This window comes from Nicotiana sylvestris, chromosome 6 (genome assembly GCF_000393655.2).
Source record: "Nicotiana sylvestris chromosome 6, ASM39365v2, whole genome shotgun sequence".
Classification (NCBI taxonomy): domain Eukaryota; kingdom Viridiplantae; phylum Streptophyta; class Magnoliopsida; order Solanales; family Solanaceae; genus Nicotiana; species Nicotiana sylvestris.
The window spans coordinates 189922871-189994959 of NC_091062.1; the positions used below are offsets into that span (position 1 = coordinate 189922871).

The 72089-nt window shown below is 36.5% G+C and overlaps 5 protein-coding genes across 5 annotated transcripts; 3 read left to right on the forward strand and 2 right to left on the reverse strand.

The window, feature by feature from the left end:
• Nucleotides 1–2953: 2953 nt before the first annotated feature.
• LOC138871843 (GRIP domain-containing protein RUD3-like) lies at nt 2954–4149 on the reverse strand. The gene is made up of 4 exons (XM_070149750.1): nt 4033–4149; nt 3669–3763; nt 3152–3512; nt 2954–3067 (listed from the first exon to the last, which is right to left on the reverse strand). The coding sequence occupies exons 1-4, from the start codon at nt 4147–4149 to the stop codon at nt 2954–2956; spliced, it is 687 nt and encodes a 228-aa protein (XP_070005851.1).
• A 17449-nt stretch (nt 4150–21598) lies between these two features.
• Nucleotides 21599–26138, forward strand: LOC104248557 (peptidyl-prolyl cis-trans isomerase FKBP62). The gene is made up of 13 exons (XM_009804833.2): nt 21599–21979; nt 22544–22630; nt 23482–23742; nt 23832–23906; nt 23989–24069; nt 24157–24351; nt 24439–24537; nt 24647–24822; nt 24921–25043; nt 25159–25305; nt 25425–25552; nt 25647–25767; nt 25852–26138. The coding sequence occupies exons 1-13, from the start codon at nt 21802–21804 to the stop codon at nt 25900–25902; spliced, it is 1722 nt and encodes a 573-aa protein (XP_009803135.1). The 5' UTR covers nt 21599–21801; the 3' UTR covers nt 25903–26138.
• An 11359-nt stretch (nt 26139–37497) lies between these two features.
• LOC104222216 (small ribosomal subunit protein eS8) lies at nt 37498–40178 on the forward strand. Its single transcript, XM_009773417.2, has 5 exons — nt 37498–37584; nt 37685–37757; nt 38780–39110; nt 39684–39862; nt 39963–40178. Exons 1-5 carry the CDS (start codon nt 37581–37583, stop codon nt 40048–40050), a joined length of 675 nt encoding a protein of 224 aa, XP_009771719.1. The 5' UTR covers nt 37498–37580; the 3' UTR covers nt 40051–40178.
• An 11026-nt stretch (nt 40179–51204) lies between these two features.
• LOC104222217 (transcription factor bHLH78-like) lies at nt 51205–54536 on the reverse strand. The gene is made up of 7 exons (XM_009773418.2): nt 53390–54536; nt 52675–52740; nt 52493–52561; nt 52321–52392; nt 52033–52104; nt 51832–51922; nt 51205–51560 (listed from the first exon to the last, which is right to left on the reverse strand). The coding sequence occupies exons 1-7, from the start codon at nt 54398–54400 to the stop codon at nt 51541–51543; spliced, it is 1401 nt and encodes a 466-aa protein (XP_009771720.1). The 5' UTR covers nt 54401–54536; the 3' UTR covers nt 51205–51540.
• A 5929-nt stretch (nt 54537–60465) lies between these two features.
• LOC138871844 (uncharacterized) lies at nt 60466–61277 on the forward strand. Its single transcript, XM_070149751.1, has 2 exons — nt 60466–60888; nt 60954–61277. The coding sequence occupies exons 1-2, from the start codon at nt 60466–60468 to the stop codon at nt 61275–61277; spliced, it is 747 nt and encodes a 248-aa protein (XP_070005852.1).
• The last annotated feature ends 10812 nt before the right edge of the window (nt 61278–72089 follow it).

Sequence of the window (72089 nt, forward strand, 5' to 3'; positions counted from 1 at the left end):
GAGGAGTGACAAGACATAGAGTACTCAATACATGGAAGAAAACAGGGTTTGTCAGAAAAGGAAAGACTATAGGGAAAGAGGAGGAACCAGGTGTGGATACAGTAGTATTGGAAGGAGTGACATAGTGAATCTCTGGGGATGATTTTAAGGGTGATAGGGAAGTGGGGGTGGTGTTAACGGTGGGAGAAGGAAGCGATCATTCAATAGCCATTATAGGAGTATTTGGAAGACAAGTAGAGTGAGAGAGAGAGAGAGATGAAGAGAGGATCATAGTTATACAGAAGAGATGAAGGTTTATGACTTGCTGTGGGGGAGAAGTAAAGCTTTATTGAAAAAGGACTAATGATGAGAGGAGAGAGAAACAAGTTCTGAATAGTTTTGAAAACAGCGATAGGTTTGTGGGAAAGCATTATTGTGCAGAGAGGATGAAGGGATTTGAAAGACAAGACATGTCATGCAGACTTTGAAAAGTCGGATGGTGTGGCAGTTGAGTTAATTATGTTACCATTTTAAGACGACATGCGGAGAAAATAGATTACTACTAACTTGTAGTACAGGAACCTGATGCCCAAACATTTTTGAAAAAAGGTTTTATCAGCTCTTCCTTTGCAGTTCATAATTATACCTTTAGCTTCTATGATCATCATGCGTGTTTACCTGCAATGGTACCGATGTGAGTTAGGCTTGGTCAGAAAATACTTTAGCTAATTTTACCTGAAGGTGTCTTGTACAGCCAACAGATGGAGAATTAGGTTCTCCATTAGACTCTCTTGACCCCATCTTCACCTTGTTTCTTCCAGAATATTCTCTACTCAAGGCTTTGGTGAAGATATCTGGAATTTGGTCTTCTGTTCTGCAAGACTCTCCATAGATCAATCCTTTCTCTATATTGACTCTTAGAAGATAATGCCACCCCTCAATGTGCTTGGTCCTCTTGTTTTGAATTCTTCAATTGTTGACGAGGCAATTGAGTTTTGCTTCCTTGTCCCCCAAAAGATGAGACATGAACATAGCAAGTGAACCATTCCCGAAGTGCTTTTCATGTCCACAAGAAGACCTGCACAGTTAACATCATCATACCTAATAGGATTAAAATTATCACCTGAGGGGTAATACAAGACCAGGTACTGAGTTCTTTTAAGGTATCTCAACTTCTTTTGGCGGCCCTCAAGTAGGATTCCTAAGGACTTGATTTTGGATTCTATTTTGGAGTCGAGATACAGAAGGGACTAAGAAAAAAAATTAATATTTATTTTTAATACTTGTCTAACTCTAGAAAAGGGGAGTGATTAGGTTATCAGATAGATGGGAGCTTTTGTATTTCCAGTTGGGGACTGAGGCTTGATTTGTAGGGGAACTTGAGAGGTTAATTTGATTTCCCTATACTCTTTGTTCTGTTACTTGTGGAGCACCATGAACTGCACATCCACTCTTTCTTCAGCCTCAGTGATAGTAAGTGAAGTACCAGGTTCCTTATGAGAAGTGGAAGATGATGTTGCATTGTCTTACACTTGTCTCCTTCATCTTACTCATCATGCCAGCCTCCCTATTTGAAACCTCAGATATTTTCCAAGGACCAGATATGGTTCATTATATTGATCATCAGTGTATCTTTCTTGGTTAGAGGAAGGTGTCTTGTTGAATGCCCCATGAGCACTTCCTTCCACTCAGTGTGCCCTTTGTTATAGACTTTGTGGCCTTTGCTTTGTGGAGGGTATCCTAGAAGGATTCCTTCATTGCCTCTGAATTAAACTTCCCAGGCTGGTCATTCCTATTGTCGAGAACATGGCATTTTCAGTCAAGAAGGTTCTCAGATGAGTTGTCTTTGGCTTTCTTCTGTTTGGCAGCTCATAGTGGGTTTTGATTCAGGATGGACCAGATCATACACTTGTTCACCAAGTAGAAAATAGTATTTAATATTTTTGCCCAGAAACTATTGGCGATTCCATTGTCGATGAGAATTGTCCATGCCATGTCTTCTAGTTTTGTCATTTCTTTCAGCAATACCATTTTGTTGTGGAGTCCTTGGTGCTGAGAAGTTGTGTGTGATTCCATTTTTGTTACAAGCTCATCAAATTTGGCGTTGTCACATTCTGTCCCGTGGTCAAATTTGATGCATACTACCTTCAAGTTTGTCTTCACTTGGATCTTCTTGAAAAAGACCCTAAACATTTCGAAAGTCTCATCTTTTGTTCTAAGAACCAGTGTCCAGGTGAATTTTTTGTTTGACAGACCACGAACCAAGTCTTTCTCAAGCATCTCATATCACTAGCTTGTAAAGATTCAAAGTCGGCAACATAGATGTTCTTGTTTCTTTTGGCCACTAAGACCACTTTCTCAGTCACCAGATTGGTAACTGTGCATTCTTTGACAAGAACTCTACTTTGTTCCCTTTAGCGTAGACTTATGAGACACTCGAGAGACTGTACTTCAGGCCATCCACATAGTATATGTTCTCAATTGAGTGACAGAGATATTTTCCAACTTTTCCAACACTGAGAATGTACCTTTTCCTTTTTCAATGGATGCATTCATTTCCTGTAGGGTTTTCAGTGAGAAGAAATCTATAGTGCTTCTAGTCACGTGCTTTGAGCATCCATTGTCCTTGGTTCATTGCAGTCCGCTTCCTCTCATCATTCCCTACACATGCAAATTATGGGTTAGATTTAGGAACCCAAACTAGTTTGGATCCCTTGTTATGATAAAAGGGATGGATAAGGGCTTTTCTAGTCCATGCAAGCAATATTCGTTTCTTGCGACCAGTACCTGGTCCCTTGTTAGTAGTCACATTGTCAGTAAATGTTTTGTTTTTCTGAACAGATTGAATCCTGGCCTGGCAATTTTCTTTGAAGTACCCATTGTTCCCATAGTGGGTACACAGCCAGTTATCACGAACAGTGACGTACTTGCTGTGAGGGTTGTAAGGAGTTTTCTCCATTTGGAACCCGATTCCCTACCTGTTTCCACTATTATTCAAATACATAGCAGTGACAGCATCTGAGGACCAGGTCCACTTCAGAGATTTTTCAAGATCAATTTTTACTTTCACCAATTCAGCTTGAAGTTGCTGATTTTTCTCAAGTTCATCACATAGACTAGTTTTCACAACATTTTATTCATGTTCGAGCTTGATGTGTGTCTCACTAGCTACTTCCTTCCCTTTCCCAAGACTCCCAGTCCTATGTTCTCTATTGAGTTCCTCAATGGTTTCCTCTAGGTCATTGATTATCACTAAGAAATCATCCCTCTCTTGCTGAGTAGCTGAATTTTTTTCTTCTAGGGTGTATTTCTCATTGTTGAGACCTTCTATTGTTTCCTTCAATTCAACCGACACAACCATCAGGTCATGTCTCTCATTTTCTACACTGTTTATCATTTCATTTAGAGTTTCCTTTTCTTTTTCAAGATTAGTTATGGTCTCATTTAGGTCCACTACACAGACCACCAGATCATCTCTAGATTGTTCAGTTTCTCCTAGTTCTAAGGTCAGGATCTCCTTATCATTATCAAGGCTATAATAAGCATCAATTAAAACATTGGATAATGACCTTAACTTCTTAGAATAGTAGGATTTCAAATTTCTCTGAACATCCCTGAAATTTACCTCATCGTCTTCATCTTCTTCATCCTTATCAGACTAAGCCATCAGCGTGAACAGTGAGTCATACTTCGTTGCTTCAGTTTCCACTGCTATCATGGAATTGTTTTCTGCATCCGGTTCCCTTTCTGATTCACTGGAGGAGTCTCCCCAAGCAACAAGAGCCTGCTTCACAATATTGTCAGCATCACTTTTTCGATTGAATCATTTGTCTGGAACCAGGTTCCTTTTTGCTACTTTGTTAGGATTTTGTTTGTATTGCTCCTGTTTCGCGAGTGGGAAGTCTTTGATGAAATGCCCTAGCTTTCCGCACCTGTGATAGAGATCATTGTTCCTTGCTTTACTTAAACTGCCCCTCTTTGGTATACCACCATTTCTTCGAACCATCTTTTGAAATTTTTTAGTAAGGTAAGCCATGTCACTATCTTCATCACTTGAGTCACTGCTTTTAGTTTTGAGTACCAGGTTCTTTCCTTCTTCGGCTCTTTCCTTTCACTGTCTTTCTTTCTTTTCATCTCGTATGTCTTCAGATTTCCAATCAACTCATCCATGGTTAGAGTTTGTAGATCTTTAGCTTCAGTGATAGCATTTACCTTACTTTCCCAAGAACTAGGTAGAACATTGAGGATTTTCCTTACAAGCTTGTTCTGGGAATAACATCTCCAAATGAAGCTCATTTATGATGGAGGTGAATCTGGTGTGCATATCTTGTATAGACTCATCATCCTTCATCCTAAAGAGCTCATACTCTATGGTGAGCATGTCCATCTTAGTCTGTTTAACCTGAGTAGTTCCTTTGTGAGCAATTTGCAACGCTTCCCATATTTTGTTGGAAGTATCACAAGCTGAGACTCTGTTGTACTCATCGTTTCCTATGCCACACACCAAGATTTTCTTGGCACAATAGTTCTTTTCTATGGCTTTTCTGTCAATGTCGTTGTACTCTTTTCTGTCTTTCGGTACCATTGGTCCAGTTTCTTCAGGCTTATTCATAGGAACATGTGGACCATCACAGATGATATCCTACAGTTCTGAGTCTTTGGCCATTATAAAATCATGCATACGAGTCTTCCACCAACCGTAGTATTGACCATTAAATCTAGGAGGTCTGTAGGTTGATTGTCCTTCCTCAAAGTTGGGTGGAGCAGCCATTGAGATCCTTTTTAGGTGTTAGCCTTTTAGAAAGAACCTGATCTGATACCAATTATTAGAATGTATGAGTCCACCAAATAGTAGAGTACCTGGTGTAGACACCTGATTTTTGACCCTCCCCGAGAATTTTCACATTTTTAGCTTAAATATTTAATTTAGGTCTAATATAACTATTTTGACTATTTTTACTTTATTTTCGTCGCAAAAGAGGAAAATTACAAAAATATATATATAAATTTTAGTTTATGTATTTCTCATAAACTTGAAAAAATACAAAAATTGTACTTTATTTTTGTACTTTATATAATTTCGAAAATTACCAAAAATATAGTTCTATTAATGTTTTATAGTCATTTTAATTTTGAAAAATACAAAAAATGTTACTTTATATTTTATCTTTATATTAAAAACTAAAATTACAAAAAATAGTTTTATTAGTATTTTGTAGTTATTTTAATCTTGAAAAAATATTAAAAAAGATCTAGTTTTGTGTTAATTATTAGCCTTATTTTTGTAGTTATTTTGCTTACATAATCAGTTGAGCAACGCCGTGTTCCTATTTCGCGGGTCCGGGCAAAAGAATAATATTCGGGTTCAAACTACCCGGTTTTAGGCCTACTTTCGGACCTAGCCTATAATAATTTGAGTCCACCACACGTGAGGGGACACGCGTGGGGAACACGGACGGAACACCGTACACGGGGAACCCCACCACGCATGGGGGACACAAGTCTCGAACCCCACCACGCGTGGGGCTCATTTTTCTTGGCAGAAGCTTACAAATGCACGGGCAAAGCTACACAAAGAGGACTTGGAAATTTTTTTTAAGGAAAAGATGCACTGTTGATCTTCTTCTTCAAAGGAAGAAGAACCAAACGACCCTAGCAGACCACCCAAAACCACCATTCCTTACGTCCCGTCCAGCTAACCCCTCTCCGTCTCGCCACCTCCGTCGACCACTGTCCAAACGAACGCCGGAAAAACACGACCATTCCTCCTCCTCCTAGCTCCGTCAAACCAGTCCGGCGATCCTCCATTAAACCCGGCATCCACTGTTCATCACCTTCCTCCTCCTTTGGAAAACCTGAAAATCAAAACAAAAACCCTACTCCAAAACCTTCACGCCTTCACGTCCGAAACAGCAAACCAAACGACCACCCCGTCTCCTCCTAGTTCCATCACTCCGTCGACCACTACCCAAAACCAACCAGTCTGATACCCCCTCGACCTTACTGTCATCGCCACCACCCAAACACCATGTCCGAAAACCACCCTCAACCCTAACCCAAAACCACCACGAAAACAACCACTCCGTCACCCATAACCATCATCACTCCTCCTCCTCCTAGCTCCCTCCATCGTCGCTACAAACAACCCCAAATCCACCACCCGTCACTGTCCCTATCCCCCAGCCCGACAAGCAACGCACAGCTGCTCCTTCCTCGCATCCAAACGACCCCTTTTTCTGCTTCATCCTCCTCGCGTCGACACCATCCAAACGCCCGTCAGCAGCCCCCCTCGCGTTGACCTTACTGCTGTCGACGTTGTTTCATCTTTCGCGAGCAGCTGTGGGTTGCTGCGATCCTACTTGGCCTAGTTTTCTGTTTTCCGTCGGGGCAGAATTCATTTTGGAGAGTTTTGAAGTTGAAAAAGAATAGTTACTGCTTCATTGCCTCGCTTAAGATCTGAAATAGTCAGAACCTTCCTACCTTTTACTTCTTCACTATACTTGGAGTCGTTTATAGTCTCCTGGGTTTTCTGCTATTCCTACTGTACTGGTTTGCGATGTTGCTGAATCTGCTGTTGCTGTGTTATTACTGCTGCTGACTTCTCCTTCTTTTGTTCTTGTACTGCTGTTTCCAGGTACACATTTGTACAATCTCGGCTTGAAGCAAAAAATGAAATATTAATCAGGCTTTGTTCCTGTTGAATTCCTCCTGTTTAGATTTGTGGTTGAATATAATTTTTCTTTCTTCGTATAAAGATGTAGTTGAATGATTAATGAATAATGAGGTTGCATATGTATACTTTCTTCATCTAATAATGTTAGTTTAAATTAATCGGAGAATAATTAATCTGTTTTGATATTATGGTCAATCTCATGTTCTAGTATTATTGAATAACAGAATATAAAATGAAAGCAGTTTTTCTTTGTACAAACTCGATCGCAATTTTCCATTCGCATTAGCCGTAAACTAATAACTAATAAGTTACGTTTTTCAGCATGTAAATAATTAAGAGATTTTCTTTTATTTTAGAGACGAACTTAATAGAAAATATAGTCATTGTAGGTTTATCCTTTAAAAATAAAAATGAGACGAGCCTCGCCAAATAAAACGTATAGATTGCGGGGCCCTCACAAAATGTATGGTTTAATTAGAATTCGGAAGGACCGTTTAGCGAATTTCACGGTCTTCCCCAAAATAATAACGCGATAGTCTCTTTAGGCGCGTGTTTAATATTTTACTTTCTTAAGCCTGGGTGTGCATTTCATGCGACCCGAATCCAAATCCCAAAACATCAAATAAAACGTGTTCCGGATTGTGGGTGCATTTCATGTAACGCAGTCCAAAGACGTGTTTTAAGCGATGTTCATATTTCTTTTAAAAACAATAATAATAAAGCGGTTAAAAGATAAAATTTGCACATAAGTTCATATTTGTATAAAATCAGATAATCAAGCCGAATATAACAGTTGAGCGACCGTGCTAGAACCACGGAACTCGGGAATGCCTAACACCTTCTCCCGGGTTAACAGAATTCCTTATCCGGATTTCTGGTACGCAGACTATAATATGGAGTCATTCTTTTCCTCGATTCGGGATTAAAATTGGTGACTTGGGACACCCTAAATCTCCCAAGTGGCGACTCTGAAATAAATAAATAAATCCCGTTTCGATTGTCCTTTAATTGGAAAAACTCCCCTGCCCCCTCGCGGGTGCGGAAAAAGGAGGTGTGACACCTGGTCCTCTATGAGGTTAAGCAGAGAATGCTAATAAAATTTTAAGTAAAGAAGACAAGGGATTTTTAAGAGGAAAATCCCATATAAGGGGATCAAAAAATTACGACCTACATTTGTAGGCTTTTAACTTCACTAACTTGCAATCTCACTATTACAAGCCACTTTGTAATAACCCTATTACAAAGACTTCAACTAACTTGCGATGCTCTCACCACAAGCCACTCTGTGACTCTTCTTGTTACAAAGACTTTAAATTTATGACTAATCCTAGTCACAACATAAAATCGGAAGTTTACGGATTTTGTTTTTTTTCCTAAGACAAAGCTTCTAAGAAAGCAGAATAGTAAGACAGGTCATGTCACTATCTTCATCACTTGAGTCGCCGCTTTTAGCCTTAAGTACCAGGTTCTTTTCCTTCTTGGGCTCTCTTCTTTCACTGTCTTTCTTTCTTTTCATCTCGTATGTCTTTAGATTACCAATCAACTCATCCATGGTCAGAGTTTGTAGATCTTTAGCTTCAGTGATGGCATTTACCTTACTTTCCCAAGACCCAGGTAGAACACTAAGGATTTTCTTTACAAGCTTGTTTTTGGTAATGACATCTCCAAGTGAGTGAAGCTCATTTATGATGGAGGTGAATCTGGTGTGCATATCTTGTATGAACTCATCATCCTTCATCCTAAAGAGCTCATATTCAGTGGTGAGCATGTCGATTTTGGATTGTTTGACCTGAGTAGTTCCTTCATGTGCAGTTTGTAAAGCTTCCCATATTTCTTTGGTAGTATCACAAGTTGAGACTTTGTTGTACTCAACAGAACCTATGCCACACATCAAGATTTTCTTGGCACGATAGTTCTTTTCTGCAGCTTTTCTGTCAATGTCGTGGTACTCTTTTCTCCCTTTCGGCACTATTGGTCCTATTTCTTCAAGCTTCTTCATGGGAACATGTGGACCATCACAAATGATGTCCCACAATTCTGAATCTTCTGCCATCATAAAACCATGTATTCGGGTCTTCCACCAGCCATAGTATTGACTATTGAATCTGGGAGGTCTATAGGTTGATTGTCATTCTTCAAAGTTTGGTGGAGCAGCCATTGAGGATCCTTCCTAGGTGTTATCCTGATAGGAGAAACCTCACTTTGATACCAATTGTTAGTTTATATGAGTCCACCAAACTATAGAGTACCTGGTCCTATATGAGATGATGCTTAGAATGCTGTAAAGACTGAAAGTAAAGAAGGCAAGGGATTTTTACGTAGAAAAATCCCACACAAGGGGATCAAAAAATCACAACCTACTCTTGTAGGCTTTTAACTTCACTAACTTGCAATCTCCCTATTACAAGCCACTTTGCAAAAACCCTATTGTAAAGACTTCAACTAACTTGTGATGCACCCACCACAAGCCACTCTATAACTATCCTAGTTACAAAGGCTTTAAACTTTGAGTATCCTTAGTCACAACATAAACTCAGAAGTTTACGAATTTTGGTTTGTTCCTAAGACAACGCTTCTAAGAAAGCAAACTAGGAATTACAATGATGAACAAATAATAAGATTACAACTCAACTACGGATGTACATAAACTCATTAAGAAACTGATCCTTAGTGGAGTTGTCTTCTTGTTCTTGACACACCAGTGACTTCAATGCCAGATGAATACAATTGTTGCTTGAGAGAATATCATTGAATGTACAAAGGATGGTGTGTCTTGCACCAGGTTGTTTTATCACAAAGATATCACAATAGATAGTGATGTCAACTCTTGGTGTACGTTTCTTCTCAAAGAGAAGTGACTGGTATATTGTCTGCACAACCACTTTTGGGCAGTTGCGTTCCAACTGGATAGTTGACTTTGTACTTCTGCCATGACACACCAACGGACCAGGTCCAAGTTGTGTTCCTCTTCTGTGACAGTTTCTAGATGGTCACTTTCTTCTGCTACGTTCCAGCTGTTCATTTGACTTGTACTTCTGTCAGAGAACCCTAAGAGACCAGGTCCCTGTTGTGTTTCTCTTTATAATGTTTGCATATAGTCACTGCCTTGTGCTTGTGTCGGAGAACCCTGAGGAACCAAATCACCATGTCCCTGTTGTGTTCCTCCCTATAGTCGTTCATCCATTTGCTGATTTCAGACTTCGACCAGGTCACATGAAATGCATACCCTGTTGGTCAGGTTCTTTATCTGGTTCTTCACAACAAGTTTTTTAGATCATCAAAACATAAGAAATATAAGTCCAAGACATTGAAAATCCATCAATTTTCCCCTTTTTGATGATGACAAACTTAGGCATGGATAGTATTAGTTTAGAGCAGAAATAACCAGATAAGATACCAGAACTACACATAGTTCTACCTTAATCTCAGATCTCTTTTTAGTTTTGATTTCCCCTTAATTTCAGATTTTCCAAAAACTGGTTCCCCCGTAATCTTAGAGCTCCTCCACTCACCTGAAATATCCTAACAATATTCTTCCCCCTTTTGGCATCATTAAAAAGAGTACAAGCAAGTAATTAGCATAAAGAAGTGTAACACAACTAGCTCATGCCACATATGTGCACACAACATCACAAAAAATAAAAGCCAGAGGAACACAGCATTGTACACGCAAAAAAGGGGAGATGTTTTGTTAATGTTTACATTGGATTGAGCAAGTCAGGAGCAGTAATGGATAATATCAACATTCCATCACACAAAAAGCAAAAAAAAATAAAATAGTAGTCACAAAAGTTTGAAGCAAAAATAGCTGGACACTAAGAGGATCCTAGGGGACACTAGAAGAAGGAGGCTTGAAGGAAGAGACAGCAATGGTTTTGAGAACCAGGTCCAGTCGAGCATTTACAGATAGTTGTTCTTCAGGTAATTATGCCTGAAGTTTATCATTTTCCTTTGTCAGTCATGCAACTTCCTCATTGACAGACTTAGGTCCTTTAACTGCTTGACTAAGCTGAGTTTTTAGTATGGCATTTCGAGCCCTCAACCTTCTGATCTCTTCAGAAGCTACATTTTAAGCGTTGATCAGCTGAGAAATGGTCGAGATGCTTCCACCAACTCTTTATACACATTCACATTATTCTAAAGTGGTCTTAGAGAAGGTCTGGTTGCGGGTGCATACTCTGGGATTCCCTAAGGGGACCTTGTAGAATCTAAACACTTGAGTGAGGAGAAAGCCATATGGTAGCCCATGATTCCCACCTTTGAAGTTTGCCACTTTTTGCATATGATCTATCATAATCGCTAGCAAATTGATAGGAACAAACTCATCAAGCGCTTCCATTAAGACCATATCCGATTTTATAGCAATAGATCGCCTCTCAGAACGAGGTAAGAGCACCTTATTGACCCGTTCAAAAAGAAGCTAATATTCAGGAAGTAATACCTTCTTATGCACATGTTCCCCCTACTGAATAGCTTGCTCTTTTATGATGGCTCTCCTAAAGTTGACACCACAGACACCCTTGACTGAGGACATCCCTTCACATGGAATTTTGAGAACCTTTCCCAATGCTGAAGCGTCGAGTACAATGTCTACTCCATTTACGAGCGCACAAATGTGATCCCCCTCAACAGTGAAGAGAGATGCGTAGAAAGTTTGTACCGCATCTTCGTACACCAGAGGCATGCTCCCATAAAACAAGTGTTCCCATTGTTGAAATTTCACAATCTCCAGAATTTGTCTCATGCCTGCCATCTTAGAAATTGCTGGATCAAATGTACGACCCCACAACACTTTTTGAGTTCTTAATCTCTGCTGCCAAAGACTACTATCATAGGGCATGGGCCTCAGTGAACCAGTTTCTTTAATAGTTTCCCGTTTTCATTTGCTAGACTCTTCAGCAGACTTTCCTTTCCAGTTTGCTATCTCCACAGTATTGTCCTTAGACACGACTAGCTCAGTTTGACTCCGTTTAGACTTGTTGTTATCCTTCACGGATGACCCTTTATGTTCCTCAATAGTTTCATCGGAGGCCTTTTTCATAGACTTTTGAGCTTTCACATATTGTTGTACTAAGGAACCGGGTTCCCTTGGAGCTTTTTTGTCAATCCAGTTTACTGGCATACTCTTATGAGTGACAAAATCCCTTAGATTCACTTTTCTCTTTTTCCTTGTCTTAACACTCCTCTTACTTTTAAGCAATGTGGATTCAAAACTCTCTTGCTGTTGTGACCTGATAGTGGGAGATTTGGAGGAAGACTCTATGAGCCTGGAGTGATAAGGAGGTGCAAGAGTGAGTTTGTATGGAAGAGAAACAGGTTCATTAGAAGGTTTTTCTAAGAATATCTCATGAGCCAAAGACTCGAGAAGTGTTGTGGTTCTTCCATCTCCTAGGAATGGAATTTCTTCCCCCTGGTACTCAGACGAGAGATATGCACCTTCATTCATCAGACTCTCAGCAGCTATAGCGATGAGTTATGTGCTACTTCTTTTTCTGGTGACTCTTTGAGAGTCACAAAGTCCAACATGGAAGAGTTCAGATACTGATCAGGATCATCCTTAGGGGCATCTGACACTTGAGGAGTAAAACCTCATGAGTGTTCTTTGATGAGATCATAGGAGTGACTAGACATAGGGTTTTCAAAATGATGGTAAACAGGATTTATCAGAAAAGGGAAAACTGTAGGAACTAAGAAGGAGCCAGGAGTGGGTAAGGTAATAGAAGGTGCGAAATAGTGACGCTCTGGGGATGATTTCAAAGATAATAAGAAAGTGGGGGCGGTGTTAACGGTGGGAGAAGGAGACGATTATTCGATCGCCATTAGAGGAGTACTTGGTAGATGAGTAGAGTGAGAGACAGAGATGGAGAAAAGATCCCAGCAATACAAAGGAGATGAAGGTTCATGACTTGTCGTGAGAGAGAGAGAAAGTTTTATTGGAAGAAGGGCTAATGATGAGAAAGAGAGAGAAACAGGTTCTAAATGGTTCTAGAAATGGTGATAGGTTTATGGGTAAGTGTTACCGTGAAGAGGGGATTAAGGGATTTGAAAGACAAGACATGTCATGCAGACTTTGAAAAGTCGGACGATGTGGCAGTTGAGTTAATTTTGTTAAACACATTTAATTTTTTTTTTGAGAAGGCATGCAGAATAAGCACATTACTACTAACCTAAGGTACAGGAACCTGATGCCTGAACAATATTTTGATAAAGGTTTTAGCAGCTCATCTCTCATAGTTCATAACTGTACCTTTAGCTTCTATGATTGTCATGTGTGTTTACCTACAACGGTATTGATGTGAGTTAGGCTTGGTCAGAAAATACTTTAGCTAACTTTACCTGACGGTGTCTTGCATATCCAGTTGATGGAGGATCGGGTTCTTCATTAGACTCTTTATGACCCCCTCTTCACCTTGTTTGATCCAGAATGTTCTCTACTCAAGGATTTGATACAAATATCTAGAATTTGGTCTTTTGTTCTGCAAGACTTTCCACAGATCAACCCTTTCTTTATTTTGACCCTCAGAAGATAATCTCACCCCTCAATGTGCTTGGTCCTCTTGTTTTGAGATTTTTCTTCAGTTTTTGACGAGGCCATTGAGTTATGCTTCCTTGTTTCCCAAAGGATGAGGCATGAATCATGACAAGTGAATCATTCCAGAAGTGCTTTTCCTTTCCACAGAAAAACCTGCATAGTTAACATCATCATACCCAACAGGATTAAAGACACTGACACCTGAGGGGTAACATAGGACCAGGTCCTGAGTTCCCTTAAGGTATCTCAAACTTCTGTGGGCAGCCTTCAAGTAGGATTCCTATGGACTTACACCTTGGATTCTATTCAGGAGTGGAGATGTAGAAGGGACTAAAGAAAAAGATTTTTTTTGAATACTCATCTAACTAAAGAATAAAGGAAGGTGATTGACTTGTCACGCAGATGGGAGCCTTTGTGTTTCCAATTTGAAACTGAAGTTTGATTGGTAGGGGAAATTTGGAGGTTAATTTGATTTTCCCACACTCTGTGTTCTGTTGCTTGTGGAATGCCATGAGTTGCATCTCTACTCTTCCTTCAGCTTCAATGGTAGTATGTGAAGTACCAGGTTCCTTGTGAGACGTGGAGGATAATGTTGCATTGTGTTTCGTCAGTCTCCTTCATCTACTCATTTTATCAGCCTCCCTATTTGAAGCCTCAGTCATTTCCCAAGGACCAGAGTTGGTTCATTATATTGATCATCACCGTTTCTTCCTTGGCTAGAGGAGGTGTCTTGTTGAATACCCTATGAGCACGTCCTTCCATTTAGTGTGCCCTGTTGGAGACTTTGAGGCTTTGCTTTGTGGAGAGTACCCCAGAAGGATTCCTTCGTTCGTCATTTGCATTAAACTTTCAAGCTGATCTTTCCTGTTGTCGAGAGCATGTTATTTTCAGTCAAGATGGTTCTCAGATGGGTTGTCTTTTAGTCAAGAGGGCATTTTCTTCCATTTGGCAGCTCATGGTGGGTTTTGATTCAGGAGGGACCTGATCAGACACCTATTCACCAAGTAGAAGCAGTATTTATTGCCTTTGCCCAGAATTTCTTGGTGATTCCATAGTCGATGAGTATCGTCCATGTCGCATTTTCCAGTTCCGTTCTTTCTTTCAACAATACCATTTTGCTGTGGAATCCTTGGTGTTGGGAAATTGTGCGTGATCCCTTCTCCCCCCCCCCTTTTTTTGTTTGAATCTATTTGGCAAGAACCATTAACACCTCGAGAGTCTTCTCCTTTGTTTTGTGAACCCGTGTCCAGGTGACTCTTGAGTTTGGCAAACCACGGACCAGATCCTGCTGAGTTAATTTATTCGGAGGTGAGAAGCTTGTATATACCAATCCTTCATGCGACTTCACCCATCTCATACCACCAGCTTATGGAGATTCATAATTAATCGAAATAGATGTTCTTGTTTCCTTTGTCCGCTGAGACCACTTGGCCAGTTATCAGATTGGTGACTGTACTTTTTAGGCCATTCACATAGTACACGTTCCCACCTAAGTGCCAAACGAACCTTTCCAACTTTTCATTCACTGAGAATGTACCCTCTACTTCCTTTTTAAGGATACATTCCCTTCCTGCAAGGCTTTTAGTGAGAAGAGATTCATGATGTTTTTTAGTTGCATGCTTTTAAGCATCCACAGACCATAGTCCATCGCAGTCCGTTTCCTCTCACTATTCCCTACACATACAAATCAAGGGTTAGATTTAGGAACTCAAACTAGTTTGAGTCCCTTGTTATGATAGAAAGGATGAATGAGGGCTTTCCTAGTCCATGCAGGCAACATCCGCTTCTTGCGAGTGGTACCTGGTCCTTTGTTAGTAGTCACTTTATCAGTAAACATTTTGTTTTTCTGAGCAGACTGAACCCTGGCCTGGCAATTTTCTTTAAAATGTCCATTGTTCCCACAGTGGGTACATAGCCAGTTATCAAGTACAGTGACATACTTGCTGTGAGGGTTGTAAGGAGTTTTCTCCCTTTGGAACCCGATGCCCTGCTTGTTCCCACTATTGTTATGATACATGGTAGTGACAGCATCTAAGGACCAGGTCCACTTCAAAAATTTCTCAAGATCAATTCTTACTTTCTTCACTTTAGATTGAAGTTGTTGATTCTTCTCGAGTTCACTACAAAGACTGGTTTTCACAACAGTTAACTCCTTTTCAAGCATGACATGAGTCTTACTGGCTACTTCCTTTTCTTTTCCAAGACTTACATTCCTGTGTTCTCTATTGATTCCCTCAATGGTTTCCTCTATATCAGTGCATATTACTAACAGGTCATCCCTTTCTTCTTCAGTAGATGCAATTTTTTCTTCTAAGGTGTGTTTCTCATTGTTAAGGCCTTCTATTTTTTCTTTTAGATCAACAACCACTACCATCAAATCGTCTCTCATTTTCCACACTAGTTATTCTTTCATTCAAGGCTTCCTTTTCTTTTTCAAGATTAACTACGGTCTCATTTAAGTCCGTTACATAGACTACTAGATCATCTCTAGATTGTTCGGCCTCTCCTAGCTCTATGGTCAGGATCTCCTTATCATTTATAAGGCTATAATAGGCATCAATTAGGACATTAGATAAAGACCTTATCTTCTTAGAAAAGTAGGATTTCAGATTTCTCTGAACATCCCTAAAGTTTACTTCATCTTCTTCATCATCATCATCTGACTGAGTCATCAGCGCGAACAGTGAATCGTACTTCGTTGCTTCAGTTTCCACTGCCATCATGGAACTTTTTTCTGCATCTGATTTCCTTTCAAATTCACTCGAGGAGTCTCCCCAAGCAGCAAGAGCCTGCTTAACAATATTATCAGCAGCATTTTTTCGATTGAATCGTTCATCTGGAACCAGGTTCCTTTTTCCCGCTTTGTCAGGATTTTGCTTGTATTGCTCCTGCGAGTGGGCAGTATTTGATGAAATACCCCGACTTTCCATATCTGTGATAGAGATCGTTGTTCCTTGTTTTACTTGAACCGCCCCACTTGGTATACCACCATTTCTTTGAACATCTTTTGAAATCTCTTAGTAAGATAGGGTATTGTCACTATCTTCATCACTTGAGTCACTGCTTTCATCCTTAAGTACCAGGTTCTTTTCCTTCTTGGGCTCTCTTCTTTCACTGTCTTTCTTTCTTTCCATTTCGTATGTCTTCAGATTACCAATCAACTCATCCATGGTCAGAGTTTGTAGATCTTTAGCTTCAGTGATGGCATTTACCTTACTTTCCCAAGACCCAGGTAGAACACTGAAGATTTTCCTTACAAGCTTATTTCTAGGAATGACATCTCCAAGTGAGTGAAGCTCATTTATGATGGAGGTGAATCTGGTGTGCATATCTTGTATGGACTCATCATCCTTCATCCTAAAGAACTCATATTCAGTGGTGAGCATGTCGATCTTGGACTATTTGACCTGAGTAGTTCCTTCGTGTGCGATTTGTAAAGCTTCACATATTTCTTTGGCAGTATCACAAGCTAAGACTCTATTGTACTCATCGGGTCCTATTCCACACAACAAGATTTTCTTAGCACGATAGTTCTTTTCTACAGCTTTTCTGTCAATGTCGCTGTACTTTTTTCTCCCTTTCGGCACCATTGGTCCTGTTTCTTCAAGCTTCTTCATGGGAACATGTGGACCATCACAAATGATGTCCCACATTTCTGAATCTTCTGCTATCATAAAATCATGCATGCGGGTTTTCCACCAGCCATAGTATTGACCTTTGAAACTGGAAGGTCTATAGATTGATTGTCCTTCTTCAAAGTTTGGTGGAGCAGCCATTAAGGATCCTTCCTAGGTGTTAGCCTGATAGGAGAAACCTCACTCTGATACCAATTGTTAGTTTATATGAGTCCACCAAACTATAGAGTACTTGGTCCTATATGAGATGTTGCTTAGAATGTTGTAAAGATTGAAAGTAAAGAAACCAAGGGATTTTTACGTGGAAAAATCCCACACAAGGGGATCAAAAAACCACAACCTACTCTTGTAGGCTTTTAACTTCACTAACTTGCAATCTCCTTATTACAAGTCACTTTGCAAAAACCCTATTGCAAAGACTTCAACTAACTTGTGATGCACCCACCACAAGCCACTCTATAAATATCCTAGTTACAAAGGATTTAAACTTATGACTATCCCTAGTCACAATATAAACTCAGAAGTTTACGAATTTTGGTTTGTTCCTAAGAAAACGCTTCTAAGAAAGCAAACTAGGAATTACAATGACGAACAAATAACAAAATTATAACTCAACTACGGATATACATAAACTCATTAAGAAAGTGATCCTTAGTGGAGTTGTCTTCTTATTCTTAATACACCAGTGACTTCAATGCTAGACGAATACTATTATTGCTTGAGAGAATATCACTTAATGCACAAAGAATGGTGTGTCTTGCATATCACAAAAGATATCACAATAGATAGTGATGTCAACTCTTAGTGTATGCTTCTTCCCAATGAGAAGTGACTGATGTACTGTCTGCACAGCCACTTCTAGGCAGTTGCGTTCCAGCTGGATAGTCGACTTTGTACTTCTGTCAGGACACACCAACGGACCAGGTCCTAGTTGTGTTCCTCTTCTGTGACAGTTGCTAGATGGTCACTTTTTTCTGCTACGTTCCAGCTGTTCATTTGACTTATACTTCTGTTAGAGAACCCTAAGAGACTAGGTCCCTGTTGTATTTTTCTTTATAATGTTTGCGTACAGTCACTGTCTTGTGCTTGTGTCGGAGAACCCTGAGGAACCAAATCACCAGGTTCCTGTTGTGTTCCTCCCTGTGGTCGTTCATCCATTTGTTGATTTCAGACTTCGACCAGGTCACATGAAATGTATACCCTGTGGGCCAGGTTCTTTATCTAGTTCTTCATAATAAGTTTGTTAGATCATCAAAACATAAGAAACATAAGGCCAAGATATTGAAAACCAATCACATAGATTGACCATTACACTTACCATGAGGGCATTGGGTATAATTGGGTATACAATGTTATATGAGAACTCGAGTTTGCCTCTTTCGAGGATGAAGAATCAAATAAGTAGCTACTGGAATAGCGAATGATGTCTGGGGTATTGCGAGTAAATAATATCCTCATGCTAGTAGTGAATCCTTTCCGTATGTGATTAGATTTCTACATAGAGCTTTAGTACAACCTTTAATTGGTTTTGTAATGTTACAGCTCTTTGTGCTCGCAGGTCGCACCAACTATTTGCTAGTATGAACTGTGTGTCAAAGACATCAGTCAAGCCCACTATGAGCGAAATGGGAGATGTTGGAAGTGGGAGATGTTGGATTATGGGTCATGGGTCGCTCCGTGTGGGCTGACCCAACCTAGTTAGGAGAGATAAGTGAAAGAGGTTAAGGAAAGTTACCAATAAATCACAAACTCCTACTAAAGTGAACGTGCAAAAAGGGGAGTGGTGGGTTATCTTACTTAACCGTTATTACTCTGCCTATTTATATTAAGGAGAAAACACAGAACTTTCAAGTATTAAGAATTTTCTCTGACTAATCCTTTCTATACGAAAAACACGCACAAGTTAGGTCATCTAATTGGTGGAACAAAAACTTTGTTTTCTGGAGATTTAGAATACGACTTGGTGCTATTATTTTGATGGTGAGTTCAACAATTCTTCCGCTGCATTGTTGACAGATATGCTAATGTTATTCTCGCGCCGTAATTATTAAACTAAAAGTTTAGAGTTTAGGATTTATATGTAATAGAAAAGTTAAGGAGCAAAAAGTAAACTTTCCCTTGCATAAGCAAATCGTATGTAAACTTCGAATGTGATTGATCTTTTATGGTCTGCTATAATTTGCATAGAATAAAGTAATTTTGCAAAAAAATATGCAAGTAACCATATGACTAATAAAATATTTGTAATGAAGCATAAAATCAGGGACGACCCTTCCCTAAAGCAGGTAAAGCAACTGTTTTAGGCCTCACATTTGTAGGGGCCCTATTTTTTGTTATACCTAATATGTTATATATAAGTTAAAAAGAAATTTTGTGAAGTGAAAAGTAAAATTACATGGGAAGTTGTATAAAAAGGGAAAATAAATTTGACATATATTGTCAATTGAGAAAGACTTGTTAAAAGAAATTGATTATAAGATAATTATTAATAATTTTGCATCTAAAAAGGTAGAAAAATAGACTTAAAATAAGATAATAATTTAAAAAAAAATGTTAAGGCCCTTTATTAAAGTTTGGTTTTAAGCCACAAAATTCGTCGGAACGCTCCTCCATAAAACTGATCTCGCCAGTCATCATTAACTCCCAGTATAATTGAATTTAAAAGGTATATCTTAATGGCAATTGAAGGTCAAATATCTTTGGGCATTTGCATTTATACCCCCTTTTTGGGTCACCTTTTAACTTATACTAGTTTTGCAAAAAATATTGCAAGCGTATCGACTTTTCGCGTAACTTCAGACATACGACCTGAAGTAGCAAAAATTTCAGATGTTTTTGCCTGAAGTTTGGCCTGACTTGCAAAGGCCACCACGCAAATTTCGGTTCAATTGTGTATGTGTGAAGTTTGAACTTCAGAATTTTTTGCCTGAAGTGTAGCCTTATCAAAGCAAAATTTCAGATATTTTCGCCTGAAGTTTGGCCTGACTTGCAAAGGCAATCAAACAAACTTCAGTTCATAAGCAAGGGCAAACTTCAGTTCAATTATGTACTTCATATATTTTTCTATGAACTTCAGTCATTTTGATATAAACTTCAGATATTTTGACATTCACTTCACACATTTGGTTATGAACTTCAGATATTTGGCTAAGATTGTCAAACATATGGGGTATATACTTCAGATACTAAAGTATAAACTTCAGACATTTGAGTCTGAAGTTAGGTGCTGCTATTGGCGAACGCATAGGTTAGGAGGAAGAAGAGGAGGCGTCTGAAGTGTTAAAATTAGGATATAAGTTAAATAATTTTAAAAATATGGATATATGTTAAATGAGAGCGATCAAATAAGACGCCCCGTGTAATTTTTACATTATCTTTGGTGAAAAACAACATAGGAACTAAAATTGAAATAAAACGATTACAAAAATGACCACTATATTCCCAATTAGTAATGCCGAATTTTATGTCGCAAATTAATGATTGTATTATTTAAACAAAATTTAAATTTAAATAAGTTTTCCTTGTACAGTTAATACAAATTTCCAAAATGAACCAATTGAATTGTATTTCGTAAAAATTGCACGGGGCGCCCTATTTGGTCGCCCCCATTTAACCTATACCATTTTTTTAAAAAAGTTTTAACTTGTACCTACTTTTTAAACAACTTCAGTCGCTTTTCTCCTCCTCTTTCTCCTCCTTCGTTTTCTTCTTCTTCTTCTTCTTCTTCTTTCTTCTACTGTTGTTGGTGCTGCTATGAAACTTCAGTTCATGGGATGATTGCCATAAATATGTTTATCAGAGTATTTAAAAATAAATTATAAATAATTATGCAAGTTAGTAGACAATAATTTGTGAATATTTCCACGTACGTAAGTTAGTAGACAATGATAATTCTGTTCTTTTCACGTTTGTTGTTTCCAAAATTTATGATTTAGATACTATTGTCAATCTGATTATTTATCTAGTATATTAGAAAGCTTTTTCAAAAATTTCAACTTATATAGTGCTGATGTTTTTACAAATGAACAAAATAATTTCAACATCTTCTGCTGAAGTTTTTGAAAAAACTTTATGGACAAAACTAATGAATTCAGGACAAAAAAACTTCAGCTTTTAGTGCTGAAGTTTTTACAAATGAACTAAATAATTTCAGCATCTTCTGCTGAAGTTTTTGAAAAAGCATATCTAGGACAAAAAAACTTCAGTTTTTTAGTGCTGAAGTTTTTATAAATGAACTAAATAATTTAAGCATCTTCTGCTGAAGTTTTTGAAAAAGCTTAATGACAAAACTAATGAATCTAGGACAAAAAAACATCAGCTTATTTAGTACAATTACAAACAAAAACTTCAGCAAATAGAGAACAAAACTTAAGCTACTATGCTTAAGTTAAGCAATTACAAACAAAAATTTTAGCACACTTGGTTCAGCACACTTGCTACTTCAGGCCCGTCTACTAGAATGTTGAAGTTTTGTGTGATTGTCTTTGCTACTTTAGCCCCGTATGCAGAAGTTACGCGAAAAAGTGGGTACACTTGTAATTTTTTTTGCAAAACGGGTACAAGTTAAAACATGACAAAAAAGCGGGTATAGATGTAAATGACCCTTGTATTTCTTACCCGACCCGTTTTTAAATTCGCCCGAACTCAACCTCATTTGCTACACACGTGTCTCTAACTTTAAAGAGCAGCCGTTAGATCAATAAGAATCGTACAAGCAGTGGTCCCCATAATTATGTGAAGTATAAACTAAATCCATAATTAGTTAACAAAATTGAAGATATCCAGAAGCATCCTGACCCTTCGTCACGCTAAAGCTCATTCTAAAACCTTAGAACACTCTAGAACCTAAACCCCCTTTTTTTTCACACCATTTAAGCCTCCCCCATCTTCTCCCTTCACAACAACGCCATTATTTGCTTCACCGAGTTCGATTCTCTCTTTCTCTCAATTCATTGTAATTGCATTTTGTATTTGGCGGAAAAATGGAAGAGGATTTTGATATTCCACCGGCAGAAGGAATGGACGAGGATATGGATCTCCCCGACGACCCGATAATGAAAGTCGGGGAGGAGAAGGAAATCGGAAATCAAGGTCTGAAGAAGAAGCTTGTCAAGGAAGGTGAAGGATGGGAGACTCCTGAGTCTGGTGATGAAGTTGAAGGTAATTAATTAACTGCAGTTTTATTTTGTGATGCCAAAAAATCTGATTTTTTTTCATGTTAATGTGTTATTTGTCCTCGAAATGAAGTCGAAGATAATTAATTGCATTAGTATTATCTGCAGTTCCAAAAAGACCTGTTTCTTTTCATGTTAATGTGTTTTTTGTGCTTACAAGTTACAATGCTCGTTGTATTAAATCATAATTTCTTAAAATGGTCGCTGGATTAATTAGTTGCAATTGTATTATTTGCCATGCTAGAACACTGAAGTTGTTCATGTTAATGTTTATTTGCGCTTGCAAGAGTCATTGGATTGATTCCGAGCTCATTGCTATGGATTTTGGATTAATTAAGTTGTAATTGTTTGATCTAACTTGCTATAAATCTGAATTAGTTCAATTTATTGTGTTTTTGTGCACTTACAAGGATATTTGGATTAATTTTAGCTCATTGCTATGGTATTTGGATGAATTAGTTCCAACTGTATCATCTACCTTGCCATAAGTTTGAATTTGTTCGTGCTATTGTGTAGTTTGAGCTCACGTGGTTTTTGCATTAACTGTCAGTTCATTACACTGGTACTCTGCTTGACGGAACCAAGTTCGATTCCAGTCGCGATAGGGGGGACCCGTTCAAGTTCACTCTTGGTCAAGGTTAGTGAAAGTCTCCTTAACTTTTTCTTTCTTTCTTTTTTTTTTTTTTGGTAGTTGCTGGTTAATGGTCGGTGAGTAATTGTCAGTGATTTGATATAATAAATGAATTTTATTTGCAAGATGCGGCATGTTTATGTTGCATTGGCTGCTCTGCTTAAAGGAGTCTCTTAGAATTAGTCTGTTTTAGGCATTTACTGTATTATGAAGCCAGAAAATGCACCAGTTGAACTGTTAGAGATATTATGAGTTCGAGGGACCTGTTCTATTTCAGAGCCTCTAAATTGCTATAAAAGACAAATCGTTAAGACATTTTCTATCATTGAAGTGAAAGAGGCTTGATCAGAGCAGAATGTGCATAGGGGTTTTAGTGAAGCGGAGTTCATATGGTAACCTGTAAAGCCTGTCCTCAATTTTATAATGTAATGTAGGTTCTTTTTAGCTCGTTAAATAGGTCTGAACTTTACGACAGTAAAATTTTGATAAATGAAAATCTGAAAATGCAGTGACAGTGATTCATTAACACTTTTATAGCTTCCTCCGTGATTAGTTTTCATGTTTCTGTGAAAGATGATTGTAATGGACGACTCTAGCATGTCAAGTTAGATCTCAATTATCATCCTCAATCCTAGATATTAAGGGTTGAGACGACTGATGGTTATTAAAGAATGTTAACCGATAGTGGATTTGTTTGAAATTGAATTGTATATGAAATCCTATTAACACCAAGAAAATACAGAATTCTTCATTATGAGCAAGTCTCTGATGTGTAGGTAATTAGTTTTTCCATTAGATGAGAAAGTCTTTTCTTCAATCTAAAGCTGACATGCTGATTTTTTTCCAACTTATAATAGGACAAGTAATTAAAGGATGGGATCAAGGTATAAAGACCATGAAGAAAGGTGAAAATGCTATTTTCACTATTCCTCCGGAGCTGGCTTATGGAGAGAGTGGTTCTCCTCCAACTATCCCACCAAATACCACTCTGCAATTTGATGTTGAATTGCTATCATGGGCGAGCGTAAAAGACATTTGTAAGGACGGTGGAATTTTCAAGAAGATCCTTGCTGAGGGAGAGAAATGGGAAAACCCAAAGGATCTTGACGAAGTACTGGGTATGTTTTATCATTTTCAATTCAGAGGGGTCTATGCTTATATCTTTTTGGAACATGGATTAAGCATTTTCTTTTGCCTCATAATTTAGTCAAGTACGAAGCTCTGCTCGAAAATGGCACAGTGGTGGGAAAATCAGATGGTGTGGAGTTCACTGTTCAAGATGGTAATCTTTGACTTCATATGCCCTGCAATGTTTTATTAGGTAAAATAATGCAGTTTGTGCTCTGACATCCTTAATGGAACAGGTTATTTCTGCCCTGCTCTTGCTAAGGCTGTGAAAACTATGAAGAAAGGTGAAAAGGTCCAGTTGACAGTGAAGCCACAATGTAAGTGACGCTTGCTGATAAGTGACTTTTGTAGTCGTTTTCCAATAAGAGGGATCTCATTAACATGTCTGATTTCTTTTGCTGCAGATGGCTTTGGAGAGAAAGGAAAACCAGCCTCGAGTGATGGAGGAGCAGTCCCACCTAATGCTACACTACAAATCAACTTGGAGTTGGTCTCGTGGAAAATTGTTTCAAGTGTTACTGATGACAAGAAAGTAGTAAAGAAGATCTTGAAAGAAGGGGAAGGATATGAGAAACCCAATGAAGGAGCTGTAGTTAAATGTAAGTCACGGGAAAATCTTAATAGTTTGTGCTTGTAAGATACATGAATACTCTGATATGACAGTTGTTTCGGTTTGCATATTGCAGTAAAACTGATCGGCAAGCTGCAAGATGGCACAGTCTTCATAAAGAAGGGCCATGATGGGGAAAATGAAGATGAACTTTTTGAGTTTAAGACAGATGAAGGTATGATTTCCAATACATTGTTATCTCTCCGGAGATCATTGCTTTGTGATTTTCACTGTTCTATTATTCTCTGACTAGTATTGATTGAGCTCTGATTTACCCTGAACAGAGCAAGTTATAGATGGGCTAGATAGAGCTGTAATGACAATGAAGAAGGGTGAAGTGGCACTGCTTACAATTGCACCCGAATATGCCTTTGGTTCTTCTGAGTCAAAGCAAGATTTAGTTGTTATTCCTCCTAATTCAACCGTGCATTATGAGGTTGAACTTGTTTCCTTTGTCAAGGTATGTGATGTTTTCTTTCTTTTTATTTCTAACTGTAAGCTATTTGGCAACGTGTCTGGATATATATGTATATCATATTCTCTCATTGGTGTCTGTAGGACAAGGAATCATGGGATATGAATACTCAGGAGAAAATTGAGGCTGCTGGCAAGAAGAAAGAAGAAGGGAATGCACTGTTTAAGGCTGGTAAATACACAAGAGCATCTAAGAGATACGAGAAGGTAGATATTTAGCTTTTACAGTAGTTCGGAGCTAGATTACTGGGTCTTTATTCTCTCAAGCAGCGAGAAGCTATGTCTGCCTGGTTTGCCTAACTGTACAATTTAATAAGTGCAGGCTGCCAAATTCATCGAGTATGATACTTCCTTCAGTGAGGAGGAGAAGAAACAGTCTAAAGCGTTGAAAATCAGCTGCAACTTGAATAATGCTGCTTGCAAGTTGAAATTGAAAGACTACAAGCAGGCTGAGAAACTGTGTACCAAGGTATTAGAATTTGAAGCATATAAATCGTCCCCTCGCCCCTTCCTGAAAAACTCATCCTTGAAGTATAGATTCTAGGCATTTCTTTTTTTCTCTCACTGATTTGTGTGTGAGAGCGGCAGGTGTTGGAACTGGAGAGCACCAATGTCAAAGCTCTTTACCGCAGAGCTCAAGCATATATGAACATGGCTGATCTGGATCTGGCTGAATTTGACATCAAGAAAGCTCTTGAGATTGATCCTGACAACAGGTATATAATAACCAAGTCTACTTTATTACGATGCCCAATGTGTCATATCTGTTGGTCATGATGCTGAAGCTTGTTACTCGTTGATGATGTGAAGGGATGTGAAGCTTGAATACAAAGCTCTGAAGGATAAAGTCAAGGAATTCAATAAGAAGGACGCGAAGTTCTATGGAAACATGTTTGCCAAGTTAAATAAACTGGAAACGGCAAATTCATCTGTAAGTTTCAGACTATATAACCCCTCGACTTTGCCTAGCTTTACCCCTTGTTCTAATATTGACCCATGACATTGTGTTGTGCAGAAATCTGCTTCGAAGGAACCAGAACCAATGAGCATAGATAGCAAAGCATAACTTGACTTGGACATGAGATATCACATAAAAGAATCATCATTATTTTCTGGCATAGGGATAGTTTCCATGAGATGACGAGCTTTGATATGTGTAATCCGAGTCGTTATAGTGGACATTAGGAAAAAGTGTTTGCTGAATAAGCTGACTGAAATTTCGGACTTTGTATTGGTTATTTCCGATATTAAGTGGATCCCCCTGTAATAGTCTTTTAAGGTAAATTCGTGTTCCACAATTTATTTGTGGTGTGTTAATCCTTTTATTAAGTGGAGTAATGAAATTAATTTAGATGGAAGTAAAAAACCGGTTTATTCACCTGTTGATTCGTGAACTGCAAGCAAAGATGCTGGCAGCTGGTTGGATGTTGCTGATAACATGCATATTTAAGCGTCGGCTGAAGAGTCAAACTGTAAAATACCTAAGCATTAAGACATCACCAAATTTCACACCAAAATAGTGTAACACCAAATTTACTTCAACCATTACATTATTTTTTACACCAAAAAATAATATTTCTTCTCTCTTTTTTATTATATTATTATATTCTATTTAAATTTCATTTTTTATTTCCTTCAAACAAATATATAATTACTTATTTTTATTTTATGTATTGTAAATTTTAGCTTTCACTTTTCAATTTTAGCAATATTAGATAATAAAATTAACTTATAATTTTATATAAATATGAAATATATGAATATAATATATACAAAAATTAATATATCAAAAAAATAGGATATAAAATTAAAATTATAAATATCTTAATATAAAAATTAATTATATACACAATATTAAAAGTCCAAAAAATAAAAATAAAATGAATAAAATAATAATAAATCAAATTTAGTGTGATGAATAGTGTTGCAACACTATTCATGCTCTATAATGGTGCAAGATTTGATATTTCATTGGAGCAAAAAAATACTAAATTTGAATTTGGTGCAAAATTTGGTGCAGCCTTGGAGATAGCCTAAGGCCCCTTATTGCTGTTTAAGAATGCAGAATTATGCACCACAAGCCATACAATGTATTAGCAATGTAAGATTTTACATATAATTACGTATGGAATAATATCAAATACAGGCAGATCTCTATAATAGCCACTTTACTATAAAAGTTAAGTTTTTTCCGAAATCAATTTTTATGTTGTGATATAATATATTTCTCTATAATAGCACTTCTCTGTAGCATTCAAAAATATTCGGAACAAAAGAGACTATTATAGCGAGGTTTGACCGTAAGCCTTTAGGGGTCGTTTGGTAGGAGGTATTAGAAAAAATAATGCAAGCATTAGCTCTATGCATTACTAATACCTTGTTTGGTACCTTTTTTCAACTTGTATATAAGTATTAGTTATACATCATACTTGGAATTATCCTATGCATAAGTAATGCATAGAAAACCATGGCATTAATAATACTAAGGCTTTAATGATGCTTTAGCATGGTTAAAGACAAAATTGTCCTTAAAGTCTCTTAAAGCTAGAGAATATGGACGGCATTTTTGTAAGCAACTGTTTTTTTTTAAAAAATTATGCAATACATATAATTTTAATACACCACACCAAACAATAGTTAAGAAATAATATTTGCATAACTAATGCTTGCATTACTAATACATATTATTCCGCACTATTCTTATACACCCTACCAAACGACTCCTTAGAGTATGATAATGTTAGAACAGTTGTACGCAAGTAAGAAGAGTTACCCCGTGCAACTTGGATAAGATTTAAACTTGATACCTCTTAGTATCTAGATCTCATCAGCAATGAGACTTCCATTCAGCAGTGAGTTTTTTTACGTCAATTTTAAGTCGCAAAACACCTTTTCTTATTACATGTTAGTATATTGGCAACTCAACAAGTTAGGAGCTCAAATTGCTAAATAAAAATATTTCTGGCTAGGATCGTACAATGAATTCATGATTGACACATAATCGTAAGATGTAACCTTATTATCACACTAGTTTGCATCCTTATTTCTACTGTTTCTAAAGCCAATTCTATTAAATAGTGACTCCTTTTCCTCTTTCAAACAACGGATTTAGAAGTTTAAAGTTAAATTATTTTCTTAAAAATTATAATATTCTTCTTAGGACAAACTACTACAGAGAAAGTAGACACTTAGATTAGGACAGAGGGAAAATTTGAGTTATTTTGCTGTAGGCATGGTCTCATTTGACCCCAATTGTTAGTTGTTACTGAGAGAAAAGTGAGACAATTTCGTATAGTTCAATTGCAAATTCAAACATTACTTCCTTTTACAATAATCAGAAAATGTATTTGAATAGAGATTGGAACAGCAATTCAAAAAATAATAATCACTTCTTAATTTATTCTTAATAAGTTAATTTATAATTTTATAAATCTCTATAGCTTGTGTTTAAAATATAAGTTTTAATTATTTTTTTCCCGTAAACTTCGTGCATAGTACGGAGGAAGGGTGTCTTTATCAGTAAGCCAACGAAGAGAGAGAGGAGAAAGAGGAATTAACCCAAACAATCGTTTATCAAATTATTTAAACTAAAAATAGCCAATTGAGGTATAATATCTTCATAATTTATGTATTATATGTGTATAATTATGTATAATCAATATATAATTTATGTATATGACTAGAAAAAGTAAATAATAAATATCGCCGGTTATTTATGTAAAGATCTCAGGATATATATGAAAGAGAAATTTTCATAAAGCACTATCTTTTATTGGTAATTAGCTATCTATAGATATCATTTGCTATATTACGGATTGTAGGTATGTTTTTTGTTGTTATAAGATGTATTAGATGTATTTAAGCTATTGTATTCATGAATATAGTAGCAAAAATATGCATGAATTAGGGAAGTCCAGCTAATCAGTTGTTGTATTCGAGTGTATTCGACTGTATTCATGGCGTGAAACAGGGGATTACACTATTTTTAAACGAAAAATGAATCAATTAACATAATAGACTCCTAATATAACTCAACAAACTCAATTATAACACACAAATTTTGTATTTCTAGTTATAAAAAAGATTCTCAACCGAAAATACCCCCAAAACATAGCAATCTTCAGAGAAATTATATAATACATCTGAATACATAAATTATATTAATTAAAAAAACATATGATTACATTCATAGCATATAGCGAGACAGTGAATACAATGAAATACATAAAATAGAACGGGATACATTGAAATACAATGGAAAAAGTACAGTGAATACAATGAAATACATGGAATACAGCGAGATACATTGAATTACAATGAAAAAAAAGACAATGAATACAATGAAATACATGAAAATACAGCGTGATACGTTGAAAATATATTGAAATATGTTAATAGAAAATCAAGTTGCTCAGCCCCAAACTCCGTCGTCTTTGTTCAAGAACAAACCCTAATTTCCGATGAATCCGTCGTCGAGCAAAAATCCTGAATCTCACTGTTCTCATGCATCCTGTACAGTAGCCGAGCAAAAATCACGGCAAGACGTAGCATATCGTTTTTGATAATGTTGCATCTTAGAATACTGAATGAGAAAAAGAGGAATATAAGAACCAACACGGTTAAAGTAAGGGTGTTAAACGGGCTGGGTTGGACCGGTTCCGGACCGTCCCAGACCGGTATAACCTGGAACCGGCCCGGACCGGTAATAGGGGGCTGGGTTGGGCGGGGTAGGGGGTTTGGGGGGTTTGCACGGTTCATCTAGCCCAAACGGGTAACCGGAACCGGTTAAACCCAGTAGAGTGAACAGTAACTCTTACCGGGTTAACCGGCCCGGTTCAAATGGCTAGTTTTTTTTTAATTTTTAAATTTTTCTGACTTGTGGGCCCCATAGACCGTTGGCAACGGTCAGAACATGTTTTGGTCTGTTGGCCAACGGAAAAATTGCACAAATAGCCTTTTTTTTTAACCCTTTTTCAATTTACAAAACTAACCTTCTCTAAAACTATAAATACCCCCCCCCCTCTTCTTCATTTCTTCACTCATTACTCATTTCTCAATCTCAATTTCTCTCATTCTCTCATCCTCCAATTTGCAAGAATTCAAGTTTTCAATCTAATTTTATTTGGCTCTCTTTTCTTGAATTTAATTATCGTGTTTTGTCATTCGGAATTTGAAGTTTATGTCACACCTCCTTTTTGTGCGCCCGCCCCGGAGGGATAAATGCGCGAGGGAGTTTTTTCAATTTAAGTGACAATATTAATGGGATTATTTATTTAATTCAGAGTCGCCACTTGGGAAAGGTTTGGCTTTTGGTGTCCCAAGTCACCGGTTTATCTTGAATCCCAAATCGAGGAAATTTTCGACTTTTCCAAATGAAGTCTGCGAACCAGAAATTCTAAGTAAGGAATTCTGTTGACCCGAGGGAAGGTGTTAGGCACCCTCGAATCCCGTGGTTCTAGCACGGTCGCTTAAATTGTTATAATGGCTAAATATCTGATTTAAATACATGTTATGACTTACGTGCTTTTATTAAGTTTAAACCGCTTTTATTATTATCATTTATTTTTATAGAATTGCAACGTCGTGAAAATGCATCTCGAACCACGTCACAATCAATGCACCCGTGGTCGTCGACACATTTTGACTCCGTTGAGATTTGGATTTGGGTCACATCAATGTGCACCCGTGTTTAAGAAGGTTAAATTATTAAAGGTGCGCCTAAAGCAACTAGCGTATTGTTATTTTGGGAAGGCCGTAAAATTCGCTAAACGGCCTGTCCCGAATTCTAAGTATTTTAATATATACATTTAGAGGGCCCCGCAGCTTGTGCATGTTTGTTTGTCGAGGCTCGTCTCATTTTTATTTAAAAGGATAAACCTACAGTGACTATATTTTCTATTAAGTTCATCTCTAAAATAAAAGAAAATCTCTTAATTAATTACATGCTAAAACGTAACTTATTAGTTATTAGTTTACGGCTAATGCGAATGGAAAATTGCGACCGAGTTTGTACGAAGAAAAACTGTTTTCATTCTATATTCTATTATTCAATAATACTAAAACGTGAGATTGACACATCATAATATCAAAACAGATTAACTATTCTTTGATTAATTTAAACTAACATTATTAGATGAAGAAGTTATACATATGCGACATCATTACTCATTTAAATCAATCAACTACATTTTATACAAAGAAAGGAAAATTATATTCAAACACAAATCTAAACAGGAGGGATTCAACAGGAACAAAGCCTGATTAATATTTCATTTCTCTTCAATCTGAGAGTATACAAATGTGTACCTGGAAATGGCAGTACAAGAACAAAAGAAGGAGAAGTCAGCAGCAATAATAACACAGCAACAGCAGGTCCAGCAACACCGCAAACCAGTAAGAACCAGTAGAATAACCCAGCAACGGATTGAAAACTCAGCAATACCAAAGTGCAATTGTAATCAAAGCAGAAGAGAGACGGATACAAGATGCAGTAGTTTACTGATTTTCAATAACACTCGAGAAAAGACAAACGAAATTTATTCAAGTAGAAGTTCAAGTTGTCTTTCTCTTTTACTCTCTAACACTCTTGAAATTTTCCAGAATGTATTACTCTAAAAAATATTCTCCCAATAATCTCTAAGTCCCCCTTAATCTTCAAGTTCTTCTCTCTTAAATCTTCCTCTCTCAAGTCTTGTCTTTTTTGAATGTTCAAGTCTCCCTCTCTTAAATCTTCGTCTTCGTTAATGTCAAGAATGACTCTATATATAGCAAGACCCTAGCCCCAAATATTCCTTAATGGCATGCTTTGTCCCCCACTACATTAAATAAATACATCAACCTCAAACCATTACAATTTGTCCCTCATGCCTAACATAAACAAATACAATATTCCCCTCCACTACATTATGTCTTGTCCCCCATTATGTTAAACAATTATATCACCCACACCCAATTATATTTTGTCCCCCATGCTTAACATAAACAAATGCAATATTCCCCTCCACTACATTATGTTTTGTTCCCCATTATGTTAAACAAGTATATCAAAAAACTCACCCCATTATATTTTGTCCCTCATGCTTAACATAAAGAATCAAAATAATGTTCAATTACCAAAATACCCCTCCGGCCTTATTGCAATTACCATTTTACCCCTGAATGCAATGCAATTTATCAAACTAACCACATCAGCTCTAAACAATCAATTAATCATAACTTAACCAAAATATAGCCAAGATGACCAATTTCTCAACAATCTCCGAACAGCAAATCATATGAACACGATGAACAACACAACTCCAAATTAATGGAAATAAATTAACCATATCGGGAACCAATCCTGGTTAATTTAGACCATCAATGGATGAGCAAAGAGACAACAATACAAACAACAATACGCATGATTCAAATTAAATCAACAAATCAAAAACAAACATAAACTCACATTAAATCACTGGATTAAACATGAACTTCAAACAAAGATGAACATGAACTAAATCTGTTTTTAAGCAACAAAACATGACAGATTCACATGATTCAAACAACATTAATAATTTCTGGAAAATACATAACAACATGAAACAAATTGAATTAAATTTCAATTTGAATCTAACAAACATTAAACTAACAAATATTTACCTAAACAATAATACAAACATGAAATAAACATGAAAACAACTAATTAACTTCCATTTGAAATCTGAAAATTAATTTAACAAAGCACATGAACAAACTAATTAATTCAAACGATAGACATGAACAAAACAAACATTTGTCGATCTTAGATTCGAGAATATCAAAACGAACTAACGGACAAAATAAAACTCAAAATCTACTAACCGGATCGACACGAAATATGTACGGACTGTTCCGACAAACCTCGACCAAACCTCGACCAAATGACGACGAACTCGAACCTTATTAGCAACTGAAGCCATGCCGAAGCACTAGCCGCAGTTGACGCGGCAGAACATGAGCAGCTGGGGTGCGATTGAAGAAGACGAAGCAGCGGCGACTGGTCGTGTACGCGAAGAAGATGAAGGTGAGGCAGCAGCTCGGAGACGGCTTGGCCATGGCGATGCTCAAGCTTTGAAGAAGACGAAGTGAGGCAGCAACTCGCGAAACAGAAGCAGCTGTTCGTGCGTTCGGTTGTTCGAGCTTGAAGCGGACGACGAAGCCGACGGGGACGAAAGAAGCTGAAGCAGCTGCGTGAGCAGCAACAGCAGTTCGTCGAGCTCCAACTCGAGCAGCCATGGACGTTGCAAGCAGAAGCAGGAGCGTCCGATCATGGCGAGGTCGAAGGCAGTATCAGCAGCCATGGCGGACTGCTTGTGGTCGTTTATGGTGAAGCAGCGACGACTGGTTACTCCGACGAAGATGAAAGATGGTTACTCCGACGAAGATGAAAGCAAAGCATAGAAAGGGCAGCCATAGTCGCCGGAGGTGAAGGACATCGCGAAGAAGACGGGGCAGCAGTGACGGGGCTGGACGATGGTGGTGTTTAAGTGGTGGGGAGGCAGAGGGGCTGCCATGGATGCTTGGGGTGTTTGATATTTTTGGAGAAGAAGAAGCAAAAAGGGTGTGGGGGGCGGATGGTTTCTTAGTTTTTAGGGTTTTTTGTTTTTATTTTTTTATTTTTTGTTTTGTTTTGTGTTTTCACAAAAATGAAGAAGGGGGTTGGGTATTGGGTTAATGGGGCGGACCGGGTCGACCCGGTTTGAAGTGGACCGGGTCATGGGGAAGATTGAGCAATTATTTGGGCCTGAGGTTGAAATTTGAAGAAGTGGCCCAATCCGATTTTTCTTTGTATTTTTGTTATCTTTTCTTCTTTTATTTTTCTAAAACTAAATTATAAGAATACTTAAATTATTATTAAGAACTAAATTAAGTTATAAAAGCGCAAATTAACTCCCAATAACAATTAACGCACAATTAAGTAATAATTAAGCAAAAAATTATATATTTGGACATTAAATGCTAAAAAATGCAAAAGATACCTATTTTTGTAGTTTTCATTTTTTGTAAACAAACTTAATCACTAACAAATTGTAGAATTAAATCCTACATGCAAAATGCGACATATTTTTATATTTCTTATTAATTTAACAAATAAACATGCACAGACAAATACAAATAATTATCCAAAAATATCACAAAATCTCACAAAATTGCACACCAAGGAAAATCATTTGATTTTGAATTTTTTGGGAGTAATTCTCATATAGGGCAAAAATCATGTGCTTACAGTTTGAACTTTGAACAATTGAAGTTCAAAATTGAAATACTTTCTTGACATTTGTTCGTGGTAACCTCGGGATTGCCTAATCAAGTGCTCAATTTATTGGCGAATTCGGTGCACTCCCTCCAACTCTTTCTCTTATTTACTATTTTAATTGCATATTTAATTTTAGCTTATACTTTAATTTTTACAATATGTTTAATGATGCTAAAAGAGCATGTAAAAGAGTTACTGGTAGGGGAAATAGAAAAAGAGATAGTCCTTCAGCATCTGGTAGTAATAGTAATAATCCATTATCATTTACACATGTTTCCGAATCATCGCCTAATGATAATTTAGATATAGATTATGAACAATTACAAGAAGATTTTGGAATAGAAGATAATGAAATAGGAATGGAAGATGAGATACCAGCTACACCAACTAGTGTTGGAGTTGGTAGTATTGGGGTTGCTACAAGGTGTGGTGGTCATGGCACTAGAAGTAGACCACCTGTGGCTCCGACTACTAATCGTAGAAAAAGAAGTAAGGTTTGGAATTTTTTTGAAATAATAGAAGGTACTGATAGAGTTAAATGCAAACTTTATAAAGGTGATTTTAAACATTTGACTTGAGGAAATTTAGGGGGACTGGGACGCTTAGTAGACATATGAGAACTGAGCATCCCATAGAATGGGGCGCTGATGGTGATGGAAATCAAACAACTCTTAACCCTACTACTGGAGGTCTAGTGAAATATGATAAAATGAAGGATCGTGAGGAGTTAGCAAAAATGATTGTTTTGGGTTGTCTACCTTTTTCTTTTGCTTCTTCATCATATCTTATTATGTATATTCAAAGGATTTACAATCCTTTATTTAAAGGTATCCCTAGAAGTACTTGTAGAGCTGATATATTTAGACTTCATGGACAATATCAAACATACATATATTATTTGTTTAGCCACCTTCCTTGTAGAGTTTCTCTAACTTCTGATATTAGCCATGTTGTTAATGGAAATGATTATTTGACAATTACATGTCATTGGATAGATGATACTACTTGTATGCAAAAATGTATTATCGCTTTTAGATATGATGAAGATCAGAGTCATACTGCTACGTTTATAAGTAGTACTATTTGTGAAGTTGTTGAATTTTATAATCTCAAGCAAAAGGTATTGTGTATGTCTTTTGATAATGCTTCTAACAATAATGCCGCAATTTCAATATTAAAACTACATTTGCAACCGCCTCTTGAGGAAATTTTTCATGTTAGGTGTGCATGTCATGTTTATAATTTAATTGTTAAAAGTGGCCTTGATTTATTTTCGACTGAGATTACTCATGTTAGAGTAGTTGGTGTTATTCAAGAAAATAATAGACAATCTAGAATAAAGGAATTTAAGAATAAGTGTGTCCATTATAACCTTAAACCCAAATTCATGCCAGACGAAATTGTTACTAGATGGAATTATACATATATATTTTTAAAATGTTGCTACAAATATATTTTTCCAATAACTGAAGTTGCTAATGCGCATTGTACTGATCCAAACCGTATGCTAACAAGTGGTACTTGGGAGGTCATTAATGATGTTATTAAATTTTTACATAAATTTTATACAACTACTGTTGTGTTTTCTAGAGCATATTACCCTACTGTTACTATGGCTTTAGTACATATAGCTGAAATTTCTTTTCTACTCTTTGAATTTAAGAAGAAAGAAAGAAAAATATAGGGATGTTGTTGAAAAAATGCAAGCAAAATTCAAAAAATATTTCTTTCCAATTCCTCCGATTTACTTAATTGGTGCTGTTTTAAATCCTTCTATTAAGATGTCTGATTGTCACCAATTAATGAATGCTTTATATACTTATATGGAGATTGGACCAACTGAAACCCCAGATTTATATACTTGTATGAACAAGCTAAATGAATATTTACAACAATTATATAATTATTATGCAAATGTAATTGATGATGCTGCTCTTAATGTAGGCAATGTTAATCCAACTATGCATTGTACCACTTCTGCTACTGTGGATGATGAAGAAGGCCTTGATAGTTTTAATATTTTTTCTACATTTTCTAACACTCAAACCAGTAGCAGGAACATTGATGAACTTCAATTCTACTTGCAGAAGCAAAAAGAGCCTCGCACAAAGGAATTTTCACCGTTGGGATGGTGGCATGAGAATGGAAAGCAATTTCCTGTTCTTTTCGCTATGGCTCGGGACGTGCTGAATGTACCAATTTCTACTGTTGCATCGGAGAGTGCATTTAGCCAAGCAAGACAACAACTTAGAGACACCCGCCACTCATTGGGAAGCAATGCTTTGGAAGTTTTAGTATGTTTCAGAGATTGGATTAGATCAGAACGAAGAAATCAAGGACGTGAAGATGTTGATAGCCCAGAAGACGAGGAACTTGGAGATATATTAACACATGGAAACCCATCCGAATTTAACACTCCAGAAGAAGGTCAATCGGTTCATATTGATTATGATGAACTTACTAAGGCAATGCAAAACCTTTGAATTTACTATTTTACTTGTTGAAAAAAATGTAAACCTTTCAATTTGTAAGTTTGAAACTTTGAAATTTGAATTAAGAAATAAAAGTAGCACTTGCAATAAGTGCATTTTTTCCCCATCTTCCTTGTATTCTTTATGTTAGTACTTTGTAATGCACTTATTGCAATATTTATACAAAATTTCAAAAAAAATAAAATAAAATTACACTAAACCCGGACCGGCCCGACCCTCTCAACCCGTAACCCGTACGGTTTAGTTTTTATCCGGTTGAACCCGAACCCATTAAACCCGTTAAGAACCAACCCGGAACCGGCCCGGACCGTAACCCGTACGGGTTCAAAAAAGGGAGGCCCGGCCCGGCCTAGTTAGCCCGTTAAACACCCATAGGTTAAAGTAAGAACCTAGGCCATCGATAGATTCTTCAGGAACAATGAGTTTCAACTAATTAAATCCTTAATATACCCATTCTCAGCAACTTACCATAAGAATAAAGAGAAGGCAAAATCACCGTTTGTGACTAGTGATAAGTGATGTGGGTGAGAGGAATTTTGAGATTGAGCATCGTGTTTTCAGGGAACGGGGGAAGAAAATGGCATGTATCAAAGTAGAGGGAGAAAGAAAATAATGTAACTGAATAACGTATTTAGTGGCTTAAGGATAGGAGGTAACCAAAATCAAATATTTTGCTATAAACATTAAAAGATATCTATAGAATATATTTTTTTAAATGGTATTTATTTAAAATAAATAAGGTGTTAACATTTGCTACCGGAGGTAAAAATTCCTATATGAAACTTTTGTCTGGTACAGAGATGCAAGATACATGACCAATATTGAAAAGCCCAAGAATGATAGAAGTTCAGCCCAGCCCAGCCCAAATATTATGGCCTACACTTGTCCATTCAAAACGTTAGGGTTTTAGTGCGCTCGTTCGAAGTAGAAGAGAGTTGTGAGGGAGTGTCTCTTGGCTGCTTTTAGCTCTCAGCAACCATGGGTATGAATCTGAACCTGCTCCTCCCTTCTCTACTATAATTTACAATTTGCCTTAAAAAAGAGACGGTTTTATTAATTTTACGTTATTTATGGATTTGAAGGTATCTCACGAGATTCTATGCACAAAAGACGTGCCACTGGTGGCAAGAAGAAAGCTTGGAGGAAGAAGCGAAAGTTGGTTCTGCTGCCTTTTTCTTTTTCCTAATTATCTGTCTCTATCTCTGTTACACGGATCTTTCATTTTCGGTTCTAAGTTCGTATATTTAGCGAAAAAGCTGCATTTAACCCTACGGTTATGAACACAATGCGTAAACTAGTCCAATTAATGTAGGTCTCTGTCTGCTTAGGATGTGTTTGGCACGAAGGAAATGCTTTTTCAGTGAAATAGGATAGTGTTTGGACGGAATTTTTTGAGTTGTATTGATTGATAATGATAATTGAGTGTTAGTTGGAGCAAATGATTTGGAGTAAATGTTGGGATTGTGGTAAAGAGAAATGGTTTCCATGCATAAGTGAGAAAGTCATTTTTCCATTTTGGTGCAGAAAATGACTCCATTTCCGGCAACAGTCATATTCCTTCCTATTCGTATTTGTTGTTTCTAAGGTAGAAGTGGTTATTGCTGTTTCTAATTAGTGATTAGAAACAGCAATTACTACTTTGTTGCTCATGATTTAGTGATTTATTGGTAATCTTACCAGGGTAAGGAATAATATGCTTTGCTGCTCATGATTTATGTATCTCTACTGCATAGCAATAGTAGTTCTGTATATTTTCTACTTCTCAAGAATCTTTTGGGAGATCTATATCAATCAAACAACCAACTACGTGTCATCCAAATTAGTTGGGGTCGACGATAGGAACAATTATTAGATAAAGTAAGATAATGGAGCAAAATTGATTTGTAAATCCATGTCAAAACTAATTAGTGCAGTAAAAGAGATTGATTGAATGGTCTTTTGGTTGATTTGGTATAATAAAACAAAGAAGGGTGATAACTGATATCTATAGGGAAGCAAAATAAAGGACATAAATAGTTATAACATAATGACTGCTATGAAATGTACCCTTAGCAGAGCTGATGTGAAAAAAAAATCTGATAAACTATGTTATTGCAACATGATGTTGTAGAGGAAAGACTCACAGCAATCTGGGCACACTGCTAATTTGTGTGAATCTGTTTTTCTTATTGTTAAAGGTACGAGCTTGGCCGTCAACCTGCGAATACTAAGATCTCAAGTAACAAGACAGTCAGACGAATTCGTGTTCGTGGTGGCAATGTGAAATGGAGAGCACTGAGATTGGATACAGGAAACTATTCATGGGGTAGTGAAGCAACCACCCGTAAGACTCGTATCCTTGATGTGGTCTACAATGCCTCCAACAATGAACTTGTTCGCACACAAACTCTAGTTAAGAGTGCAATCGTTCAGGTTGATGCAGCACCTTTTAAACAGTGGTACCTCCAGCACTACGGTGTTGACATTGGTAGGAAGAAGAAGGGGGCTGCTAAGAAAGAAACTGCCGAGGTACCCAAAATTTGTTATCTTACTTCAATACCTGATTATCATCATTTAACTAGTAGTTGTTGATTCCTTGCTATCTGGCTTCTACAGCTCTTTCATTTTGCTAATCAATCATAATTCGTCATGACATGCAAGTTATTACTGGTGACCATGATCTGTGACTTGCTTTGACATAGTGTCGTGTTTGCGCATGATTTTATGATCAGAAATAACTTGCCCAAGATTGAGAAAAGAGAGAGATAGAAAATGTACAAGTGTAAGGGAAAAAATAGGTCTTATTGAGGATACTCTTGACCTCTTACAATGCAGCGAGCAAAGGCTGTCTTTCATATTGTTTGATCCCTGCTCAGTTACATTCTGCTGTATCTACATGAAGATATTTTTCTTAATTTACCAACTACTGGTTTACCCACTTTACCTACAAGTGTTAAACTCCAGCAACTATTTTATTCAACTTTCATAGCAGTATCCTTGCATTTCCATATGTTGGGAATCTGAATGTCCAAAGTGATGTTTAAGTAGTGATGCCTTCTTTACCTCATATATTGATGACTTTTCTTTGGTTGACAATGGCAGGAGGGAGAAGGTGCTGCTGCTGCTGCAGAGGAAACTAAGAAGAGCAACCATGTAGCCCGAAAACTTGAGAAGCGCCAGAAGGATCGCCAACTTGATGCTCACCTTGAAGAACAATTTGGTGCTGGTAGGCTCTTGGCCTGCATCTCATCTCGGCCCGGTCAGTGTGGCAGAGCTGATGGGTAAGTTCCGCCTTAACAACCCTGCTTCCCGGCCCAAGACCTATGACAATGTTTTTGCATCTATTCCACTCAAGTGATGATATTTGATTGCGATTGACAGGTATATCTTGGAGGGCAAAGAACTTGAGTTCTATATGAAGAAGCTACAGAAGAAGAAGGGCAAGGCTGGAGCTGGTGGAGCTGCTTAATTGAAGCTCTTAGATTTTTGAGACTAATTTATATGTTTTTCATTTTTACCTGTTAATCAACAACTTGGTTTTGTGAGGATATTTTTCTATATGCAGTATTCTTTAATCTTACCATGAGTTGACGTTGATGCCTGGACTTCAATCTGTTATTGTTGTTGTTGATTAGTTGTTTCAGTTTCTTCTGAATATTTTTTGGCATATTTTTAACTACTATAAATTATAGAAATTGTGTTTTCCAGCATCTTTTAAATAGCCAGTTTGCACATCAGGTAGGTGGTAATTAGTTGTTGCAAATACTGAAACTTGGTTCATAGCTTCTTTACTCTTGTATTTTCAAACTTGTTTTGAAAATGCTTTTCTTGAGTCGTCTGTGTACTCTCTACCCTTCTCATACCTTATTCATAGTATCGCATTGGATATGTTATTGTTGTAAATACTGAAACATCTGAGAGCATTTTAAGTAAATATTGATTCTCACTCATAAATCTTTGACTTTCAAACTTTTTTTTAGTGAGTTTCATGTGTTGCAAATACTGTTAGGCCTTCAGATATTTTTTTTTCCAACTTCTAACCAAGATCCTTGAGCCGAGGGTCTATTGGGAACTGTCTTTCTATCTTTATGAGGTACGAGTAAGGTCTGCGTACATACTATCGTCCTCAGACTTTGTTTATGGCAATACACTGTGTTTAACTTCTAAGCAAGATCAAACTAGAGTTAGAACTAAGTGTGGCCCTTGGCCTTGGATTAGTAATATTCTTTTACCTCAGTATTAGTGGAATTCAAGATGTCCAAAATATCAGCTTAAGTACAAATTAGTGGTTGCAAAACTTGTAGTAAGTGATATAACTTGTCGTGCATCAAACGAGGAAACGCGACCATGAGTGAATGCTAACAACCACTTTAACTTGGAAAAGATGGAATGACATTGACAGAGATCAAATGATCTTCCAACTACACTATCTTACTAGTTGTACACCATTATTGCTCTTTGTTACCTGTTGGTAAATCAAGTAATAATAACTTTGAATTTTGATCGTCCCCCCTTCCTCCTTAGGCATGGCATATTCTAAATTTGAGAACGTCTTTTTACATTTACGTATCAAACTTGTACTAACAACAATATGATCCAAAATTTAAAATTAATGAGTGCGAAGTAACAATATATATACATATTATGTATGTATATGAAATGTGGTCGATTAGATCACATTTTCTGCTACCTCTTCTCATCCACCATTTTAACGTTTTTTAAGTTCAAGTATATTTTTCTATATAATATGCTGATTCTAGATCAATATCAATATTCGATAAAATACACGTCGTCGACCTTTACTTGCACAGTTTTTTGTTACTATAACAAGAAGTCCCCTATCTTTAAAGGAGCTTATGAACTCCACGACTTTTTTATGTTATGGGGTCCTCAAAACTGATTTTAGCGGCTCTTTCTTTCAAAATTGGTTGAGTCTCAAGTGTACTTTAGTAAGAATATAAAAAATCTAGGGGTTCTTTTTCTGCCTGATGCACTTAATGTAACGTAAAATTTCATCTTAACTAGAAAGGATGCGAAATGGGTGTTGAGGAGACCAACCATTTGGTCATTCAGTTGTATTTTTTTTGAGTCCTAACTTTGTGTCCTACAAAAAAACATCAAATTTGCGTCAGTGTCTATTCACCTTTATCTGTCTAAAGTCTAAACATTCTTTTCTTGATAAAGACTTCACTTCTTTTTGCTTGTCATTTTTCACTTTAATCTCGTGTCCAATTTGCGGAGACTCTAAGCTTTTTTCCTTGTATGAAAACCATTATCAGAGTTTGGCACATGATTATGACCATGTAACAAAACGTCTTTTTAAGAACTAAATAAATGTACAAGAAGGTATTAACATGTATGTCTGATGTACGTCATTTGACACTTTACTAGCATTGTGCAAACACTATCACACGAAAGGGCGGAATCAAGATTTGAAACTTATTGATTTGGGATTAGTGTTTATTTAATTTAGTAGGTTCTAAATTAATAGTTGATACATATTTAATAGATTTTTTAAGATAAATATTAGATTTGGACTAAAGCTAATGAGTTCGGCTAAAACCGAGCATGTTGCGGAAGATCGTGGGTTAACTAGCACACAATTACACACAAATCAAATAGAGAAGAAAAATCAACACAAGGATTTAATGAGGTTCGGCTAAGCCTAATCCTCGGGGCAAAAGCAGAGAGTTTTCCACTATGAATGAGAAGAAAAATACAGTACAATCTTTAGAATCCCCAACTACAACCCCCTATATATAGATCCCAAAAATATCTCAAGCCTATAAGAGAAAAGTTTCCCAATTTGACAAGGATAATAGTTTTTCCTTTCCCAAATTTATTAGGACAATGAGTTTTCCTAAACCTATAGGGATTATGGGTTTCCTAAAAATACAAGGAAATAATTCAAGCCACAAAATAATAATTCTTCCCCTTGGCTTGAATTCTCTTCATTAACAGGAACAACGTCTCTCTACCTTTCCCTCAGCCCTCATGAGGACTCTATTGAGTACTGCACGCACCAATCAAGTCTAGACAATGCCTAAACTTGTTGGTCTGGACTGCCTTGGTCATCATATCAGCCGGATTATCATATGTAGATACTTTCTCCACATTAACAACTCCTTTTGATATAATGTCTCGAATAAAGTGATGTTTGACTTCAATATGCTTCGTCCGATCATGAAACATCTGATTCTTAGTAAGATGAATTGCACTCTGGTTGTCACAAAATAATGGTGTCTTCTTCTAAGCTAGTCCAAGATCACTTATCAAGCCTTGTAGCCAAGTAGCCTCTTTCACTGCTTCCATAATTCCCATATACTCGGCTTCTGTGGTAGACAAAGCAACGACAGACTACAAAGTCGCCTTCCAACTAATGACACTACCAGAAAGAGTAAAAACATAACCTGTCAGAGATTTTCTCTTATCTAAGTCCCCTGCATAATCTGAATCAACATAGCCAACTAAGGATTCACTCAACTTATCTTTGTAAAAGTCAAGCCTACATTTGCAGTACTCTTCAAGTATCTCAAGATCCAGTTATCGCCTGCCAATGTTCTTTACCAGGACACGCCATGTATCTACTCACAACACTAACAATATGTGAAATGTCAAGGCGAGTGCAAACCGTAACATATATAATGCTACCTACGACACTCGAATATGAAACATTAAACATCTACTTCATCTTCTCGTCTGTTTCTGGTGACATGTCTGCAGACAACTTGAAATGGGAAGCAAAAGGAACAGACACAGATTTAGCACCTGTCATATTAAATTTTTTGAGGACCTTCTCAATATAGGACCGTGGGACAACATCAACTTTCCAACCCTTCTATCTCGAGTAATCTCCATCCCCAATATCTTCTTTGCAGCACCCAAATCCTTCATCTCAAACTCCTCACCTAGCTGCTTCTTCAACCGTGTAATATGTGACATGCTTTTAGCAGCAATAAGTATGTCGCCCACATATAACAACAAATATACACTAGAACCATCTTCAAACGTTTTGTAATACACACAACTATCACATGCACTTCGAGAAAATGCATTTTGAATCATGAATGTATCAAATCTTTTATACCACTGCCTAGGTGACTGTTTTAGACCATATAAAGATTTCTTAAGCAAGCAAACATATTCTTATCCTGAGTAATGAATCCCTCGGGTTGACTTATATAAATCTGCTTATCCAACTCACCATGCTAGAATGCAGTTTTCACATATAATTGCTCTAGCTCTAAGTCATGAAGAGCCACCAAAGCCAGTAAGACCCTAATAGAGCTATGCTTTACCACTGGAGAGAACACTTTATTGTAATCTATCCCTCCCTCTGTGTAAAATCTTTAGCTACTAATCTTGCCTTATACCTTGATGTTTCAACCCCTGGATTGCCCTCTTTTCTTTTGAAAATCCATTTCCAGCCTAGTACCTTCTGTCCATTTGGCAATGGAAAAACCTTCCATGTCTGATTCTTATGAAGAGACTCAATTTCTTCACTCATAGCACCAACCCACTGATCTACTTCTGGACTAGAAATAGCTTCTTTATAGCTTAGGCTCAAGTGCATTAATGGTCTCTGCAACTGACAGAACAAACTCCACAAAATTTGCACATCCAGGAAAATTACCATTAGCTACGTCTGCAAACCTTTGTGGTGGATTGATTACTCTCTTCTTTCTGCCTGTTGCAATGCTATATAATCGCATGTGCATCAACAATAGCATCTTGATCAATATTTTGCACCTCTCCCACTTTCTCTACTTTAGAACTACTGGGCTGAGCTAGCGGAGATTCAATTTCTAGCTTTATGCGGTCACTGACACCACGATCTGTTTATGCTATTGCCTTTTACCTATGACTGTCTAGTGAGGTAGATTCATTGAATTTTACATCCCTACTGATAATTAGCCCTGGAGTCTTTTGATCTGTGCACCACAACTTATAACCTTTTATTCCAGTTGCATACCCTAAAATTATGCACTTCTTTGGCCTCGACTCAAGTTTTCTATCCCTTACATGAGCATAAGCAGGACAACAAAGTATCCTTAAATTTGAATAATCAGCAGGAGAACCGGACCATACCTTAAAAGGAGTTTTGAACTCAATAGCTATGGATTGAGATCTATTGACCAAATAATAAGTTGTATTGATTTCTTCAGCCCAAAAATCCTTGCTAACATATGAGTGTGAAAGCATGCTTCGTGCCCTATCACAAAGCGTTCTGTTCATATGTTTTGCAACACCATTTTATTGCGGTGTTCAAACACAAGTGTGGTGGCTCGCTATGCCCTCTCTACTGCAGAAATTATCGAACTCAGATTGCAAAATTCTAACCCATTGTCAGTTCGAAGACGCTTAACTTTTCTTTCCATCTGCCTCTCAACCATCATCTTCCATTTAACAAATATCGAAAATGCCTCATCTTTTTTATTTTCAGAAAATACACCCACACCATCCTTGAATAATCATCAATCAAAGCCATAAAATACCTGGCACCACTCTTGGATGGAACTCTGTTTGGACCCCACAAGTCTGAATGTATATAATCTAACTTGTCTCTAATCTTATGCTCGGCCTTCTTGCTAAACTTTACCCTTATCTGTTTACCAAACATGCAGTGCTTACAAAAATTTAAAACTTAATTTTTGTACCCATTGAACAAATTCTGCTTACTCAACAAAGACAATCCATTATCACTCATATGGCCAAGTCTCAAGTGCCACAACTGAGACTGATTTAGATCACTTTTCCAAGAAGCTACAACAACTTCCCTTTCAACTACACTAGCATGAAGATGATACAATTTAGAATATACCCTCATGAGTACCATGGATCCTTTACATACTTTAAGTATTCCATTCTCAGAGTAAAATTTATACCCTTGATCATCCAAAGACAAAAGAGAAATCAAATTTCTCTTTATCCGAGGAACATGCCAACACTCAATGTTTCTGATAATTCCATCGAACATTCTCAATCTGATGTTACCAATCCCCTCTACTGGTAATGGATTATCATCTCCCATGTAGACAGTCCCACTGATCTACTTGTAAGATGCAAACCAATTCTTATGTGGACACATGTGAAAAGTAGCACCAGAATAAAAAACCCAGGAATTCTACCCATGACAAGAACTCACGGCACAACCTTCCCCTACATAATCACTATCATCAGAATTATTGCCAGTGTCAACAACATTTCCGAATTATCTCTTTTCTGCTTTCCTCTTTTCTATTTCAACTCGGGACAATCTCTCTTGTAGTGACCTTGCTCCCCGCACTCATAGCAGTTCTGCTTCCTTACTCTAGACTTTGATCTGGCGGTTGACATTTTCCTGTTAAAGTCTGTTTGTTGTGTTCTTCCTCTACTCACAAGACCCTCACCCTCAATTCTGCTATCCGAAAAGCTCTTTTTCAACTCTTTAAATTTTAGAGCATTACTAAACTTTTCGAGTGAAATATTGTCTTTCCCATGCATCAGCATATCAGCAAATGTATCATAAGATGGTAGTAAAGAACATAATACAATCAAGTCCTGATCCTCACTCTCAATTTTGATATCCACATTTTTCAGGTCCATTATAATTGAATTAAACTCATCAAGGTGAGTTTTAACAGGTGTACCTTCGTTCATACGGAGATAGTATAACCTCTTTTTCAAGTAGAGGCGGTTTGTCAGCGATTTCTTAGAATATAGATCTTCCAGCTTCCTCCATGCTATTGCTGCACAAGTTTCTTCAGCAATTTTCCAAAGAACGCTATTTGTAACGCTTATGAAGATCGCACTCAAAGCCTTCTCCTTTAGGTCTGCCTTCTCTGTCTCTTTCATCTCTTCAGGAAAATCCTTATCAATTGCCTTCCATAACCCTTGTAACACCAAGGACGATTTCATCCTAATCTTCCATAGACTGAAACTAGAACCCCCGTCAAATTTCTCTAATTCGTACTTTGTTGAAGATGAAGAGGACATCTTGCCCTACATTATATGTAGAAACCCGAACTTTACTCTGATACCAATTGTTGTGGAAGATCATGGGTTAACTAGCACATAATCACACACAAAACAAATAGAGAAGAATAATCAACAAAAGGATTTAACAATGTTCGGCTAAGCCTAATCCTCGGGGCAAAACCAGAGAGAGTTTTCTATTATGAAAGAGAAGAAAAACACAGTACAATCTTTAGAATCCCCAACTATAACCCCTATATATAGATCCCAAAAAGGTCCCAAACCTATAAGAGAAAGGTTTCCCAATTTGATAAGGATTATAACTTTTTCTTTCCCAAATCTATTAGGACAATGAATTTTTTAAACCTATAGGGATTATGGGTTTCCTAAAAATACAAGGAAATAATTCAAGCCACAAAATAACAGAGCATAATTAAGTTGTTTGTCCTGGTAAAAGAACGTTCAGCTATCTTTCAAAAATATTTGTGTGTCTGTGTGTGTGAGATTTTGTAGGACCTGAGTGCCGCGAGGCTGAAACTTTTTTCGAAAAAGTATAATTATACAAATGTGCACAACTTGTTACCAAAATAATAAAAATAATAATAATCATAACTAATGCGTGATACTCCCGTTTTTTAACTTAAAATCTTTAATCCACATTTGTAGACAATATATTTATTTATCCGTAAAATGATACATTTAAATTTGTTATGTGGTTTATAAACAAGCAAACCAATTTGATCCAAAAATGATAAATAATAAGATTAAAGACAAGACTTGGCGTAAAGATTACAGGAAATGGCAGATTTGGCTCCAGGAGCGATGCCTCCAAGGATAGAAGTAATAACAATATAAAGCAGAAAGTAAAGTTGTATTATTTAGCTTGAGAATGGAATGTAGCATAAGTTTTTCCAAAGATTTCGTATTTCTGCAATGGTTATTGAAGTCACTATTTATAACTATACTTAGGAAACAAGATCCTAGGATCTAGTCCCTCCTAAATGACAATAAAGAGAGTCATTGATGAATGTGTAACGGCAGTCCATGAATAACAAAATTCTTTGCACGGCTGCCTATTGAATACTAGGAAATATTCCTCATTAAATGTCATCTGGTGACAAACATTCGACCCGCTCTCATTGATTATGCATCCTTAGGGGTCAATCCCGATACCAACTGCAGCTGTTGTCTCCGGTCTTTAGTTCTTATTCGATTTGTCTTCTGCCTATCTCCGGTTTCCACATGTCACACTACCATTTGATCGTTTAATATTAACCAATTTTACGTGTTGAAATCCTAATGACACAGTTCATTTACCAAATTGCTTGGACATTTGCTCTGTAATAGTTGTACCCATTTTGAGTTACCAAGAAAGTCAATTGCCAAATTGGCATAATGTTTGAAACGTGCAAGGAAATAATTTCTCTTCTAAAACATCTTTTTCACTAATCTAACTCATCTGCATATAAAAGCACAAACTTATCTAGGTTCAATTTACTTTGTAAGTTTGCCAATTAAGTTAATTTTTTTGGTAGTAATGGTAATAAATTAGAAAAATGACTCGAAGCAAAGAAACCACTTACCTTTGCTCTTTTTTGTTTTTTGAGCTTTATGACGCGCTCATGAAATAGCTTATGACCTAATGAACAATGTCTTTATGTATTCAACAAAATTTAGTGTTATGGCGTCAAGAACTGTATATATGTGTAAAATATAAATAGAGTTAGATATACTCCCTCCGGTTCACAATAAGTGTCTAATTTGCTTTTTTATTTTGGTTCAAAATAAGTGTCCAGTTATATAATCAAAAAGGAATTCAATTTGTTTTTACAAAATAACCCCTATGTACATATCCCTAAAAAAATTTCTTACTCCTCACATTAAATGTTTAATTAGGGGTAGTTTAGTCGTAGTAGGTATTTTTGTATAGAATTTAGTATTTTCTTAATGGGCGTGTTAAAAGCAAATTGGACACTTATTGTGAACCGGAGGGAGTACATTTCAAAACTCACAACGTCTAAATTCTACATAATTTTCAAGATTATATCAGCTAATTAGCATGATGGAGAAATAGTAAAATATATAGACAGATATGGATTCAAGATTTTAAATCAATTGATGCGAAATATATTATTGCTGATTTATAATTTTTCAGAATTATTTTGAAGTCTTTGGATGTTAGATTGGAAAAAGAAAAGTAGAATTAAAATGCACACATGTTATTTATCTTATTCAGACAAGGAGAGTGTAGACTAAGAACAAGACATCAAAGTTCTGCCTGGAAATCATCTTGAAAATTACCTTTAAAATAGTAATCTAACCTTGGAAATTAATAATGCAATTATTTTATATATAGTTAAAGTGTGAACACAGATCTAAATAACCCTAATAATAGGGGATTAGGTTAAATATTCGACTTCCAAAAGCATCTCCCTACATGATTGTTGTTTTCTTCTTTTTCAAAAATTTCTTTTTATGGCTGGGGACAAGTCTGTCCGCCTTAATATCTTGAAGTATTATTAGCAAAATGTTGTGTGATTGTTAATTCGGACGTAGCCTCGTGGTAAATAAGGTGGGTGTAAATATTAAAGATCTGAGTCCAAATTCTAACGCGACACAAAAAATACTATAGGGGCAGTTCAGATTGGATATGCGACTTTCGATTTGGATTTTCGCTTTTCGGATTGAAGCAAAGACAATCCAAATAAGTTCGGATTGGATCAAATTTTTTAAGTTCGGTTTCAGATTTATCGGTTTGGATATTATGAATTTTCAATTTTGAGTGTATAAGTTGAGATACTTCTACTTTTTACAAAAATGATCCAAATGAAGTACTCATGTTAAATTGCCGGAACATTCCACTCATTCTTGCCGCAATCATCCTAATATAGTATTCAAGTAATGGAATTATTATATTAAAAAAATAGAATAGAGACATTAATACGACCGATAATAAGTAGCAACAGTAAAATCATGTCCAAATAGAAAGTATTCTAACAATACCTTAATAATTAATATTAAATATATGAGATAATATCAAATGGGTAGGGTATTGAACTTATTAATATTTGTATATGAATAATGGACTAAATATAAAGTATAAAAATTTCGGATTTTCGGATATCCAGAAATCTGAAGTATCAAATCCAATATCCAATCTGAAATCAAAAATTTTAAAAATTAAATCCAAAATTCGATCTATAATCCAAAAATCTAATAAATTCAGATTTCGGATTTACCCAAACTATGTCCACTCCTAAAATACTAAGCTATTTTTTCCTCCATTTAAACTTTAATGGACAGATATAACAAATATAATACTAGTGAAAAATAGCAAATATTCGATGAAACAATTTACATGCACGTAAGCTGGTTCAAACATCATTATTTTAAAAAATATTATTATAACAATAAAAAACAAAAGAAGATCATTTTTGAAAGAATCTTTCTTATTAAAACAAGATAAGGCTGCAAAGCAGAAATATATTATTAAACCCCATAAACTTGATTTTTACTAACCTTTCATCAAATGATTAATCCATCTTTTTCTAAGGTATCTTTCCATGCATGAACTCCATTGCTCCATTTAACTTTTTCCTTGTTCATTTAACTATTTTGAATTAATTAAAAAATTATTAAAGTCCTCTGATTCGTTGGGTCTAGTCAGAATCTCACCAATTGCCAACCTGGGATTTTTTTGACGTCCCCCCTTAATTTAATCATTATTTCATTAAGAAAATAAGTGATTTACGACTTTTTTGTTTAATTGGACTTTTCAGCTCTGTAAAACAGAAGAACAGAAGCTTCTCTTTCTGGTTAATCTATTGAAGATTATCCCCCAAAGAAAACGTGCTATTATAATGGCATCTAATTTGAAAATTATGAACATTTCAAATTTCAGCCAAGACAAAAAAAACTTAAGGTAATTTCTTATAATTTATCTAAGTTTTAGGTGAAGTTACATGGTACACGCAAAATACAACAGGTACTGAGTTAAAGTAGTCGATATGCACGCAAGGTGATTCAAACACCATCATTATAAAAAAAAATATGTACCATCATGATGTTTGATGGGAGGATGTGAAAGTCAAGAATTAGGGTAGAGGGTTAGTAGGTTTTTCTTTTAATATCAATAGTATTAGTATTACGCCCGCTTTCTCTTATTCCGAGATTTCTAGTAGTGCATGTTGTTTGCTTCAGTTACCCTATTTTTCTTGCCGTTGTTACTTCATATTTTTTCTTGCTATTGTTATTGTTTCTTTTTCATACTCCACTATTATATATTTTTTCAGCCTAGCATCTATCGGAAACTGTTCATCTACCTTCACAAGGTAGGGGTAAGATCTGCGATTTTACGTACACACTACCCTCCCCAGACCCCACTCGTAAAATTTCACGTTGTTGTTCATGGTTGACTCCCATCTCACACTAACTTCAGAGTTGTAACAAATTAATCATTTCATATGAGACTTTTAAGCAAAGAAGGACACTAATACAGCTGGTTACAACATAACTAAATAATCATAAATGGTTGGAAATTTTCTGATTTAATCACTGTATAATTTGACACCAACCATAAGCAAATGTTTTGAAGATTTGGGATATATCTTGTCAATTGATATGATTATGTAAAAGAAAACTAATCGACAATGATTTGGAAAATGAAAGCTCGTAATAATATCTCTATTTTTATTGCTTTACAGAGAAATGTATCTTACATGAGGTGCTGTTAAGATTATGCACCCAAATTAACTATTTTTTCCTAATATTATACAGTACATACTACAACTCATCCAAAGTAAAAATTAGAATGCTTAAACCAATTATTGATTACAGTAAGTAGGAAAATAAATCCCTTAAAACTACACTTAATCTTGTCAATTAGTAATTTATGAAGCAGATTTAAACTAAAAATCTCTGCTTATATACAAGCAGTCTCTTTCTCCTGTGGGGTAAATTGTGGTCTTGTGGACAAATGAATGGTGATTACATCTCAATTTTCATGTTAAGACGTCGAATTAGGCGCTGCATTAAAAGAAACAAATGTATTAATCACAAGTTAATTTTTTTCTCATTATCAGCTAGAATTCATAGTATAAGCAGTGCAAGTCCCAGTGACAAATTCAGAATTTAGACGTCGTGAGCTCTAAAATGCATATCTAACTCTATTTATGCTTGTTTTTCAAGCATAGTCAACCCCCGAAATACTGAATTCTGCACTTTCCCATAATTTCTTCCCCCGCCTCCAAAAATAAAATAAAATAAAAAAACAAAAATTTGCTTCCCCTTTTCTTACCAGGAAAAGCTTGTGACTGTAATGTTAAATCCTGGTGGCTAAAACCCATCTGAACAATTGTTTGCAGTTCATCCTCACAGATTGTGTGAAGCTGAATCAAGAAAGTTGACAAAAACTAAATTAGAAAATGCAAATATTTTTACTGTCAAGACATATATATATGAATAGTAATCTGCAGAGTAGTTGAAATAGGTTAATTACCTGAGTAAGATTTTCACAAAATCCATCTAGCGGGAACACTTGTTGGGAAAAAGAGCCATTTGGTTGACATATCTGAAAGAAAAAAAAAAACCCCATAAAATTCAATTAGAATGTAATATAAATGTTACAAGGAAGCCGTTCATTGATTTGCTACGTTGCTCGGATTCTCCGAAAATGTGTTCGGTGCGTGTCAGATCCTTCAAAAGTAGTGCATTTTGAAGGATCCGACATGGGTGCAGCGGCATTTTGGAGAGTCCATCCAACATAGCTGATTTGTCAAAAACTTACATCTTTTGAGAGGAAATTATCTATGTGAAAATCCATTCTTGGGTTCACTGAAGCCAACTTCATGGATAGGAACTACAAAATGTTGCATTAAGAATCACTGATCAATTAAATGAAGAAAAAAGCAATGTCATGGGCCACTTTCATTATATTCTTTATCAGAACCTTGAATTACCTCAACTTGGCGTTGGAGTGACTGTACATAATTTATAATTTCGTCGAGCATTAATGCTTTTCCAGTCACCTGGTAAAAATTGTTTATTTAGGTTAGAATTGGATTTAAAATGGAAGTTAAACCTCCATATGATCTTAAAGAAAATGAGAAACAAAGAAATTAGTGAAGCATTTGGGACAAACCTTATTACAGCCTGGTACAAGATCTTGCAAAAACTTCATTCTTTGACTGATCTTCTCTCTACGAACCTAAGCAAATGGCAAACAAAGCGATCATTAGATAATACTAGAGATGAAAATTTCGCCTCCGACACTAGTAAATAAAAGTAAGCCCCTTCTAACAATTTAAGCTAGCGTTTGAACATAAATTTGGTTGAAACTTGAAAAAAGAGTTTTTAAAGTTATACTGAAGAGTAATTTTTAGAAGTTGAAGTTTCGTTTGGACATACATTTTATTTAGAAAAAAGTTGAAGTATTATGAGTGGAAAAAAATATTTCTCTTAAAAACTGCCCTAACCAGTTTTTGAAAACTACTACAACAACAGCAACAGCAGCAGCAACAACAACAACAACAACAACAACAACAACAACAACAACAAATCCTGAATGTTCCCAATAGGCGAAAACTCAAAAAAAAATCAAAATTTTTCGAAAAACGGATCGTATTCCATGAACAAACGGTGTTTTTAATTTCTTTGAAAAAAACAACCAAAATCTATGGCCAAATGGGAGTTAAGTATTAGTCACACAATTCAACATGACAATAGACTGTGAGAACAATATATGTTAAAAAGATTATCTAAGTTGAATTAAAATGTATCCTCTATAACGGTGACGGTAAGATGATCACACAGTTCAACAAAAAACACAAAAGAAATCAAGAATTTAAGAGGCTTACTCTTTCAGCTAGACTATGACTATCAGTAGCTTGACCTCTTCTTGCTCTAACATGAATCCAATCCTTTGTTGGCTTTTGCTCTTCCTTTCCTTCTTTCTCAGTTTCATCACATTCACTACCATTTGTTTCCTCCATTTTAACTGTTCCATTTTTCTTCCCATTACCTTCTGTTGATTTAGATCTCTTTTCCTTTGTACCATCTTCAGCTTCTTCAGCCCCATTATAGCTCTTTCCTTTTCCTCTTGAAACTGTTTTTCTTTTCCTAGAATTCATTACATTTGAAGTTTTTAACCCCATTTCACCACTTGGGATTTGCTTAGAAATAGAACACTTTTCATTGGAATTGGCATTATTAGGACCTGAATTTTTGCCCAAATCCAAATTTTCAAACATCATTTCCTCCTGTGTTTGGCCTGAATTTTTGTTCTGTAGTACAAGAGAAGGGCTACTCGATATTCTAGATAATTTTACACTTCCCATAGGCTCATTCCTAGATCTATGACTCAATTCTGTCCCAAATTGACTCGTTCTGCCATTAAAACTACAGCTACCAAAATAAGAAAATTTAGCAGCTCTATGTGAAAACTCTGGATTAGCTGAAAATGTAGGAAATTGAGGAAGATTTATTGGAACCGAAATATCAAAATTTGGTATATTATCTCGTAATTTTGGAGGAGAGTTTAAAGGTGTAGTATAACATGAAGTCATAGTGGAATCACTGTTATTAATATGATCATAATTCACAGCATAATCAGTGAGTTGAGGTGAAGGAGAGCTACAAATTGTGCCTAATTTTCCAATTAATTCGTGGAGTGCGAAATTATCGTTGGAATTTATAGAATTGGAGGCAACAGGAGATGAGACCATGGAGCTCAAAGCTGAATCAAATTGGGTGTATTGATCTGAAATGGAGTTTAGTTCATGAGGTGAAAATAGGGAATTTAATGGAATTTTGGGTTCAAATTGGAGGGGTGGTGGAATTCCACCATTAGAGAAGTAGTCTTTGTCCATGAAAATAGATTTAGTTATGGCTGATTTTCTGCTATTTATTCTGTAAATGTGTAGTTATATATAGCTGGAAAAGAGAGAGAAAGGAGGAGATTGGTTAATGTTGGAGAAAGAAGATGCGGAGAGAAAGAAAGAGGGGAAGGAAAATAAAATGGGAGAGACTGAGATTAAATAGGCCAAAAGAAAAAGTTTTTGTTTTGACATTTTTGTATATGAGAATAATCAAATTGGAAAGATGTGATTAGACCGGACATAATGTATTGATATAATCTTAGATAGAAGGAGATGGAGATCGCGGATTAAGACACAAGATTATTAAGTAGCCGAGTATTGTCTCACTTTCCCACGGGGAGGTTTCGCCGCCGTTTGGAGCTCGTCATACCAGTAGTATTAGTACTATTATGGTATTGTTTTATTCTTAGATTTTTATTACTACATGTTGTTTCTTGTACTTAGATTATCTTATTATTTTATTGTTGTTAATGTCTCATTTTTTCAAATGCTTTCCTTATTATTTTCCCATGGTTTCTTTACTATTGGTTTTCTTTTTTAAAACTGCCTTAGAATGTATTTCTTGTGCCGAAAGTCTATCTAAAATAGCCTTTTCACTTCACAAGGTAAGAGTAATGTCTACGTATATACTATCCTTGTAGACCCCATTTTGTGGGATACATTTTAAACTTTAAATTCGCCTCTAACTGCAATTAGATTAAAAAAATCTCTAATAAAAATAAATTTAAATAGAGGAAACAATTGACTCTATAAAGATCTGTTGTCTTTTATATATTAATCTTTTATTTATTTATTTTATTGTTCTTTTGTGAATCACCAAAAAGATATCATATAGTAACTACATTTTGATATGTATAATGAGTCATAAAGCTAACACGAAAGTCCAATCTCCCTGTTGATAGTTGAAAATTACCAGTTATCCCTTTATCCATGCCTTGGTATAAGCTTTCGTCGATTTATGCAACAAATTTCCCCTACATTACTCTCGTTTAAGTCATGAACAAGTTCTACATAATATGTTATGCGAAAATCATTTTTTAAAACAATTTAACGTGTTTTTGGCAGATCAATCACTGTATTATTCCAACTTCTCCGGTTTAATCGGATAATGTTGGATTTTCATACTCATCATCATCATCATCATAATAATAATAATAATAATAGTAGTAGTAGTAATTAATATAGTAATGATAATTACCAATCACTCAACTTCGTATCTTAGAAATTCATTAATGACAAACATGAATTCAAGTATTTCTCACATCTCTTCCAGTAGGCACCAAGCAGAGATAAATAGTAGTAGATATATTGCTGGGTTAACGGTTCAAAGCAAAGTCGAAACTGACATAATTAAATAATTATTTCGTTAAGTGGTGAATTTTATGTGACGGTGTAAATTAAAACACTGGTTGTTTGGTTATCTGGAGAGGGTCTCGGTATAAAATTTAAACTTGGGATTACATTTATCTCGAATTTGATAATTAGTAATATTAGTAAAAATGGGTATAAATTATATGCTATTTATTCCATATAGTGGGATGTGAAATTATAGGATTATAATCCAAAAATATTCTTATTCCAAACTAAATGTCACCTAAGGCATTATCAATATCTGTTCGGCTAAACTGGTCCAAAGATATTCTTAATATGGTGTGATACTGTCCGCTCTGGGTCACGCTCGCGTGGTTTTTCTCAAAACTCGCACTATTAAGTAGCTTATTTTTCTTTTCTACTTCCCATGTGAAACTTTATTCATACACACCCAACAATATTTTTACATTTGTCCAATCATATGGAGATGTGCAACCTAGATTAACTAGAGAATTATTAATTTCTCGTAAATGACCTAACTTAGCGTAATATTATCTCTACACTATTAAAAGTATGGAGATAAATTCAAAGTGAAACGCTTGGAAATCAATCAATCAATTATATTAAATTCTAAACTGGCTGAGCATGTTATATTAATCATAAAAATAAAAATAACTATATATTCTGAATGTATAGGATCTATCATTGTTGGATTATTTTTACTTTTGACCATCTACTTATTGTAACTGCATTTCTAACCTCCAACGCTTCTCGGTTAATCTAGTCAGAGCAGTAGTGACATAGTATTAACCTTCAGGCGATATTACATGATCAAAATCTGCAAAGAAGATTCGTGGATGGTCGGTTTGAAACTCTCTCAGCGCACTTTAACCTAAACGTACGCCGCCTGGGAGGAGAGTAAAAACTGCGATTCCAACGGTGAATTTGGGTGCGACAAATGCAGGGAAGGGTGGAAACCAAGGTGGTGGCCATGGGAAAAGGATTTCTGAAGTTACCAATCCTAAGCTCAATGCAACAGAGATTGAAACAATCAGCGATAAAGTGATTAATCCGGCAGAATTTCAACAAAATTCAGTTGAATTAGTGATACGGGAAACTAATTCCGATAGAGAGGGGAGCAAAATGAGCTCACAAGTCCAGAGGAGTACACCAGTTAAGGAGTGAGTGAAGAATTGGAATGAAGCAACAAAAAGCTTGGGTACAAGGGGAAGATGATCATGGGCTGATGAAGTTGAACTTGTTGAGAAGAATGCAGGTAAGGAATCGAAATCTAAGGCATCTGTGCGGATAATTTTGATATACCAAAAATAACGAACGATGGCTTTAAGCTTGAGTTTGTTAACCCTACTACTATGGGGGAACAAAGGATAGTGAAAATAGAAGATAGAAGATATTGTTACATAGATTGAATATTGGAGGAATGCTATAGTGTGTTATCTATTAGGAGCACACCCTCCATTTGAGAATAAGGAGGGGAAGAATGAAGTTATTCAAGGGGGAATATATTATTTTGATAACAAACCATTCATAGTTAAGGCTTGGAATGCAAACATGGAATTTACTCGAGAGAATTATTTTCAGTTCTTATTTGGGTCAAACTTGGGGTTGGACTTTAAGTACTGGAGTGCAAAGAGTTTGAGCAAAATTGGTAGCCTAATAGGGAAACCTCTCATGGTGGACAAGAATATTGAAAAGAAACTTGGACTGAACTTTGCAAAATTATTGGTTGAAGTGAAAGTTGGTGAAAATTTGCCAGAGGTGATTTACTTTAGAAATGAGAAAGGTAATGTGATTGAACAAAGAGTAACATATGAGTGGAAGTCTTCTATATGCTCTAGTTGTAACAAGTATGGGCATATAGAAGATATTTGAAGGAAAAACAAGAGAACAATGGAAGGCAAGGAACAAGAAGGAAGCAAACAACCAGAGAAGGTTACACAACAGAATCTGAAAATGAGATGAATATAGTAAATGTACAGGAGGATAAGGGGGTCAAAGAAATAGGGAGGGAGGATATGTATGGCAGATGGCAAAGACCGAATCCCAGAAAGGGGCTTCAGGGATGGGTACAACCTCATAAACCAACCAATATGGTCAAGCAGACACATTCAGTGGTGCCTGTGGCCAATACATTTTAGAACCTGGAGAAAGATAAGGCAAAAATAAGTACTACTAATGAAGGAATGAAAGGAGGGAGTGGTACCATCTTCCCTATAGGGGATGGTTAAGCTGATGAGTTGGAATACAAGAGGCCTTAATGGCCTCAGTAAGCAGAAAGAGGTTAAACTCTTCTGTAATGATCAGAATGCTGGACTAGTTTGGCTACTAGAAACTAGACCAAAAAGTAATAAGGTGGAGAATACTATTAATGCTATATTTGTAGGGTGGCAATACTAGAAATCATATCACACAATAATGGTAGAGTTGTGGTAGTGTGAAAATCAGAATGGTATGAGGTGAGGATCATTAATAAAATTGCACAGGAAGTAACTTGCCAAATAAAGTATATTCCTATGCAAGTCACATTCATGGTCACATTTGTGTATGCACATAATCTCAGAGATGAGAAGAAAATATTATGGGACTTTGTCCACCAGATGAGCATAGCCTGCCAGCTTTCATGGATAATCATGGGGGACTTCAATGTAGTACTGCAGTAGGAAAACAGAATTGGAGGGAACCAAGTAGCACTCAGTGAGGTAGTAGAATTTCAGGAGTGTATTGATAAGTGCATACTTATGGAATTACCAAATAATGGATACAAGTACTCATGGAATGACAAGTAGGGGACAAATAGAATTTGTTCAAAAATAGATTGGCTGTTTGTTAATAGGGAATGGATAGATACCATGGAACAATGTAAAACTCATGCATTTTCAAAAGGGGTGAGTGACCACTGTCCATTAGTGGTAGAGATGATCTAGACACATGCAAGGAAAAGGAAAGTTTTCAAATACTACAACATGTGGAGAAAACATCATGACTTCATACACATTGTTGAAGAGGGATATGCAATGCAAGTGGAGGGGTGTAAGATGTATCAAATAATAAAGAAGTTAAAGGCTTTGAAACAGAAACTCAGAACATTACACAAGAGAAATTTTAGCAATGTCATAAATAAAGCTAACAAAGATATGGAGGAAGTGCAGAAACTGCAAGCTATGCTACATGAAATACCACTAGATCAGAATCTTAAATAGAAGGAGAAAGATGCAAGGGATAAGTTCAGAGAATCATCACTTACGGCAAAAAATTTCTTGATGCAGAGAAGTAAGGCCACATGAATTAGACTTGGGAATGATAATACCAAGTATTTCTTCTCCATTATTAAACAGAGAAGATTAGTGCAATCAATGACCCAAATTAATGATGAGTAGAAACAGCTGCAAACTGATCCTGAGAAGATTGTTGATATGTTTGTCAGCTATTATAAGAAGCTATTAGGTACTAATGGAGGAACTAGGAGAAAGGCATGGCAGGGATTCCTAAAGCAAAGAAGTGTGTTGGTTGTGCAACAACAATTAGAGCTGATAAAGGATATAACTGCACAGGAGGTCAAGAAAGCAATGTTCAATATTAATGTCAATACGAGTCCTGGGCCTGATGGATATGGAGCAGGGTTCTACAAAGATGCATGGACAATGGGTCGCAAAGATATCACTGATGTTAGATCTGATTTTAATGTTGCAAATAATATATATTTGTTTTATGTGCAGGAACTCATGGACAACACTCAAAGACTGAAGGAATCAATCAGAGATGATTAAGGAATCAATGGTTAGCTACGAGATGGAAGCAATCAATCAAGGAAATTAAGGAAAGCAATCTGGGATTAGCAAAGATCAAGCAATCAATGGATAGCTACGAGATGGAAGGAATCAAGGAAAGCAATTCGGAATTAGAGAAATCAATCAAAGCCAAGACGGAATCAATCATGCCTATACTTAAGGAATCAAATAAATCGAGCATATCCAAATCTTGAAGGTGCAAGATCTGGGAAGCATATATGGAAAATCATTCAAGTCTCTTGTAATCATAGCCGTTGTTGTATGGCCTTATTCTTCGAAAGAATCAATTTCTCTCCAAGGATCAAATCTCTTGGGTTGGCAAATCTCTCCAAAAACCAAGCCTATCTCAAAGTATTTAAACTTGTATCTGTACCCTAGAGCCATATACTTTGATCGAACCAAATACCATCTCTTTATTCTACTACAAACAAATATTGTAGCTCTACTAGATCTGCCGTGTAACAAGTTAGAGAAGAAAGAGAGAACAACACTGGTGAGATATTGTATCAAAAGAAACGAGTGAAATAGGAACTAAGCGATCGGTGTAGATCACACCATTCTCTGTAGTCTCAAAGAAACCCATTCACTGAAAAAGAACTCCCTTGCAACCCAAGGGGACTGAACTAGGATTCACATTGAATCCGAACCAGTATAAAAATTCCGGTGTCTTTAATTCCTGCATTTAATTTCTGCATCTTAAACTCTGTCTTTACTAGTATCAAGTTCTTATATCCAGTCGACTAATCGTAAAACTCGTCAACTGATAGCTATTAAGTTTAAAAATAAACAATTCACCCCCTTCTTGTACTTTCAATTGGTATTAGAGCAAGGCTCACACTTTTCTTTTTTATCATAGGAGCACTTTTCCAAGAAGGTAATTCCCAAGTAAGGCTACCATACTTCAATAGACAACATTTCTCCCACTGGAAAGTATGTATGGAAATATATGCAAAGGCATATGATGTTAAAGTGTGGAGATTCATCAAAAAGGGAAACTATCCTCTGCCGACTGCTGCTCAACCTCTTACTGATCCTGAAGATATAGACTCATATACAGATGAGAAAATGGCAGTTGTGCAAGTCAACAACAAGGCAAGAAATTTGCTCTATAATGCTATAAGTGGTGAAGAATATGAAAAAATCTCCAGCTGTGATACGACCAAAGAAATGTGGGATAAGCTTGAAATTACATACGAAGGAACCAACAAAGTGAAGGAAACACATATCAACATGTTGGTTCACGATTATGAACTCTTCCAAATGAAAGAAGGAGAATCCATTGAGGAAATGTTTGTCAGATTCAGAAAAATCATTAGCGATCTAAAAGCTTTCGGCAAACCATACAAAAGTGGTGATCAAGTTAGAAAGATTCTTACAAGCTTACCAACCACTTGGCAAACTAAGTAGTCACACTTGAATCATAGGATCTGAATAAATTATCTTATGATGAACTTCGTGGAGAACTCATAGCCTTCGAAAAGACACATCTCAAGAAAACAAACCAAGAAGAAAAGAACAAAATAGTTGCATTCAAGGCCACAACTGAGATAGCTGAGAATGATATCAATGATGATCCTAAAGCTCTTCAAGAAGAAATTACTATGATGTCGAAAAACATGGCTGACTTAATGAGAAGATTCAGGAATATGAGAAGAGGAAGGATTCCACCTAGACGAACCAGGCAATACAACGAACAAGATAAGAATGATGGAAAATGCTATGAGTGTGGAAGATTTGGACATATTTAAGCCGAATGTCCAGATCTAAAAAGAAAAATCTCCAAAGGTTTCAACAAAAATAAATCATTTGGAAGCTTGAGTGGTGAAGATAGTTCAGAACACGAAGAAGTAGCAAATCTTTGCTTCATGACAATTCTAGAAAACAATATGAACAAACTTTCAGGATGCTGGACAGACGAGGATACTTCAGATGACGAATGCAAAGATAACATTGAAAAATGCTTCATGGCTCTAGGTGAAACAAGTGAGGTAAGGTCTTATAATTGTGAAAGATATAATGAATTGCCGGATATTCTTGATCTCACTTTGAAAGAGTCTCAAAAAATGATGGATGAACTAAAGAGACTCAACAAAGAAATAAAAGACTGGAAACTCAAACATAAAGTATGTGAAATTGAAAAAGAAGTACTTCAAGAAGAGTTTGAGGAATTGCAAATGTAACTCAGTAGCATGCGCAAATCCACCAGTCATAGTTCTATCAAGTCAAACCAGGCGACTTACAAGCCAACTAGAAAAGGACCAGCCAGAATTGAGTTCACTAGTACTAACACAACTGAAAGACCCAAAAATGGGTCAGGAATTATGTGTCACAACTGCAATAAAAGTGGACATAAATATTCTTTTTGTCATTTTCGTAAGTCAAATATTTCAGGATGGATTTGGAGACCCAAAAATGATCCTGAACCTAGTAACACTTGTCGCACCTCCTTTTTGCCGCACCCGCGGGGCGCATGGGAAGTTTTCTCCAATTAAAGGACAGTCGAAACGAGATTTGTTTATTTGTTTCAGAGTCGCCACCTGGGAATTTTGAGGCGTCCCAAGTCACCAATTATAATCCCTGAATCGAGGAGAATATGACTCTGTTTATTTTTCTGCGAACCAAAAATCCTGAGTAAGGAATTCTGTTAATCCGGAAGAAGGTGTTAGGCATTTCCGAATTCCGTGGTTCTAGCACGGTCGCTTAACTGTTTTTATTATTGGCTTAATCATCTTGATTTTATTAAATATATTGATGTTATCTGATTTTACTACCGCTTATACTTATCGTGATTAAGGACCCTTCTTCGAATCGAATTACGCGTACGTATATTCGTGTTACAAATTTAAAAATGCGGAATTGTGTCACGCGTACGTGTACACAATAATTTTTTGATAATATTTTAAGCAATCATTTTTCCGAGATTGTGTTGAATCAAGAATATTTATTTTTCTTGAATAGTGAACCGTACATCTCGGGTTTTTATGAAATTGATTTAACGTCTTTGGATAAATCCTTTTACTAAATATTTGTTCGAAATTGCGCGTACGCATAATCCGAATTTTTGCTTCTAAAATATAATCAAGGTACGCGAACGTATCCCTAATTGCGCAAAAATATTTGCAATGATATTAAGGATTTTTCCACAAATTATTCATACATTTTTATATGAAACTCATGACAAATTCCCATTTAAGGTTTCAAAGAACTTACAATATTAAATGTTGACCGTTGATTATATTTTCCGAATATAAATAATTTATTCCAACTGTTCAAATTCAAAGGACATAATAAAAATATGATTAATACTATCTTTTTAAAAAAAATATGACATATATATATATATATACATGCCGAAGAATAAATGGCATATGGAACTAAAAATAAATAATTCATAAAGGGAAGGAAATATTTTCGAGAATTTTCATTGTTTACTTAATACAAATTCTATTTCTAATTATCAATGATGTAAAATGTGGCAATCTATGCTTGTACATCTCTTTTCATTCTCATACACTCACTTTTAATCTAATAGGCCTAATTACTTGTTCACTTTGTTTTATGAAAGTAGATAAGCATCGAATTTGTAGAAAGGGAATTATTATGCAAGTTAATTTAACAAAGTTACATTACATGCAACCCGACTATTTGGCGTAAGCATTCATAACGTTCTGTCATCATGACGAGCTATACCAACTTACTTTACTCATATGATTATACCTGTCATCATACCATATAATAACTTATACCAATCTAAACAAAATCATACTCATTACAAAATATTCTACTAATGTAACTTCTTTATCTTTGCATTTAGCTAATAGTATTAAGGGATGCAATCAATGGTCCATTTTTATGCCTTATTCCCTGTCTTGACAATTTATTAAACTAATGAGATAATGAACTAATATTATTACAAACCTTTATACAAACTTTTAAAATAAGACAAATAGCCCATAGCTATCAAATTGAATGTACTACTAATTAACTAACATGAAACAAAAAATGAAATTTAAATTGATGAACTTGGACAAATAAAAATAGACTTTCAGTTCAAGCTTTATCGACAAGTCATGTTGAATCTCTTTTCAACTTAAAATTTAAAAGACATATACCTGAAAATGGAGGTAGAAGAAGTAAGTTTCAGCAGTTACAGCAGTAACAAATTCAGTAGAATATACTGATAACACAGTAAATCTTATCAAGAATAGGATTCGAAGAGCCCAGATGCACAGTAAGATACTTTGAAAGACTTCAGATTTTAACTGAACAGTGGAATCACACAAAATTGAACATATTCAACACAAGAACAATATTTCAGATTTCAGCCTTTCTTCAGTTACAAATTCAGTTTGTTTCTGATTTTCTGTTTCTGCTGCTGTATCTGTGTGTGAGTGTATATGTGAGTGTGCTATTTTCTGTTTTCTTTCTTTAAAATCTCAGCCCTCAAAATCTCTTAAAGATTCTCTCTTAAAAATTCTCTCTGCCTTTCTTTTTCTTTATTAAAATCTTCCCTCTGAAAATTTCTGCCCTTAGAAATTCTCTTCTGAAAATTCTGTTTTTCTTCAGAATTCTGTTTTTTCTCTCTTAAAATTCTCTCTTTCTCACTCAAAATTCTGTTCCTGGTGTCTGTCCAGCTCCTGTATTTATACAGGACTGGTCCTAGGCAATTTAAGTGCTTCTTGGACCCCCTTCTTCTTTTTAAAAACAGAAAATCCCATTATGTAAAACCTTTTCCCTGATTTTCAGCAGCCCATTATCCCTTGTTCCCCATTAGTATTATTAACTAATAGCAACTAACATTACATTATAATATACTAGTACTAACACCCTGTTTTTACTGTTTCATTCCCATAAGTGCCCCTGAAATCCTAATGTTATTACTGAAAAATCAGAACCTTCAGCAAAACATATTCTAAAATCTGTACAGACTCAGTTATCTTTCTGATTTACAGCTAAATCAATCCTATTAACCTCCTAAACACAATTGTATTTGACCAACTTTTGTAAACTGGAATTCAAACTGGACATTACAACACTGAATTCAGAACTAACATCATAACAGCATATTTCTGAAATTATCAAAATCATTCAGACTGGACTTAACATTAAACCAAAATCAAACACACACAGGATCATTGTCAATACTGACAATGCCCTGAAACTTTTAATGTTCAGACAATAACATATACAACATACATTTGAATTCACTGATTCACAGACAATCATGATTTAATTGACGAGCATTAATCAATTGACTATTTACAACATTTGTCAATAACTAGTCTAAAATAGAAGCAGACTGTTTTAGTCAACATTTTCAGAAATAAAAAAATTCGTAATATAACTAATCGACGAACTTAATCGAGTCGATTACACACATTGTAAATAACCACAACCAACAGAAACAATTCACATTCGGATTAAATAGACAGAAATGACAGAATTGATCAAAACAAATATGAAAAATTAACAAGCTATTAATACGGACAACAATACATGTAGAATACACAAAAAAATAAATAGAAAAATACCTCTGAACTTTAATTTTATTCTGACTCGAACTCAACTTGGATTTCGGATTTTTGTTTGAAATCAAACTGACCTTAGTCGAAGTATTTTCCACTGAAAATACTTCGACTAAGGTCGATTAAACCTCAATCTTCATCATAATCTGAACCGAATCCGGAAGTTTGGTATTTTTTAGGGTTCTTAAAAACTCGATTTGGGATTTAACCATTTCTGGTCAGATTCGAGAAGAACCAAAGATATTCTAGGCACGAGGGAGGCCAGGAGGGTAACTGGTGTGAGTTTGAAACAGATCTGGGTAAATTTTTGTTTGGTCCGAATCTTCAAAAGAAGATTCGAGAAGTTCCGAACGGATTCGAACCTAACAACCAACAGATCCATACTCAGGATGACTAGGGGAAGCCATGGTGTTAATTTGGGGCTGATTGGTTTAGATCAAGTTTTCAGGCCAACCTTCGATTTAAGATTCGAAGAGTTGTGGCCTGATTCGAAGGAAACTAAGGTTGGATTTGTGTAGGGAAGGTTCAGGAGGTCCTAGGGTGTTAAGTTGGTGACCGGCGGCGTTGATGCTGCCGGGTTTCAGGCGAAGGGGAATAGGGGCGGCTAGGTTTCGGGGTCTGTTTAGAAAGATGATGAACAGGAGCGGAGAGGGGGGGGTGTTCAGTTAGGGGCTGGGTAAGGTTTGGGATTTATATAGGGGTAGGGTGGATTGGTATCGTCCGTTGGATCAATTAGAATGGAGGGCTAGGATCTATTCACTTAACCAAACGATGTCGTTTGGTTTAAGTTGGGGGACGGGTTGAACCGGGTCAATGGATCGGGTAAGGGTCTTGGGTTCGGGTGATGAGATCTTGGCCGTTGGTTGGATTTAATCCAACGGCCCTTGATGAGAGATGACCAAACGACGTCGTTTGGTTCTGGCTTTGAATTGGACCGGACAGGGCTGGTTTGGATTGGGCTGTGAAAGGGATTCAATTGATTTGGGCCTAGATTTTAATCCAGGTCCAAATCTTATAACTTGTATGCAATTTTTTATTTTCTGATTTTATTAAAAAATCCTAATAAAAAAAATCAAAATTACAATAATATTAACTATAATATAATTTTAACTTCTCAAAAATATATTAATCAATCTATAATAATTATTTAACACATAGACAAAACATCAATCAAACAATGAAACATTTGAAATAGAATTAATGCATATTTTTGTGATTTTATTTAAATTAACTTAATTAAATGCGTACTTAAATCCTAGATATACATGAGACATGTACTTTTATTTTTATTTTGTTTAATTATAACAAAACAAACATTTTACGGACATAAACAAATATTTAACACCACGCAAAATTCAGAAATTACACAGTAAAAGAAATTTATTTTATTTTTTGATTTATTTTGGAGTAGTTTTTCGTAAGGCAAAAATTACGTGCTCACAGCTGCCCCTCTTTATGCGGAAACTCGAAGAGTTTTCGTGCAAAGATAAAGTGAGCGGATACGAGCGATTTTTGCCCGTTCGAATACTCCGTGGGAAGCATTTTTAGAAAGATTTGACCGAACCTCTGCTTCAAAGGTTTCCTACATATCCTTGGCTATAAAGGAATCAGGTCAATGTAGTTCGGGAATTTTTGGTAGCTGGGACTACCGTGGGACTGTGATGTTACTGCTGTTTCGTGCTGTTTTTACTGCTTACTGACCTCCTTATTACACCTTACTTTAAAGGAAATACAAAATTAAGCTAGATTATGGTACAGGAATTATAAAAATCTTATCTAGATCATGCCCTTGTTTCTTGTTGTCTTGATATCTTGGTGAATCTTGGGCATTTGGCTTATTCCGTATTCCTCTTGGAACTCTTTGTTGTTTCTTGCTGGGGATTCTGTTGGACTCCTCTGCTTTATTGATTCTAAGTGTGCTCCTTTCTCACATGAGTGGGCTTTTGGTTTCAACACTTCAATTGCATTCCATCGTTCTTCAGGTGGGTGCCTTGACTGCTTCTTTTCTTTTTTCATCCTCATTTTCCAGGTGGACGCCTGACTTCTTCTTTTCTCATCCTCATTCTCCAGGTGGACGCCTGATTTCTTCAATTCTTTGTCCTCATTCTCCAGGTGGACGCCTGACTTCTTCTTTTTCTTTGTCCTCGTTCTCCAGTGGACGCCTGATTTCTTCAATTCTTTGTCCTCATTCTCCAGGTGGACGCCTGATTTCTTCAATTCTTTGTCCTTATTCTCCAGGTGGACGCCTGACTTCTTCTTTTCTCATCCTCATTCTCCAGGTGGACGCCTGACTTCTTCAATTCTTTGTCCTCATTTTCCAGGTGGACGCCTGATTTCTTCAATTCTTTGTCCTCATTCTCCAGGTGGACGCCTGACTTCTTCTTTTTCTTTGTCCTCGTTCTCCAGGTGGACGCCTGATTTCTTTAATTCTTCATCCTCATTCTCCAGGTGGACGCCTGACTTCTTTTAATTCTCATCCTCATTCTCCAGGTGGACGCCTGACTTCTTCTTTTTCTCATCCTCATTCTCCAGGTGGACGCCTGACTTCTTCTTTTCTCATCCTCATTCTCCAGGTGGACGCCTGACTTCTTCAATTCTTTGTCCTCATTTTCCAGGTGGACGCCTGATTTCTTCAATTCTTTGTCCTCATTCTCCAGGTGGACGCCTGGCTTCTTCTTTTTCTTTGTCCTCGTTCTCCAGGTGGACGCCTGACTTCTTCTTTTCTCATCCTCATTTTCCAGGTGGACGCCTGATTTCTTCTTTTCGTTGTCCTCATTCTCCAGGTGGACACCTGACTTCTTCTTTTCTCATCCTCATTTTCCAGGTGGACGCCTGATTTCTTCTTTTCTTTGTCCTCATTCTCCAGGTGGACGCCTGACTTCTTCTTTACCAGGTATTTCCAGACACAAATATTGTATTTGCCCCTGTTTTAAATCAAAGAAAACTTCGTTAGTTTAAAGCAGGGTGGCCGGTTGTGGTATTCTTGCCGATGGTGATGTTTCTCTTCGTCTTTCTTTATTGCCTTGGAATGATTGAAAAGACTGTTTTGTCTTTGTAATTGATCCTTGACTATAGGATTTCCCTCTGTGTGTTTTCCTTCAAAATCTTTCAACTGTAATCATGTGCTTCTTTTGACTTTGCTGATCCTCTTTTGATTTCATCTTTCTTACACCCGTACTTTTATCTCCCACCTTTCGTGGCTGTATTTTGTAACCTTGAATCTTGGTAGTATACCTTGACATTCTTTCTTATTTGTTTAGAATAAAATTTATCTCAAAGCTTGGAGAAAGTAAGATTATTAGTAGCGAAATACGCTGATTTCGACAATTATAGAATGAAAAGAAAAATCCAATTTTTGGATGACTGTTGGAAAAGGAATAAAAGACTTATCTGATTGGAATTACTGGCACCAATGATCAGGGTATGCATTTCGGATTAATCAACCCAGTCTTTTAATCAATCTCCTTTCAATTGTCTCAAGGAGTTTTCATTGATCAATTTTCCTCATTTTTCACTTCTCCACTTCCCTTTCGCCTTATGGTGCCTGCGAAGGTTTTCACCAATAAGACTCTCTCATTTTACTTTTCTCTCAACTTCCGTCGCCTTATGGTGCCCGTGTGGGTTTTCACCTATAAGACTCTCTCATTTTTACTTTCTTTCCTTGTTTGTACCACTTCATTTGCTTGCATCAGCATTTTTCTAAGATTGATCGAAAGGTCTTTTTGGTATAAGGTTAGGAATGGAAAAGGTATTAAAAGCTAAATAGCTGTGGTATGGGTTTAAAATTACAACTCTTGGAATCTTTTCTTATTTCCAATACAATTCCTGCCCCAGTTTCTTGATTGGGGTCTCTTAATATTTCTTTTCCGTGCACATTGTGCATGTTGTGCACCCTATGACCGAGCCGTGAGGCGCCTACGTATCCTTCTTTGAGGAATCAGGTCAAACGTAGTTCACTACATAATAGTGAAGATTTTGATCTTTTTTTTTCTTTTATTTTATTGATTCCAAGAGAGGTTAGGAAAGAAACAAGTATGGCTCAAAGGGGAAGCAAATGGTATAGTGTTTGGACAGCAGAATAAATTGCCTTTGTCATTTCAATCTTTGAAATAGTGCTAAATACAAACATTCAAAAGTTATGCATAATATCTCTTTACCGCGTCAGAATTGATTGCCATATCTATGCATTTGCCTTCAATATCTGTTAAACATAGTGCACCATTCGATAATACTCTGGTCACAATGAATGGTCCTTGCCAATTCGGAGCAAATTTGCCTTTTGCTTCAACCTGATGTGGAAGAATGCGTTTCAGCACATGCTGACCTACTTCGAACTTCCGGGGACGCACCTTTTTGTTGTATGCTCTTTCTATTCTTCTTTGATATAATTGACCATGGCATACTGCGGTCAATCGTTTTTCATCAATCAAATTTAACTGTTCTAGACGGGTTTTGACCCATTCATCATCATCAATCTTTGCTTCGGCAATGATCCGAAGGGAAGGAATCTCAATTTCTGCAGGAATTACTGCTTCGGTGCCGTATACCAACAAATAAGGAGTTGCTCCTACTGAAGTGCGAACAGTAGTGCGGTATCCCAATAATGCAAAGGGTAATTTTTCATGCCATTGTTTTGAACCTTCTACCATTTTCCGCAGTATCTTCTTTATGTTTTTGTTGGCTGCTTCTACTGCTCCATTCGCCTTGGGCCGATATGGGGTAGAGTTACGATGTGTAATCTTAAACTGTTGACATACTTCTTTCATTAAGTTGCTGTTAAGATTAGCACCGTTATCTGTGATGATCACCTTCGGGATTCCGAATCGACATATGATATTTGAGTGGACAAAATCGACCACAGCTTTCTTGGTCACTGATTTGAATGTCTTGGCCTCAACCCATTTGGTAAAATAATCAATAGCTACCAGAATGAATCTGTGTCCATTGGATGCTGCCGGTTCAATTGGTCCAATCACATCCATGCCCCAAGCAACGAAAGGCCATGGTGCCGACATTGTGTGCAACTCGGATGGTGGAGAATGAATCAAATCTCCGTGTATTTGGCATTGATGACACTTGCGCACAAAATTGATACAATCTCTCTCCATGGTAAGCCAATAGTAACCAGCTCGGAGGATTTTCTTTGCCAACACATATCCACTCATGTGGGGTCCGCAAACTCCTGAATGTACTTCAGACATGACAGTTGTAGCTTGTCTGGCATCTATGCATCTTAATAATCCGAGATCTGGTGTTCTTTTATACAAAACTCCTCCGCTTAAGAAGAATCCATTTGCTAATCGCCTGATGGTCCTCTTTTGATCTCCTGTGGCTTGTGCGGGATATATGCCCATCCTGATATATTCCTTGATGTCGTGGAACCATGGTTCTCCATCAAATTCTTCTTCAACCATATTGCAATAAGCGTGCTGATTGTGGATTTGAATATGTATTGGATCCACATAAGCTTTGTCTGGATGGTGCAACATTGATGCTAGGGTAGCCAATGCATCGGCAACTTCATTATGGATTCTTGGAATATGTTGGAATTCCACTGATTGAAACCGCTGACAAAGATCATGTAGACATTGTCGGTATGGTATGAGCTTCAAATCTCGGGTTTCCCATTCTCCTTGAATTTGATGTACCAAAAGATCCGAATCTCCCATGACTAAGATTTCTCGGATACCCATGTCTGCAGCTAGCCTTAACCCCAAAATGCAAGCTTCATATTCAGCCATATTATTGGTGCAATAAAATCGTAGTTGAGCCGTAACAGGATAGTGATGCCCTGTTTCAGAAATGATTACAGCTCCTATTCCGACTCCTTTCATGTTAGCAGCTCCATCAAAGAAAAGTTTCCAGCCAGGTTTTTCAATTTGCTCCACCTCGTCGATATGCATTGTTTCCTCATCAGGAAAATAAGTCTTCAGCGGCTCATATTCCTCATCGACCGGGTTTTCGGCTAAATGATCGGCCAGTGCTTGAGCCTTCATTGCAGTCCGAGTCACATAGACGATGTCGAATTCTGTGAGCAATATCTGCCACTTTGCAAGTCTTCCTGTTGGCATAGGCTTTTGAAAAATGTATTTCAATGGATCCAACCTAGAAATGAGGTAAGTAGTGTAGGATGACAAATAGTGTTTTAATTTTTGAGCTACCCATGTTAGGGCGCAACATGTCTTTTCCAGATGAGTATACTTAACCTCATAAGCTGTGAACTTCTTGCTAAGGTAGTAGATGGCCTGTTCTTTTCTGCCAGTGAGGTCATGCTGCCCCAATACACAACCAAATGAATTTTCCAAAACCGTCAAGTAAAGAATCAAAGGTCTTCCTGGCTCTGGCGGGACCAACACGGGTGGGTTTGATAAGTACCCTTTTATTTTATCGAACGCTTCCTGACACTCATCGGTCCATTTGACTGCAGCATCCTTTTTTAACAATTTGAAAATTGGCTCGCAGGTTGTTGTGAGCTGAGCAATAAACCTACTGATATAATTTAACCTTCCCAACAAACTCATTACTTCAGTTTTGTTTCTTGGGGGTGGCAGTTCTTGGATGGCTTTGATCTTTGATGGGTCTAGCTCGATGCCTCGTCGACTGACTATGAATCCCAGCAATTTTCCAGATGGAACTCCGAATGCGCACTTGGCAGGGTTAAGCTTGAGGTTGTACCTGCGAAGTCTTAAGAAGAACTTCCTCAAATCCCCAACGTGGTTGGTCTGATGCTTTGATTTTATGATTACATCATCCACGTATACCTCAATTTCCTTGTGTATCATATCATGAAACACTGTGGTCATTGCTCTCATATAGGTTGCTCCGGCGTTCTTCAAACCGAATGGCATTACCCTGTAGCAATAAGTTCCCCATGGTGTGATGAATGCCGTCTTTTCTGCATCTTCTTCATCCATTAGAATTTGATGATATCCGGCATAACAGTCCACGAAAGATCCTATATCATGCTTGGCACAATTGTCGATCAAAATATGGATATTGGGTAATGGGAAATTATCCTTTGGACTTGCTTTGTTG

What these genes read in the sequence shown, in the direction of transcription:
- LOC104222217 (XM_009773418.2), bottom strand. Translation starts at nt 54,400, where the DNA reads ATGGACAAAGACTACTTCTCTAATGGTGGAATTCCACCACCCCTCCAA. An exon ending in ATAATTTCCTCTCAAAAGAT is followed by an intron (nt 52,105 to 52,320) that starts GTAAGTTTTTGA and finishes TTTTTCTTTCAG; the next exon opens with ATATGTCAACCAAATGGCTC. An exon ending in TTTGTGAAAATCTTACTCAG is followed by an intron (nt 51,923 to 52,032) that starts GTAATTAACCTA and finishes TTCTTGATTCAG; the next exon opens with CTTCACACAATCTGTGAGGA.
- LOC104248557 (XM_009804833.2), top strand. Translation starts at nt 21,802, where the DNA reads ATGGAAGAGGATTTTGATATTCCACCGGCAGAAGGAATGGACGAGGAT. An exon ending in CTGAGAAACTGTGTACCAAG is followed by an intron (nt 25,306 to 25,424) that starts GTATTAGAATTT and finishes TGAGAGCGGCAG; the next exon opens with GTGTTGGAACTGGAGAGCAC. An exon ending in TGGAAACGGCAAATTCATCT is followed by an intron (nt 25,768 to 25,851) that starts GTAAGTTTCAGA and finishes TGTGTTGTGCAG; the next exon opens with AAATCTGCTTCGAAGGAACC.
- LOC104222216 (XM_009773417.2), top strand. An exon ending in GCTTGGAGGAAGAAGCGAAA is followed by an intron (nt 37,758 to 38,779) that starts GTTGGTTCTGCT and finishes TTATTGTTAAAG; the next exon opens with GTACGAGCTTGGCCGTCAAC. An exon ending in CAGTGTGGCAGAGCTGATGG is followed by an intron (nt 39,863 to 39,962) that starts GTAAGTTCCGCC and finishes TGCGATTGACAG; the next exon opens with GTATATCTTGGAGGGCAAAG.
- LOC138871844 (XM_070149751.1), top strand. Translation starts at nt 60,466, where the DNA reads ATGGAAATATATGCAAAGGCATATGATGTTAAAGTGTGGAGATTCATC. An exon ending in CATACAAAAGTGGTGATCAA is followed by an intron (nt 60,889 to 60,953) that starts GTTAGAAAGATT and finishes CTTGAATCATAG; the next exon opens with GATCTGAATAAATTATCTTA.
- LOC138871843 (XM_070149750.1), bottom strand. Translation starts at nt 4,149, where the DNA reads ATGGATGAGTTGATTGGAAATCTGAAGACATACGAGATGAAAAGAAAG. An exon ending in GTGGAAACTGAAGCAACGAA is followed by an intron (nt 3,513 to 3,668) that starts GTATGACTCACT and finishes TGCTTATTATAG; the next exon opens with CCTTGATAATGATAAGGAGA. An exon ending in GTCTTGGGAAAGGGAAGGAA is followed by an intron (nt 3,068 to 3,151) that starts GTAGCTAGTGAG and finishes GAGAAAAATCAG; the next exon opens with CAACTTCAAGCTGAATTGGT.